Source organism: Dreissena polymorpha, chromosome 8 (genome assembly GCF_020536995.1).
Source record: "Dreissena polymorpha isolate Duluth1 chromosome 8, UMN_Dpol_1.0, whole genome shotgun sequence".
In the NCBI taxonomy this organism is placed as follows: domain Eukaryota; kingdom Metazoa; phylum Mollusca; class Bivalvia; order Myida; family Dreissenidae; genus Dreissena; species Dreissena polymorpha.
The window spans coordinates 92803430-92875518 of NC_068362.1; the positions used below are offsets into that span (position 1 = coordinate 92803430).

General features: G+C 37.4%; 2 protein-coding genes, 1 long non-coding RNA gene and 1 other non-coding gene across 5 annotated transcripts in view; 2 read left to right on the forward strand and 2 right to left on the reverse strand.

The window, feature by feature from the left end:
- Nucleotides 1-2443, forward strand: part of LOC127842763 (uncharacterized) — a 3722-nt gene extending 1279 nt beyond the window's left edge. The window contains exons 1-3 of one of the 2 annotated variants that reach the window (XR_008031866.1): nt 1-816; nt 1822-1971; nt 2125-2443. The exon at nt 1-816 is cut by the window's left edge and continues 1279 nt beyond it. This is a non-coding gene — a long non-coding RNA (uncharacterized LOC127842763). Of the gene's footprint in view, nt 835-1821; nt 1972-2124 lie in introns of both variants that reach the window. The other variant, XR_008031865.1, reaches the window with a different exon arrangement.
- Nucleotides 2444-17953: 15510 nt separating this feature from the next.
- LOC127842759 (KAT8 regulatory NSL complex subunit 3-like) lies at nt 17954-51030 on the reverse strand. Its single transcript, XM_052372467.1, has 14 exons — nt 50905-51030; nt 44169-44322; nt 42588-42743; nt 42139-42229; nt 39004-39087; nt 38599-38700; nt 31688-31825; nt 30895-31113; nt 29283-29354; nt 28707-28781; nt 25720-26212; nt 25342-25497; nt 21261-21449; nt 17954-19718 (listed from the first exon to the last, which is right to left on the reverse strand). Exons 2-14 carry the CDS (start codon nt 44315-44317, stop codon nt 18490-18492), a joined length of 3153 nt encoding a protein of 1050 aa, XP_052228427.1. The 5' UTR covers nt 44318-44322; nt 50905-51030; the 3' UTR covers nt 17954-18489.
- A 4289-nt stretch (nt 51031-55319) lies between these two features.
- On the forward strand, nt 55320-60135 carry LOC127842761 (transcription factor IIIB 50 kDa subunit-like). Its single transcript, XM_052372472.1, has 2 exons — nt 55320-55515; nt 57410-60135. The coding sequence occupies exons 1-2, from the start codon at nt 55381-55383 to the stop codon at nt 58595-58597; spliced, it is 1323 nt and encodes a 440-aa protein (XP_052228432.1). The 5' UTR covers nt 55320-55380; the 3' UTR covers nt 58598-60135.
- Nucleotides 60136-61887: 1752 nt separating this feature from the next.
- Nucleotides 61888-61977, reverse strand: Trnaf-gaa (transfer RNA phenylalanine (anticodon GAA)). Its single transcript is given in 2 exon segments — nt 61888-61923; nt 61941-61977. It is a non-coding gene; the product is annotated as a tRNA-Phe (tRNA).
- Between the last annotated feature and the right edge of the window lie 10112 nt (nt 61978-72089).

Genomic DNA, 72089 nt, shown 5'->3' on the forward strand with positions numbered 1-72089 from the left:
ACGTATTTAGCGTGTATCAGTTAATTAAAAAGACGTCATTCCGTATTAAGATTTAATGTTACGACAATAAACGATCGACATCATGAAAAAGAAATTACGTTTGACAGCAACGGGGGTAAATAATGTTTGAAAAACAAATATTTATACAGATATATGTGTGTTAATTTTAATATTTGTCACTCGTTCTCATTACAATGAACACAACTAAGGCTTTCAGTAAGTCATGTACCAGATGTCCCTACGTATTTTACAGCTTCACATTAGCATGATAAATTGACTTAGTAGAAATATAATTATAATGTTCGAAGATGAATGAACCCTGAAAAGAACGACAATACTCGTTACATCAACATCTACCAGGATACTCCCATTATTACAGAATTAACAAATTTACACGGTGTCTCAGTGAGAAAGTTAATCATGAATGTCGCCGTACTCGATCATCGGCCACTTGGTCGGGTCATTTTTCCAACATTCAGCTTGCAATTTGTACGGACATTCATTAAGTCCAATTAGTTTTATTTTCTGATCATATCGGGCTTTCGAAGTGCAATCTAACCCTTCATAATAGTCAAAAGACATTTTAAACACCAATTCCAGGACATTTTATTACCTATCGACTTCCCAATAGGAATGCAATTGACGAAATATCAGCAGAGGTGCTCAATCCGCGTAGTAAATCGTACCGTATCTAGGGCGTTGTTTTCACCGTCGCTAAGGGACTGCCCCTTTTGTGACGTCATCGCGATAAGGTCAATTGATGGTGATTGCAGTTGAATATGCAATCGTGATACATCGGCTATCTCGGATTCCTCCGTAAGATAGGAATATAATGTACGCATATGTCATAAATTTTGCTTATTCCAGGTTGGCACACAGGTGGTTAGCGTGTGGCTATGATATTAATTAGTGAAAACCTCATTTTGAATGATAAATAATCATATTATAACGAAAAATTAACTTTTCTGAAAAAAAATATTTCACTATCAAATATATATATAACAAGGTATGCAACTCAAAATCAGCCCAAAACGGGGTGCATCGCTTTGAACAGCCATATCTTTATCAATTTTGCAGCGATTTTCACGATTTCGGTCTTATTCAACGCAGAAATGAATTTCCTTTCTGGAAATGTATATGTCTTGCAATATTTTTACAAATGCTGGGTCAACTTTTAAGAAATAACACGATACACAACACGCATGACCCAGTTGACAGTGATCATGCTGTCTTTAAGACTGAAATCTTCACGGAGTAAAGGGCAACTTCCCTATAAAGTTCATGTAGTTCGATACCATAATTCAATAAAACGTATGAAAAAACATTATTACTGTTCTTGTCGTTACATTCTGCATCAAGACTAACTGTCCAGCGCCGTTTGAAACCTTTGTTTACATACATTTCAACTAACTGACATTTTAAACATACGAGTGATTTCATTGGTCCAATGCGGAGGTGTGTCTTTACAACTGGAGATTTCATTCATAAAGAATACATGATCACTGTCAACTGGGTCATGCGTGTTGTGTATCGTGTTATTTCTTAAAAGTTGACCCAGCATTTGTAAAAATATTGCAAGACATATACATTTCCAGAAAGGAAATTCATTTCTGCGTTGAATAAGACCGAAATCGTGAAAATCGCTGCAAAATTGATAAAGATATGGCTGTTCAAAGCGATGCACCCCGTTTTGGGCTGATTTTGAGTTGCATACCTTGTTATATATATATTTGATAGTGAAATATTTTTTTTCAGAAAAGTTAATTTTTCGTTATAATATGATTATTTATCATTCAAAATGATGTTTTCACTAATTAATAGCATAGCCACACGCTAACCACCTGTGGGTTGGCAGTCCTCTTCTGAATGTCGTCAATTACGTTGAGCGCACGTGGATCCGGGGATCAATGTGGAAGCCGGAGAACTGGAGCGTCTATAGACAAACAGTTAGGACTAACAACGATGTTGAAGGTATGCTTTTATTCAAAGAACAATTTATGTTATTCTTTATTTTTTCATTTTACGTAACGTAATAAACAACATCGTTTACAGCATTTTTATTTCGCCTAACATAATAAACAACAGTGTTCACAAACTTTGCTCAATAAATAAACATTATTTCAGGGTGGCATCGAAGAATCAATACGCGAGCCGGGCGTGCTTACCTTGGATTCTACATGCTTGTCCCCCTTTCCCTTTTATATGTAATATTAATGTTTGGTGTAATATTGTTTGCAAATAAATTTGTGTTGCGTAAAGGTAAGTATATTATTATACCGTTTATTGAGTAGAGTTGTATTTGATTATATATTTTTGTTTTATATGTAAATATTTATGTTTGGTGTAATATGTAAGGATATTATTATACCGTTTATTGAGTAGAGTTGTATGTTAATGTATTGTGTAATATTGTGTTGTATGTGAATAAATGGATTTTTGTGAATCATTAACAACATTGTGTTATGTAATTTAATTGCAACATTTTAAATACTTCAATTTATCTAAATGTATTTAATTTAACAACAAAAAACATGTTGTTTTAACTGAAAAGAAAGGTGTCAATCAAAGGTGCTAAAGATTCCCGGTATTATTCACACCTATATATTACCATTGTGACGAACCCTTTACCCGTTTTCTACAGTAAATTCAGTGTGACGAAACTGCAGTGTGACGAAACCTCCGTAAACCACAAATTGTATTGTATTAGTTTCGAACGACACTTTCCGTTTTTATGATACTTTTCATTTAAAGAAAGTCTCATTTTAGCGAAAATCCAGTTCGGGTGTTAAGTGTCGGCCCTGATTAGCCTGTGCGGAATGCATAGGCTAATCAGGAATGGCACTTATTGCACATGAATAAAATCCCTTTTCACAGAGCGCAGCTCATATGCTTGTGGGGCATTTCCACATGAACATGACTATATAGCAATAATCTGATGATTTAACAACTACCCAATCGATTAAAGTTAAGTTTTTGTTCTCCATCTCATAAACAAATCAAACCGCAAGCGGCTTTGAAAGTCTTTTGGAAAGATAGAGGGAAGTTTCTTCTGAAGTAAATGTTAAAGGAACAGTTGACCGAATGAAAATTTAAAAGGCTATCAAAAAGAAAAGTTTTCATTAATAAAGAATAACAGTTACCGTAATTACTTTATGTTTTCGGACACTTAAAAATAATATTTTTTTTTTCGTGTCCAAAAACTTAGATACGAAAAATATTCACAAAATACAGGTGTCCGAAAACTTAAAGTCGAAAATTGAAGTGTTCGAAAATATCGTCCATTGTATCAACGACTACCGGTAATAGAACGTGCCTGTAAAATACCATGCCGTATAGTATAAATAACATTTATATATGTTTGCAGTGCAATTTAAATTATTTTAAGCACGTGCTTAATTTATTTTACAGAAAGTTACTATAAGGTTGTACTTTGACCAACGAGTTCAAAGATGAGCATGTGATGTACCGATACTCGCTAGTATGAACCTGTAACTAACGCAATAAAAAAAGCTATGAATTCTTTGTGTGTTAATTTCCGATAGTTGTTGTCTATTGAAATTATATGGAACAAAAATATATACACGGTAAAATTAAACATGCTGCTTCCTTAATACGGCATCAATTCAAATGCTATCGGGCGAAACCATTCTTTAAAAGCAGTTCACAAGGTTATTTACAAAATAACGCAAATGTAATGGTCCGTTGCCCTCAGGCATGCACCTGCCTGGTTTTATGATGTTAATCTGGTTGTAAAAACCCCATGATCAAAGTGTCATAAGATATCAAAAACACGACCGAAATTTGGTAAAATAGCGCTGTAAAATATACTGTCCGAAAACTTAGAGACATTAATTATGGACGAAAACTCGTGTGATCGAAAATTAAGAGTCACGAAAAATAATTATTTTTGCTAAAAACGGGAGTGTCCGAAAACATAGAGTAATTACGGTAAGTTGGAAATACTCTTTTCCGACCGGACGTTTATTTCAAGTAATCTTTTAATAAAATGTATTCCGAAAATTATTTGAAAAAATGTTGAACGATTGTGTTTATAATTTTACGAATTGAGTGTTGTTTAATGAACTGCATTTAACGGACATAATAAAATAAACATTATAGACCATGCAGTTGAATGTTATTGTTTATATTCGGGATTTTCAGCGCATGCGCACTCACTGGTTGGCAAAAACACTGGTTACAGTAACGTAAAACATGTATAAAGGGCTCTTGTTAAGTCAATAAATTGGTAATAATTATATATAAGACCGAAATACACATTAAAACTAATAAAATATAGTGCAAATATATCATATTTAGTACCAAATAGATGTATATTTACAAATCAAATTTCCTCGTCATAAAAATACGTAGTAGTTATAAGCATAGAGTCCCGGCATAGAGTAAACGTGATCGGAAGACTAAATACTGACAATTCCACAAAACAAAACAATAAATTAGCCGTATTCTTTCTGATAGTAAGACTTAAATAAATTATATTTCAACAATAATAAAAATGTATTAATTTCATTATTATTGTAAGTGGTGTGGATAGTGCTATTTTTCATTAGCGATCGATAGTGTCAGAGGTGCATTTAATCAATTACAAAACAAAGCCCTAAAAAGCGTAACACATAACAATTTTTTAAAATGTTGTGGTGATTTTCATTTACAATAAATGACAATATTAATACAATTTAGCGGAAAAACCCTGCATATTATGCAAATTGAACTGTCTTTGTATGTAACTATATTGAAATCTCTACTAGTAATATGGAGTGCTAAAAATATAGCATTTTATGATAAATGCATATATTTAATTTATTTAACGCAATTATGTTTTATCCTATTGTGATTGCTTTTGTTCATGATGGTGTTTCTTACACTGCAGTTATGTACAATCTTCACATGGTGCACGTAATAGCTGAGTATACTTTTGCCGGTACCCGTTAAATACCTTACATGCGTAGCAATAAAATTGCACAATATTTTAAATGTATAGTTATTCAACAATGTATTATCATGATTAAAATGCCTAAAATATAAATAGTTCATGTCAATCCATTTCCCATAAATGTCTTTATTTTTGTTTAATGTTAAAATATTTTATTGAAGCAACTGTTCAGTATTTAAGCTTTAAAATTTGGCTTAAATGACTGCTCAATATGCCAAGAGATGACATGGAGGTATCGTAACTTGTGTTTAATGACCAGACACTCGTCTGCCACATGTGGTCTAGTCAGGGACCCAAGTTTAGGTCCCTGGGTTTACTTTATGACACCGTGTTTTCTTTGTAATTGTCTGGATAGTATCCGATCATAACGAGATAATCGGTTTGTGATGAACAGAAGTGCAATTAAACACCGGGATATAAAAGCTGCCAAAAACTATTCTAAATTTTCCACTCAAGAGATCATAGAAACAACAATATTATCGTATGTGATTTTAACCTTAAGCACCCCTGCTGGATCCCCGAGGGCGATCCACGATGCGACGATAATGCGGAAAACCTATAAAAACTAATGAATAACACCAGCCTCAATTTCTTAAACGACGGACAAGTCACAAGACTGTCCGACCGCGCCGATCAACTCGACAGCGCTATTGACCTCGCACTTACGTCAGATAACCTTCAGGCAATAAGCGATTTCAATGTAATTGACAATTCGTTTGGTAGTGACCATCTCCCTATCGCAGTAAATATAAAACTAAGAATAGAACACTCCCTTCCGTCAATGCAGCATAAGTGAAAAATCCACAAGGCTTCACATGAACAATGGAATAACTTTAAAGCTCAATGCGATAATGAATTTATCCCTAACCAAGATACTACAGACTCTAACACCCACTTCCAATCCTATTTAACTAAACTTAAAACAGCGCTAGACAACTCAATCCCTGTAGCTAACAAGAAACCTAAAAAGATCAAACGTTCTGTACCCTGGTGAAATCAAGAATGCGAAGCAGCCATTAAAAATCGCGAAAATGTAGGAAAAATTGCATCAAAACCAAAACAGGCCCTAAATACGAAAAAATTAAAGAAGTGCGCGCAATGGTAAGACAAGTAATTAAAAAAGCGAAATTAGATAACTGAATGACTTCTGCAACAATCTCTCGTACAAAACCACTAGCAAGGAACTTTGGGATCAGGTGCATCGAATGCAGGGCAGACCGCCCCCCATAACTCCTATATTCCGTATAAATGGAGAAGTTCTAGTAACCAACGCCGATAAAGCTACAGCCCTAGTGGATCACTACCAAGCTGTAAGCAGCGACGAGGGCTACTCTCAATCATTCATAGCGCGTAAACTTAAAATGAAAACTGAATTCTCTGCCTGGCTTAAAACTCATAAAAAAGACAAAACTCATTAATATAATGCCCCGTTCAGCCTTTTTGAACTAGAAACAGCCCTCCTTACATGTTAAAACGGCGCACCAGGCGATGATAACATCCACTATTAAATTCTCAAGCAACTGCCTCTCTCCGCCAAACAGGATCTGCTTGCTTTGTACATGTACAACAAATCATGGGCTGAAGGTACTCTGCCTGACGAATGGCATGAGGCGACAATTATTCCAATCCTCAAACCCAATAAACCTAAAGAAATCCCAGCCTCATATCGACCTATATCCTTAACCTCTACATTCACTAAATTAATGCAAAAATGATTAAACCACGTCTCTGCGCATACCTCGGAAAGCATAATAAGATTTCGAAATCTCAATCAGGGTGTAGAGCCCACCACTCATGCGAGGATCATTTAGTGCGCATTGAAGCCGACATTAAAAGAGCTCAAACCCTCGGCCAATCGGTGGCTGCCGTATTCCTAGACCTCACGACAGCGTTCGATAAATTATGGAACGAAAACGCGATCCAATGCTACATAATTTGGAATACAGGGCACTATGCTCAAATGGCTTGCAGCCTTCCTCACAACGCGTAAAATAAAAGTAAGAATGCAGGAAGCGACCTTCGAAACGGCCAACACCATAAACGGCTGCCCTCAAGGAAGTGTTCTCTCACCCATACTATTTTCAGCCACAATGAACACTGAACAACTAGATAGTACAATTAAAGACCATCATGCTCAAAATAACATCGATCTAATTAACCTCTCCCTTTTCGTAGATGACAGTACTATTTGGACCACCGCGAAATCTCCTTAACTAGCAATTGCCAAAATTCAAAAAGCCTTAACTGCTATAGAAACTTGGAGTTCAACATACGGTTTGCAAATTAATCCTGCAAAAACCCAAGCTATTGTTTTTTTTTCAAACGGCGCATCCAAAACGACATCTTACAAAATTGCAGACCTTCCCCAATTAACTCTATGTGGCACTCCGCTGCCGTATCTCGACAAAATTACTTTCATAGGGATGACATTTGACAAATACTTAAAGGGGCCTTTTCACAGATTTTGGCATATTTTGAAGTTTGTCATTAAATGCTTTATATTGATAAATGTAAACATTGGATCTTAAAAGCTGCACTTCAAGAATAAAATATAAAAAAAATAAGAAAAACCTCAGCAGGGCTCGAACCAGTGACCCCTGGAGTCCTGGAGTAAAAACGAATTAGACCACTCGGCCATCCTGCCAAGTATATATGACAGACGTATTTTATACTATATATAATCAATCTTCGTAGTTTCACAAAATTAAACGACAAAAACAGAACTCTCCAAATTATTCAATCGTTTCGCGTTGCAACGCTTTATAATTTTCAGGTTTTTAAATCGTCAAAAGATGCACATAATGGATATTATAGAGCATGGTAAATGTTCATTTTTACTGTTTCCTCACAAATATCATAACTAAAACGAAAATTTGCGAATCTGATACAACTTTTTCAATTTGTCTAAAGGACCCTTTAAACTAAGCAATAGTACTATAGCACTTCGCATTAATGAGACGATACCGAAGAACTAGTATTAATGAATACGACTATACATTTCTCTATCCCTGACAAATTATACTGCACATCGTATACCCGAAACAATAGCCGTTAGACTACATACTTATGATAAATTAGTTTTAAATCACCAATTAGCTTGGAAATGAACAAAAATATATACAAAAAGACTAAATTGGAGCCTTTTAACGATTTACAATTACCTCCCCTGCAATAGAAAATATATAAGGAATCTCGCATTACTACGAACGATCGAAATACCAACATTTAAATTAATTCAATTCTTTGCCCATGCTACGCGACAAACAAAAAACAAGCTGAACACGTTACATACAACTTATTAAAGATAATTAGATTCATTACCCATACTCCTGAAACGCCGACTTATAAAGTGCGATAAACCGCCTTTAAGCACTTGGCACATTAACAAATATGAACATTGCACACCTAACTCCTTACGTGAACCGACGTCTTTAATCGCGAAATTAATACCCGCTAATGACTACCGCCAGAAACACTAATCAGCTCACTTCGATAAAAAAAATAAATACTCTAGATTCATTGTGTCCTAACTAAACTAGCAAATAACCCGAAAATCCATGCGAATTCATTATTAAATGTAACAACGACATTACATAGCGCCTCAGCAGTGCGTGAGCGCCATGATGAATGTAATAGTTGCTTAGCCTATACCGTTATCCCTTTTTTGTTTCAGAGTTTATTTACAGGTCCTACTGGCCTCTTCACGAGGTTATTGTAGCCCGACCTGCCTCTGTGACCTTTCAGGGGAAAAAGATTAATTTAGAGCCAAAGTAGGTCAAATTTACCCCGGCTTCCCGGGTATTCGCCAAAGAAATAATTTAGATCCAAATAGACCTGTGCACGGTGGCCAATGAGACCTTAATGTGCACTGGTAGACAATAGACAATCTCAAAGACAAAATTCTGTCTGGACGCAGCTCCCAAGGGTCTGCAGCTCGCCGCTCTGCCTTTATGGCCACGCTCGAAGTCACCGGCCGTCGTCTTCATCCCCGAGACGGTTTCCCCAGCACGTTGAGCGTACTGAGTACCGCCGTCCCGAGGTCTCTCTATAGGGCCACCCCCTCGATGTTCTTGGGGCTGCTCCGAGCCCCCCCCCCCCCCGGGAGGAGCAGCCCATGGTCCGTCCCGTATGTCTCCCACACTGGTGGTCTCGCTGTCCCACTGTTTCGTCCCCCTACAGACGGGACCTCTGGCAGGGCCGGGCCAGTGATCTCTCGACGATAAACTGCGGGTGACAAGTCCGCTGCATCTTGGACAAGACAGCAATCCCAGCAGCGTGGAAGACGTCCGGCTCGAGGGTGACGCAGAGCCACCCGCAGAAGTTCCCCTCTATAAGGAAATATGCACAGGTGAGAAGATCTTCTGCGGGCGACTCTCGCCTCGGTCGAGACGCGCACGCTCCAGCTGCTGACCGAGATACCGTTATCCCTTTTTTTTGTTTCAGAGTTTATTTACAGGTCCTACTGGCCTCTTCACGAGGTTATTGTAGCCCGACCTGCTCCTGTGACCCCTCTACACTTCTAAGGTATTATATGAACACCATATATCCGTCCCAATATCCATGCGACTACATACTGATAATAACTTATTTTTAAGTCACCATTAGCCTGAAAATTAACATTAATAGCTACACAAAAGACCAATTTAGAGACTTTAATATATAAAAATTACCTCCCCTGCAATAGAAAATGAATAAGGAGACTCGCATTCTACGAACGATCGAAATTGCAATATATCTTTCTCCGAAAAAAAATCTAACGGAATTCATCGTACATTCAGCTGTATATCCACATGTAACTAATGAAATAAAAGGAATAAAAAGGCATCCCCAATAATCTCGCGTTCTCAGGTCGGACCTCAAAGACCTCGTGTAGAGGCCGGTAGGACCTGTAAATAAACTCTGATTTAAAAAAAATCTCGCGTTCTACGTCAACAAATTACCTCCCTTAAGCCCATCGGAATATCAAAAATACGCATATAAACAAACGCTCCTTGCGCAAGTGATAATAAAACGCGTGCCCATGCCACTCGTCCTCAAACTACTTACTAAATTTAGTTCAAAATATTTACAATCATCGCGACTAATTCCAACCGCAGTAAATGAGACATATAATAATATAACACGTAACCTGTCTACCGAACCCGATCCATGGACTATAGCCGTGGGGGGTTCCTCCATGCAGATCACGGATGACGGGTCCCACCCGGCGAGCGCCATGGGGCCACTCGTCCGGGCCCTGCTCGGACGGGGCCCTCTCACGGCCCGTGTTTAGCAATGATATGAAAACCGACCTTTAGTTACTCCATCACAGGACATAGCCGACGGACCACAGCGGCGATCGCCATGGGGCCCCTTGGTCTGTGCCCTGTTGGGACGCCATGGACGGGAACGGGCAGCCATGTTGCTAATACTAATACACAGTAGAACAACAACAACACTCTTTGCTAAAACAACGGAAGGGAACACGCTCCAAAATATATCTGACACCCAACCACTGCACCCACTATGGATTAACCACTATGGCCGAACTTTACACTCCCCTCGAAAACCATTAAGCAATCGGGCTAACAGTATCCGGGTTCCGCGAGACCCCCCCCCCCCTTTGTGCTGGTCCTTTTAATTTTTTTTTCCGCTGCATCCAGCACGCAGCAACCGACGACAAAGTATGTGGGGGAGAGCACACAGACACCTCACCTCCGTACGAGCACGGAGGCCGCAGTAAGTGCGCACGCAGGTAACTCTCTTGAGAAACATACAGTGCAACCCCTATAGATGTGAATATTGTAACATTCATGTATTTTCCCATATGCTAATACTAAAATATGTTGGTTGGAGCGTTTCGGCTGGGATGGTAAAACGTGCCTAGCCCCTCCCCCCCCCCACGCAATATGTCTCTGCCGACGCGACCCACCCAAGATTACCCAAAAAAAGAAAAGAGAAGGTAATTATTGTAATTGTGTTTCTCGTTGTATTGCAGCGAGGAGAATAATTGATTGCATGTCATATGTCTACTAACCATTTCATCCACCTATGTAGCCGGATTGAGCTCATAGAAAGCCAAGCACCAGCTCTGGCCACGATACCAAACGGCCATAATACAATAACACATAGGACTGCTGCCTTTGTAACCACATATATTATAACCAGAAACAGTAATGTATGCGCCCTCCCTAAATACCATATACACTAATACCTCAAACTCAGCCCCTCTCTTCTTTCATCTAATAAATGATCTTTAAAAACTAGTCTGGTCCTTACAACACCACAGTGTCACAGACACCCAACTCTGCAAGAAGGAAGAATGTCCCCAATGAAATAGTCATCTCGGTCCAATCACACACACACAGTCCCTTTCTACTATCGTCAAGTAAACGATCATTCAAAAACTAGTCTGACCCTCACAACACAATACAACCAATAACCATAAAAGCAACAGGGAGAGCCCACATCGCTATACAAAGGCAGCACAATTATATTTGAACCAATACTAACACCATGTACTAACATGTCCTCCGCGATACGTTAAAGGGGGGTGCAGTGTATCGGTGCTATACACTGGGCACTTAAAAGAACCAGAGGCGCCTCTGGAATCGGTGCGTTTCCTGTATCCTGCTCAAACCCCCACTAACACCTCTCTCGGGGCGGAGAGCACAACAACCACACATAAATATAGAAAAAATAATAACAAAGCCTTAAACAACCATACCAGGATTTTCACAACATAATAACAATTATAAATAAAAAAATAAATCATATGCTAAATCATTGATATTATTTCATCATTTTCCACTATTTAATCTAGTTATAATCATAAAGTAAATATTAATTTATCACAGCCCAGCCTGATACAAGGGCTGGATGTTTGGCGGCGGGTGGGAAAGAACGATGGTGACTCCGGGTGTGGCTTTGGGAAACTCCTTGGTCGGTTCTTGGCTGATCTGTTGTCGCGCGCAGCAAATGTGGGCGCAGGGGGGGGGGGGGGGCTTGGGCCCGCTCGTCGTGGGTGCGCTTGTGCGGGGGGCAGCATGTTCTGCGGCCTGGGAACTGAAATGAGATACAGCCTTCCTCGATTGACCGACGGACGTAAAACACCGACAAACTCCTCCTCTTCCGCTCCAGACACAGGCTCAGCCACCACATAACACAAACTATACATAACCATCTACATATCAACAACACAGGAACCAGAATACACCTAACTCACTCACATACAAAACACGCCACATGATCTACACCACACCATCAGCAAACGGTACAGGGCACATTAAAGTCTCATTGGCCAACGTGCACTGAACTATTCAAACAAAAATAATAAATAATAATAATACTTATTATTTGGCGAATACCCAGGCAACCGGGGTAAATTTGACCTACTTTGGCTCAAAATTAATCTTTTTCCCCTGAAGGTCACAGGGGCAGGTCCAGCTGAAATGACTCTGTGAAGGGGCCTGGGACCTGTTAATAAACTCAGAACAACATCAACAACGTCAAAATTAGTGTGAACAATTAAATAAAACAATTACATTAGTCAAGAGAATTTATTTGATGTGTAACAAGGTAAGTTTTTTCAGACATAAAAGTTCAAATCAGTTATTCTATGTTGCGTAAAAAAAATAGACCTTTTTATTATGCCCCCCTTCGAAGAAGAGGGGGTATATTGCTTTGCTCATGTCGGTCGGTCGGTCTGTCGGTCTGTCTGTCCGTCCACCAGGTGGTTGTCAGACGATAACTCAAGAACGCTTGGTCCTAGGATCATGAAACTTCATGGGTAGATTGATCATGACTCGCAGATGACCCCTATTGATTTTGAGGTCACTAGGTCAAAGGTCAAGGTCACGGTAACCCGAAATAGTTAAATGGTTTCCGGATGATAACTCAAGAACGCATATGCCTAGGATCATGAAACTTCACAGGTAGATTGATCATGACTCGCAGATGACCCCTATTGATTTTCAGGTCACTAGGTCAAAGGTCAAGGTCACGGTGACAAAAAACGTATTCACACAATGGCTGCCACTTCAACGGACAGCCCATATGGGGGGCATGCATGTTTTACAAACAGCCCTTGTATATTATTTTTATGCCCCCCTTCGAAGAAGAGGGGGTATATTGCTTTGCTCATGTCGGTCGGTCTGTCGGTCGGTCCGTCCACCAGGTGGCTATAAGACGATAACTCAAGAACGCTTGGGCCTAGGATCATGAAACTTAATGGTTAGATTGATCATGACTTGCAGATGACCTGTATTGATTTTGAGGTCACTAGGTCAAAGGTCAAGGTCACGGTGACCCGAAACAGTAAAATGGTTTCCGGATGATAACTCAAGAACGCATACGCCTAGGATCATGAAACTTCATGGGTAGATTGATCATGACTCTCAGATGACCCCTATTGATTTTGAGGTCACTAGGTCAAAGGTCAAGGTCACGGTGACCGAAATAGTAAAATTGTTTTCGGATGATAACTCAAGAACGCATACGCCTAGTCATGAAACTTCATAGGTAGATTGATCATGACTTGCAGATGACCCCTATTGATTTTGAGGTCACAAGGTCAAAGGTCAAGGTCACGGTGACCCAAAATTGTAAAATGATTTTCGGATGATTGCTCATGAACGCTTTTGCCTAGGATCATGACACTTCATAGGTACATTGATCGTGACCCGCAGATGACCCCTATTGATTTTCAGGTCACTTGGTCAAAGGTCAAGGTCACAGTGACAAAAATCGTATTCACACAATGGCTGCCACTACAACGGACAGCCCATATGGGGGGCATGCATGTTTTACAAACAGCCCTTGTTTGATGTTGATATGAAGACGATATTAAACAAGAGCACTGCCTAGCGGGTGCAGACTGCTCATCTATTTTTAGCTCCACTACTATATATGAAATATATATAGTGGAGCTATTCTACTCACACCAGCGTCGGTGTTAGCGTTTCCGTTCCCGTTAGCGTGCAAATGTTAAAGTTTGCGTACAACCCCAAATATTTACAATGTCTCTTGACATATTGCTTTCATATTTTGCATACTTTCTTACCAACATGACCCCAACCTATAAACAAGAGCAGACAACAGTTACTGTATCAAGCATTTTGTAAGAATTATGGCCCTTTTTCACTTAGAATATGCATATTATTGATAAATCTATGTTAAAGTTTGCATACCACCTCAAATATTTTCAATGTCCCTTGACATATTGCTTTCATATTTTGCATACTTCTTAACCAACATGACCCCAACCTATAAACAAGAGCAGACAACTGAATCAAGCATTTTGTAAGAATTATGGCCCTTTTTTCACTTAGAATATGCATATTATTGATAAATCTGTTAAAGTTTGCGTACCACCTCAAATATTTTCAATGTCCTTTGACATATTGCTTTCATATTTTGCGTACTTCTTAACCAACATGACCCCAACCTATAAACAAGAGCAGACAACTGTATCAAGCATTTTTTAAGAATTATGGCCCTTTTTTCACTTAGAATGTGCATATTATTATTAAATCTATGTTAAAGTTTGCGTACCACCTCAAATATTTTCAATGTCCCTTGACATATTGCTTTCATATTTTGCAAACTTCTTTACCAACATGTCCCCAATCTATAAACAAGAGCAGACAACTGTATCAAGAATTTTGTAATTATTTTGACCCATTTCCCATTTACAATATGCATATTATTTTAGTGACATTGCCTTAACTTCTTTATTTATGATCAGATTGCATAAATACTTTGACAAAACAACACTTACCTGAATACCACAATGGATTCCACCCAAACAATACCCCACGCCCCAACCCAGAATCCCTGCCCCCCCCCCCCCCCCTCCCCCCACCAAAAAAAAATAATAAAAAATTTCCCCTTTTTTTATTTTTGAAAGATCATCTAATAAATGACCACACCCCATATAGGACAGCTCTTGTTCTTTTTAAAGGTGAAGGGACCTATCTCAATACTTCAATCGAAAAGGGGGAAGGGGTGGGGATGGAGAGGGGTGTATAGTGTGGGGGTGTGGTTATTTATTACATTATCTTTCAAAAATGAAAAAAAAAATTGGGTGGTATGGTTGGACAGTCTTTCAAAAAATTTCAAAGGGCCATAACTCTGTGAAAAGCATCCTTCCAGAACCTGCTGATAATATGCACATCTCCTCTTGGTAGTGAAGCTTCCCATAAAGTTTCATTGAATTCCGGTCATTAGTTGCTGAGAAATAGCCCGGACAAAAATTGCACTATATGTACAGTTAACGGAAAATTATTTTTTTTTTCAAAGGGCCATAGCTCTTTGAAAAATCATCAGACAAGAACCCGCTGATAATATGCACATCACCTCTTGGTAGTGAAGCTTCCCATAAAGTTTCATTGAATTCCGGTCATTAGTTGCTGAGAAATAGCCCGGACAAAAATTGCACTATATGTACAGTTAACGGAAAATTATTTTTTTTCAAAGGGCCATAACTCTTTGAAAAATCATCAGACCAGAACCCGCTGATAATATGCACATCACCTCTTGGTAGTGAAGCTTCCCATAAAGTTTCATTGAATTCCGGTCATTAGTTGCCGAGAAATAGCCCTGACAAAAATTGTGCACGGATGGACAGACAGACAGACGCACACACAGACAGACGAAGCGGCGACTATATGCTCCCCCCAAAATAAATTTAGGGGGAGCATAAAAAAGGAAAACAAAAAAAATTTTTTTTGGGGGGGTGAGGGGATTCCGGGGTAGGGCCTGGGGGATGGTTTGGATAAAGTTTATTGTGGTATGTCAGGTAAGTTTTGTTTTGTCAAAGTATGAATCAAATCTGATTATAAATAAAGAAGTTATGGCAATTTTAGCAAAATTTAATACTTTGACCTTGAGAGTCAAGGTCATTCAAAGGTCAAGGTCAAATTCAACTTGCCAGGTACAGTACCCTCATAACAATAAGAAAGTATTTAAAGTTTGAAAGCAATAGCCTTGTAACTTAAGAAGTAAAGTGAATCTACGTAGTGAAAACTCAAAATTTAACCAAATATTCAAAGTTACTAAGTCAAAAAAGGGCCACAATTCTGTCAAAATGCCAGTCAGAGTTACATAATTTTGCCTTCACAGTCGTCTTATGATAGTTAGTAAATGTTGCAAGTATGAAAGCAATAGCTTTGATACTTTAGGAATAAAGTGGACCTAAACACAAAACTTAACCAAATTTTCAATTTTCTAAGTATAAAAGGGACCATTATTCTGTCAAAATGCCAGTCAGATTTACATAACTTTGCCTAAACAGTCCTCCTATGATAGTAAGTGTTGCAAGTATGGAAGCAAAAGCTTTGACACTTTAGGATTAAAGTTGACATTAACACAAAACTTGACCAAACTTTCAATGTATAAAAAGGGCACATAATTCTGTCAAAATGCCAGCCAGAGTTATCTTACTTTGCCTGCCCAGTCCCCTCATGATAGTGAGTGTGCCATGTTTGAATGCAATAGCTTTGATACTTAATGAGAAAATCGGACCTAAACACAAAACTTAACCGGACGCCGACACTCAGGTAATGACAATAGCTCATAATTTTTTTTTCAAAAAAATTGGATGTGTCGCCTGATGGTAGCATACTTGTGTTAATTGTTTACTATTATTTCGGGGATGGGACATTAATTCTTAATGTTGTTACAATCAAACTTGTACCCTTTATTTGTTCTATTTAGTAACATTTTCAATAACGAAAAAGTCAAAATGGGTTAACCAAGATTTTCGTACAGGCGGACGGTCAGGAAAAACGCTATATGCCTCCCGCATCGTAGATGCCGGGGGCATAAACAAATTATATCAAAAAAATTTAATGTTTAAAGTTAAGCTCAAGACATAGTAGTTATGAACCTTTTTTGGGTCGCGGTCGCAGATTTCGAAATCTAAACGCAGCCCCTAAGTTCAAGGTCAAGGTCACAGGGGTCAAACCTTTTATGCGCATGGAAAGGTCTTGTCCAGATACTCATGCGTACCAAATATAAAAGCAATATCTTAAGGGACACATACGTTAAGAGCTATTTTTGAATCGCGGTCGCAGATTTCCTTAACGCGGACCCAAAGTTCAAAAATTTCATGCGCATGAATAGGTGTTGTCCAGATACATATGTGTACCAAGTATGAAAGCAATATCTGAAGGGACACAGTAGGTATGACCCTTTTTCGTATTGCGGTCACATATTTCGTAACCTGAACGCTGACCTGAAGTTTAAGGTCAATGTCACTTGGGTCAAAAATTGTATGGGCATGGAAAGGTGTTGTCCAGATCCACATGCATACCCAATATGAAAGCAATATCTGAAGGGACACAGTAGTTATGAGCTGTTTTCGAATCGCGGTCGAAGATTTCGAAACCTGTACACTGTTCTCAAGTTCAAGGTTAAGGCCACAGGGGTAATAAAATGTATGCGCATGGAAAGGTGTTGTCAAGATACACATGCATATCAAATATGAAAGCAATATCTGAAGGGACAAAGAAGTTATGAGCCTTTTTTTTAAAGACGCCGCGTACCAAGCCAACATTGCCGGAGCAAGTAACACCTGTATGTCCCCTGACCATAGTCAGGCGACACAAACAAACTGTACTATTTGAAAACGTTTTCAATAATTGTAATAAAAAGGAACGATAAAAATTTTCTGCTCTGGGGGTGGGGTTTGAACCTTGAACCTCTAGAAGCAAAAGGAAATGCACTACCATTACACCTTGCAGTCTTTTGAATTCATAGTGAAGTTAAACGACACATCAATAACACATTATTTTGGTATACATTTTCAACAATAAGCAAAAGAAACGCTTATTATTTTTCCAATTTTGATTGAAAATTATTAATATGAAAATATATTTTAAACATTTTTCTGTTTTCTTAGTCAGTACAGTTAGTATGCTTGCATGCATATAAGGCATACAAATTTAATATACAACAATTTTTTTTAATTATAATTTTTTTAAACTGTGAACAAGTCCCTTTAAATAAATAATAAAAACATACTTTGATTCCAAGTGTTTGTTTAATACATGAAACATCCAGATGTACAATACATTAACAAAACAAGTTTTAATCAAAGTAACAAAAAACAATGAAGACTGTTACAAAGATTGTAAATAAATGATGAGTGGTCAATATCAATATACACCCAAACCATTTTACAACCAAATACTCACTGATCTTATTAAAGACTTACAACAAAATTGGCCCTGTTAACCTTCTCATTAACGCCACCATTAAATAAATCCTGGACCTGAGCACAGCATAGCAAAATAAAGTTATTTCTACCAGTAATAGAAAGGAGCAATTCACTGGGAAAACTGCTTGATGCATGTCCTGATAAGCCTGTGCAGTCCACGCAGGCAAATCTAGGACGACACTCTTTAAGGAGAATCTTCTTCATGAAAAACCAGTTTAGACTAAAATTGTTGTCCCTAATTAGCCTGTGCAGAATGCTAGGACAACCCTTTACGCACATGTATTAAACCCTTCTTCCACGAGCAAGGGTCAAATGTAAGTTGAATTCATAATTGATATCTTTACAAGTCAAACTGTTTTGGTGTTCTTATTTTCCTTGTCCTGGTAGTTGCAGTGATGTTAGGTTTTGGTGTCAAAGTATTTGAGGCCACAACATTTGGCACACTTACACTGTCACAGACCAGTGTAGAGTCCAAAGCAACTGCTACAGACACCGAAGACACATCAGACGCCATCTCACTCGACCACTGCGATGCACATGTCTGCAAAGTGTGACTCTGTGTAGCAGACTGAGTTATGGGACTTGATTCCAGTAAGGACGATACCTGACCTAGAGGTTCCTCTGTGGTCTTCAGAGGAAATATCTGCAACAAGGGTGAATTGATTGAGGTGGCCTGTGATATTACGGGGCCGGGTTTCTGAGCTGTAAAGGTCTGTGACATTACTAGGCCCGGTTTCAGGGCCGTGGAAGTCTTCGTACTGAGACACATGACAGTAGCGGGCTGGGACTGCTTGAGTCCGACCTGGTTGGGCGTCTCTATGGATATGATTGGCCGACTGATGATGTGGATCGGGGACTGAACACCAGCATTTCTCATAGCTGGGCTGGCTTCACGGGATTTTGACTCCATCAGAATATCTGTGTCCACCTCATCAGACTTAGTCAGGTCTATGGTCTCTTCAATCAATATGTTTTTCATTGGAACTGATGATACTGTTGTAATCGGTAAAGTAAGATCTGTTTTCGTCAAAATTGGTGATGGTGATGTGACTGTTGCCTGTGATTGGTCCGAATTCAGAGATGTCATCCGCTTGATTAAACTGGTGCTGGCACATTTTGTCAAAGAGCTCATCAGCGTTGGAACACTGTTCTGCAACGGTGAACCCGATTGGTTCATTTGAATTTGTGTAATGCTTCCTGATTGGCTAACAGAGTAGCTAATGGTGGATGGTGGCACAACTGCTTGCTGAGAAACTACGATGGCAGGAGAATGCAGCTGAGGAGGGATTACACTGGTGGGCATGTGGGAACGAGCCAGAGTGGAAAGCAGCTGCTGGATCTGAGAGGACACGGACGATGTAGGGATGTTGCCGGGCATCTGGCGTGCAAGGGAGAGTAGTGAAGAGATTGGGGTGCTGGTGAGAGGGGCCGGGCTGGACAGAGGCTGCTGGGAACGCAGAAGGCCCTCTATAGAGATGGTGGTTTTGATGGATGGCTGATTGGCGTCTGGAAACTTCTTCTCGTAATCTTCCAGTCTGTAGGCCACCAGCGGGGCATCAGTAGCACTGCCTGAAAACACACAGGGACTCTGGAATTATACTGACTGTGAATATGATTCTATTTAATAAGTGTCTACTGTTAAGTTCATGTCTACACCACGATTTATATCTTAATCAACAAGACAATTGCCAAGTAATATATGTTCCCTACCGGCTCCACCATTGTCAGAAGTTTTATTTTTTTTTTATTTGTTGCCATAGGAACAAAATGAAATGACATGCATAATGTCCATATTGCCATCTATCCATGTTTCAAGTTTCATGAAAAAATATAAAGAACTTTTAAAGTTATTGCAGCATCCAGAAAAGTGTGACAGACAGACTCACAGACAGACGCATAGAGCGCAAACCATAAGTCCCCTCCAGTGAAACCGGTAGGGGACAATAAAAAAATGTAAATGGTTTCTTCAACTAGTAAAATTACAGTCCGCTTTTCTGTTTGTTGTTAACCACAGTCTGTAAAGTATTTTTCTTAATTGTGACACAGAGCGTTAACAAAACAGACAGAAGGTGACAACATATATTTTAATGACAAATCATTCGGTCTGTGTGATAACCACTACAGGGGTAATCACGTGGTAGTCAAGATGGCAACTTCCACGCAGAGACAGATATTTTTCGCCGTTTTAAACCCTTTATTACTATTGTTTAATTGTTTAAGGACGCTAACTTTCCAGCCATATCAGTTAGAAAGTGATTAGCGTTTATTTCATATTTAAATTCGCTTTGTATCTCGACTTTACTCCCCGCAAATTTTCTTAGTGGAGTCCTAATTAGGTCATCCTGCTAAGAAATTTCGCACTGAGTAAAGTCGAGATATAGAGCGGATATTACTATGAACTAAACGTCAGTAACTTTCTTGCTAACATGGCTGGAAAGTGGGCGGAGTTTAAATAATAATACAAGTTATTAAAGGGTATAAAACGGCGAAAAATACCGGCCTCGGCAAGGACGTCGCCATCTTGATAATCACGTGATAACTCCCTCTGCACTAGCATGAGAGCCCTAGGCTAGATCAACTGACATAAAATGTGGGTTAGTAGCAATCCTGTTTATTGTCAGGCCTTGGAATTTTCAACTGTTAACACATATGCATGATGATAAAATGGAAATAGATGAAAACAATCAATGTAAGGACATAACAATGTGAGGACATAAAGGCATACCAAGGTGAAGACATAACAACATAATGACATAACAAGGCGAGGACGTAACAAGGTGAGGACATTACAAGGTGAGGACACAACCATGTGAGGACATAAGAATTAGTACATAAAAATGTGAGGACATAACACAGTGAGTACATAATAATAAGACGGCATAAAAGTGAGGACATAAGAATGTGAGGACATAAGAATGTGAGGACATAACACATAAAGACATAACAAGGTGAGGACATAACAAGGTCAATACATTACAATGTGGAGACATAACAATGTGAGGACATAAGAATGTGGAAATAACAATGCGAGGACATAAAAAGGGATGAGGACATAATAATAAGAGGGCATAACAATGTGAGGACATGTGAAGACATTACAACACATATTACCAATATCTGCACCACTCGTTGCTGCCAGCTGCAAGTTTAGGACGCTGGACACAAAGGGTGTTGCCGTGGAGACTGTTGAGGGCTGACTGGAGAACACCGCAGTCTTGTGGCCGGACTCATCTGTCAGGATACGGAACGACGGCAACAAGCCAGGCTGTCCTCGTAACAGACCCGTCAGCTCGGGGGCAACTGAAGGCAATAATAACACACACCTATAGAGCAACTGAAGGCAACATTGACACTCATCTATGGGGAAACTGAAGGCAACATTAACACTCATCTATGGGGAAACAGAAGGCAACATTAAAACTCATCTATGGGGAAACTGAAGGCAACATGAACACTCATCTATGGGGCAACTGAAGGCAACATTAACATTCATCTATGGGGCAACTGAAGGCAATATTAACACTAATCTATGAGGGAACTGAATGCAACACCAACACTCATCTTAGGGGCAACTGAAGGCAACATTAACACTCATCTAAGGGGCAACTGAAGGCAACATTGGCCCTCATCTATGGAGCAACTGAAGGCAACATTGGCACTCATCTATGGAGCAAGTGAAGGCAACATTGGCACTCATCTATGGAGCAACTGAAGGCAACATTTGCACTCATCTATGGAGAGACTGAAGGCAACATTGGCACTCATCTATGGAGCAACTGAAGGCAACATTGGCACTCATCTATGGAGCAACTGAAGGCAACATTGGCACTCATCTATGGAGCAACTGAAGACAACATTTGCACTCATCTATGGAGCAAGTAAAGGCAACATTGGCACTCATCTATGGAGCAACTGAAGGCAACATTGGCACTCATCTATGGAGCAACTGAAGGCAACATTGGCACACATATATGGAGCAATTGAAGGCAACATCATAATTGACACTCATCTTAATTTACAGACGAATTAATTTTTGTTTTATTTAATCAAAAAAAACATAAACAACAGGGTTTGTGACAGCATCCTTCCCAGGAAACTTTTTAAGCATTTCTCAAGGTCAACAAGCGAAATTCAAGCACTATTTACAATGAAATACAGGTTTGTCTTAAGTTTGACCCAGTGTCAAATTTGAGTAATCTACTTTTGAAATTTTGGAGTCCCAACAGACTTCAGGGAGTTAAAAAATAAAGAAACTTTTTATACCTTTTTTTCGGGTTATATCACATGTAAATCCATAAATTGTTCAATTCTTTTTCATCCTTTTTTAAGATTGAAGTTCAAAGTGTCTGCTGTTCAATATTTGTAGTCATATGCTACATCACATTGCAAAATGATTTAAATCATTCCAGTCATATTTAACTTAATTATTTCAAGGTTAACAAATATACTATTACCTATCATGCATGCATATATATTATATATATATATATATATATATATATATATTTGCTTGTTTACAGGGCTCAACATTACCCTAAAAACAAACTTGCCCTGCCGGGCAAGTACTTAGAAAATCTACTTGCCCTGAACATAAAGCTACTTGCCCAAACATGAAATATCACATTAACTGTAAACCTCATATTTTTTTTTATAAAAATCAAACAATCAAGCTCATGTGATGAACTTTTTTCATGCGTTTTTATAGATTCATGGCGAAAAGTAGTGCACCCAGAAATGAACAATGAGCTCTTGTCATCACTGTACTGTTCACAGGGTTTGCAAAACATTGCTATTAACGATTCATCATAATTCAACCATTCAAAATCACTTTTCCATTTTGGTAAAAAGTTGCGTTTTCGCTTCAATTCGTATTTTTTGGCACTTTCAGATGATTTTTCTGTGCATTTTTCATTGGATTTTTCAGACTTACAGTTACTTGTAAAGCCGAAGCTAAATTAACTAGAAATTTCTTACTGTAAACAACACGTGAACCTTAACAAAAATGTCATGTTAATTGACTTAAAGCAAAAGATTGTTGAAAATGTATGTCGCAAAATATGAAATATATATATACCGAAGCTATTTGTTGTTGTTTTTATATAGTTATATAATTTTAGTAGTTTTCTTCGTGACTGAAAACACCAACGATGTTATTTGTAACTGAACAGTAATGAAAAAGATAAACACAATAGCACTTGAAAGCCGATGTTTGGAATCCCAAGTCATTTACGGCGTTTCTAAAAATAAGTTTGGAAATGCATTCACACCATGCGTAGTTTGTTCAGACTTTCGCAAACAACAATCGCCGAGGTAAAATCGTGCATAAGGCAAATTGTTCGTGATTATTTGTACGTTTTTACCACAGAAACACACATTTTTCTTTGTTCTTTTTTTGCACTTGCCCGGGCCGACAGCTAGATTATAAAATAACTTGCCCAGACCCAACTTTTACTTGCCAGGGGCAATCGGACAACCATTAATGTTGAGCCCTGGTTTAACATATGGATTAGGGAAAAAACATTATCCAGCATACTTTTGTTTTGGTGTCATAGTTGATGAATCACATTGTAATGGTGTAAGAACCCAATATTTTTCATTGCTTTATATATTATCTCCATAATATTTCTAAGAACCTGGATATGGTAAAACGCACCATAATTCTAATTTTAATTTTATTCGAATCTTACACCGAAACATAAAATTAACTTAAAACAAAGGTGCCAAACTTTCACAATATATGCCCGTTTGAAGGTTTTGGACAACTTGATAACTTGACCATTTGAGTGGCAAAATGATATATGTTTGAAAATTAAGCAACACATAACTTAACCTTTTGAGTGGCAAAATGATATATTTTATGTCATAACTAACCATTCCAGAGGCAAAGTGATATATTTTTGAAAAGTAAGCAACAAGTACAAAAATCAAAACATAAAAACAACAACAAAAAAACGTAACCTTGTTTTTGACCCGGCATGACCCATATATGAACTTGACCTACATATCAACTACACAACTTCTGACCAAATTTGGTGAAGATCCAATGAAAACTACTTCAAATTTTTAGAGAGCAGACACCATGCTAAATGCTTGAAATGCACTAAGTGACCTCGTGACCTAGTTTTTAACCCGGCATGAACCATATTTGAACTTGACCTAGATTTCATTTAGACACAACTTCTGACCAAATATGGTGAAGATCGGATGAAAACTACTTCAATTAAAGAGCAGACACTGCTGTGGCCGCCGCCTGCCCACCAAGGGTGATCCTATTATACTTCCCGTTTTGAAAGCGGGCGTATTAAACAATATGGCTCTTACAATATTATGCATGAAAAACACAATTTCCACGAGGATTACACCCTGTTGACAATATCAGCCTCTAAAGTAACTGGCCACGATTTTATCCAGGAGGAGAACATCATAGTGACCGTCCGATGATAATTGTGGGTTTGTATAAACACGCTAAAAAACTGCAATAAATATTGATTGATAGTGACACTGTTTTTTCTTGCACAACTGATTCCATCCTCAGTGACTTAGGGCAATTAAATGTGCATTGTGTAAACAATTTCAGGTATGGTGATAATTTGTTTAATACTAATTAATTAGTAATTCTCTAATTAATTAGTAATAAGAGAATGTTCTGCGAAGCTAGTTTACTTAAGTGAAAATATCTGAGAAAAATATGTTTTATTCGTAGTTCCAGTGATCCCATAGTACTACAACTTTAAGTCCATGGGACTGTGACAGGGAACCAAAATCACTAATTTCGGATTGTTTTGTTTTTGTTGATGTGTTCTAGCAGAATAAAGAGTGGCATATTGTTTGAATGCGCAAAATTTTGGACATTCTGATATACTGAAACAAGCAAGAAAGTCAGTTGATTATTTGTAATTCAAAGATGATTTTTAAAGTGTTTGACAGACTTCCCTGACACGAAAACAAGGAGTCCAAGTCTCAATTTAAGGAGTCTTGAACTCCCGGACGCTGGTTTGACCTCTAGAACAACACTGAATATCGTTCTTCATTCACCAGTTACAAGGTCCATTGAAATGACACATTCACCTTGTTTTTCCCGAACTGCATGAAACCTATGAAAGGAACTGAAGAGTGTCTGTACACACACTGCTGGGTATCAGACTCTGTATGGGGGGTGGGGGGGGGGTAGAGAGGTACCAGCAATTCTTACCTGAGAAAGCAGGCTGGTTTCCTGCACTGAGTGGTGTCTGTACACTGGGTACCGGGCTCTGTATGGGAGGGGTAGGGGTAGAGCGGTACCGCTTCTTGGGGGTGGGCAGGTCAAGGGGGTTGGTGACTCCCTTACGCTTGGTGTACTTCCTCTTCACTATAAACAGAATGGTTGAGTTCCCTTAAAAATTGCACTGGACAAAATATGAAGATTGGTTTTATGGTCTATTGTATAATTCACAAATTAAGATTTTTCCATTTTTTGATATTGCACACAGTTTTTGTATTGATTATTTAAAGATAACATTTGTAAACTTTGGCAAGAGACCATTTTTCCCAAGTGTGTAGCCTTGCTAGTTACCCTTCCACCAACACTGACCTCTCACAGGTGTATCGGAGCCCGGCGTCTGCTGGGATCCACTCAGGGCTCTAGCCCGCAGAGCCTTTGCAATTGAGAGGCGCCCGGGGGAAATGTCACTCATCTGCTCCAAGTTGGTTTGTGTTGTGAAGTCAACATCACCATCATGGTCGTCACGACTTAAATCTGCCCGCGCTTTCCGCCCATCTAAGTCAGCTAAGTCTACAATCACTGACTCCTGTAGCACAGGACTTTGGGACAGCACACCGCCAATGAACTCTGATATCTCATCCAATATTGATTTATCCACCATAACTTGAGTGACGGCCTCTAGTTTTCGCTTTGATCTCGACATTCTCAGATTGTCATCTGCCCCACCCACAACTATCAGACTGTTCTCTGCCCGCATTTTCTCTCGCATGTCCTCCATATCGTCCACGGAGCATGTGTTGGCATGCTGACCAATCACAAACAGGGTCGGGGTCCGACAGTCAAGCAAAGGGTCATCAGCATCCTGGAAACAGAGAACATTTGTGTCTGACAAATTGAGAACATATGAGCCTTGCACTGGTAAAATGGGGCTTAATGCATGCCTAAACGTGTTGTCCCATATTAGCAAGTTCAGTCTGCATAGGCTAAACTGGGACAACACTTATCGCACATGCATTATGCGCCATTTGCCCAGACTGCAGCTCATATTTTTGTGTGAAGAAATACCACAAATGACAATTATCTATGGATAACTTTATTGCAGACAAATCTAATTATGTAGAAAAATATGCCAAGTGTCAAAATAAAATATTTTTTAATCTTGGAATTGATATGTTTTGTTTCTTGGCATAGATGATATGTTTCGTTTCTTGGCATTGATAATGTTTTGTTTCTTTGCATTTCTTATATGTATTGATTCTTGGAATTTATCATGTTTTATTTCTTTGAATTGATTATATGTTTTGTTTCTGGTTTAAACGTATTTATTATCCCCACGCTTTTTGAAAAGCGTGGGGATATTGTGGTTATCTCCGCCATCTGTGTGTCTGTCTGTCTGTCCGTCCTGGCCACTATCTCCTCCTACACTATTAGCACTAGAACCTTGCAACTTACACACATGGTAGCTATGAGCATATGTGCGACCCTGCACTTATTGGAATTTTGATCTGACCCCTGGGTCAAAAGTTATGGGGGTTGGGGTGGGGCCGGGTCAGAGGTTTTCACTCATTGTTTTAGGTTATTTTGCATTAACTTCTTCATTTCTGCACCAATTCACTTCAAAATGATACTGAACATCTCTTATGACAATACGGTCAATCTCAACTATGCCCATTACCAACCCTGGGGCACCCCGCCCACATAGACCACCCTCACCCACATTTTCCTTTTACTGTGATTTCTTTATTTCTACACCGATTCACTTTTAATTGATACTGAACTTCTCTTATCATAATACGGTCAATCTCAACTATGCATGGCCCCATTACAAACCCACGGGCTCCCCGCCCACATAGGCCACACCCACTTAAAATTGACTTTTACTTTAACTTCTTCATTTCTACACTGATTCATTTCTCATTGATACTGAACTTCTCTTATGACAATACGGTCAATCTCATCTATGCATGTCCCCATTACCAATCCTGGTGCGCCCCTGGGTCAAACATGCGGCGTGGGGATAGGCGTCGGCCTCTGCCGCGCCATTTCTAGTTCAAGAATGTGTTTATAAGATAAGTTACAAACATCTTAAGTTTATAGGATTGGAACGTTAGCTTAGCTAGTAGGGTTGCTTTCCTCAGTAATATATTTACAAACATAGTGTGTTTCTTGACACTGATGGTATGTTTTGTTTTTTAGACTTGACAATTTGCATAGTTAATGGCCATTGATGATGTTTTGTTACTTGGCATTTATGATACATTTTGTTTCTTGGACTTGATATGTTTTGTGTCTTGGTATAGATAATATGTTTTGTAACTTTGCCTTGATGATACGTTTTGTTTCTTGGACTTGATATATTTTTTGTCTTGGTATAGATGATATGTTTTGTTTCTCGGCATTGATTATATGTTTTGTTTCTTGGCATTGTTGATATCCTTTGTTCCTTGGCATTGGTGATAAGTTTAGTTTTTTCCGCATTGATTATATGCTTTATTTCTTAGCATAGATGATATGTTTTGTTTCTTTGGACTTGATATGTCTTGTTACTTGGCATGAATCATGTTTTGTTTCATGACATTTATTATATGCTTTGTTTCTTAGCATTGATGATATGTTTTGTTTCTTGTATTTGATATGTTTTGTTTCTTGGCATACATGATATGTTTTGTTTCTTAAACTTGATATGTTTTGTTTCTTGAACTTGATATGTTTTGTTTCTTGAACTTGATATGTTTTATTTCTAAGCACTAATGATGATATGTGTTTTTTTCTTGCCATTTATGATATTGTCTGTTTCTTGGCTAAAATGACATGTTTTCTTTCTTTGCATAGATATGTTTAATTTACCGGTACTTGGCAAGAATCATATGTTTTGTATCTTTACATTTATTATAACTTTTTGCTTTTGGCTTTGATGACATGTTTTGTTTCTCGGACTGGTGTTTTTCTTGGCATAGGTGATATTGTTTCTTTGCATTTATGATATGTATTGTTTCTTAGAATTGATATGTTTTGTTTCTTGGCATTAATGATAATATATGTGTTGTTTCTTGGCATTGATGATATGTTTTGTTTCTTGGCATTGATCAGTTGTTTTGTTACTAGCTTTGATGATATGTTTAGTTTGTAGGGATTGATGACATGTTTTGTTTCTTGGCATTCATGATCATTACGCTCTGTTTCTTGGTGTTAAATATACATTTTGGAATATGTTTTGTAATGACATGATGATAAACATTTTATTATCACATTTGTGTTTGTTACTCTTACAAAATCTTTTTGGACAAAAAGGGAATAATAATATCTGGATATTTGAGTCAAGGTACACAAGAGGACTATAGTGCAATGTAGCCTACCCCACGTCCCCCGCCAACTCCTGTGTAGGGGAAGCCCAGACACACAACTGCTGATACACTCTCCTGAAGTGAAACCTGAAATCGGAAGTAACAGAAAATGAGTCTCCTTTTGAAAAACTGAGCATAAGGCACGTGCTTAAAGAGTTGTCTCAGATTAGACTGGGCAGTCAGCACAAGCTGATCAGGGACAAAACTGGACGCCTTTATTAAATATGGGGTTTAAAGACAGTCCCCTCTCAACGAGAATCCAGAATAGGCAGAAAGCGTCAGCCCTGATTAACCTGTGTGGCTTAACGGGCTATTCTGGAACAAAACTTTACACACCTGCATTAAGCCCTGTTTTCCCAGAACGAGGAATTAATACATGGGTGTTGGAGTGAAATAATGACTGATTGTTGTCATGTATCTATGTTGGTTATCATACAAAATAATGAATGTTTGTAGTAATCTGGTAACTTAATAAACAAGGCATTGATAGTATTGCAAAACATACTCGAGTTTCCTTCTTGAACAATACTTACATGTGATGCTACCAAGGCTCAACATACTCGAGTTCCCTTTGTGACCAATACTTACATGTGATGCTACCAAGGCTCCTATGTTCCATCCTAGAAGGACGATGGGTCGGTTCAGGAAGTGGGCCTTCAGCTGAAATGTAGTGTATATTAGCGTTACTGTGGGAAAAATGGGCTAAATGCATGTTTGTAAAGGGTCGTCCAAGATTGGTCTGTGCATAAGGCACAGGCTAATCTCATTCTGGTATGACACTTTTCCCCTTAACAGGTTTTCGCTCAGAAGACTTCCTTGGAACAAAAAAAACATAAAAGCGGAAAAATTGTCTCTGTATAGACTGAGCGTGTGGACTGCACATCCATTAAGCTTTAAGTTTTAAGTTTTTCCCAGAAATTGTTTCATGTAATTACATTTGTGGCCATATTCTTCATTAAGTAAAGAAGTCTTCACAAAGCACCTCATGGAGAAAAAATTTCAGAAAACTCAGTTGGTACAACTGTGTTCTGATCAAAGGAAAAAAAGAGATCACAACTGCAAAAAATATTTTTTCATCACTTTATAAAATAAATACATACATTAAATCCTTGCCTTTAAACATGAGATGTGTTTGTCAGAAACACAATGCCCCCTACTGCGCCGCTTTGAAGCCATATTTTTGACCTTTGACCTTGAAGGATGACCTTGACCTTTCACCACTCAAAATGCGCAGCTCCATGAGATACACATGCATGCCAAATATCAAGTTGCTATCTTCAATATTGCAAAAGCTATGGGCAATGTTTAAGTTTTTCGGACGGACAGACTGACTAATGGACGGTCAGTTCAAAAACTATATGCCACCCTTCGGGAGCATAAAAAACACACATGGACAAACCATAATGTGATGTTAAGTCTCTTGATATGTATTGTAAAATTATAAGGAAAACTGTTCGAACCAAAAACAGAAATCAAAATCCTAGTGTACATAATCTCCAACTCATTTATACGCTTGACCATTGAGGAATATTCTTTTAATTATTTAATTTCTATTAAGGAATAAATTAAATAGAATCACTTTAATATGAGAATACTTTATTAGACGTCATTTGCAACATTGGTACCCCAATATTCTCAAGATACCAAGTACATCTTAATACTTTTAAGTTAATTATTTACTTTTAGCTCAAAAGCTTGGTGAATATGGACGCAAAAATTAACCCTTTCCACTGGGATACACAGGTTGACACATGTGTAATACCATAGAGAATCAAATTAAATTAAACCTTTCTTACTAGATTCAAGTTTCTAAGGCTTTATTTCCAACCCTTAGATACTGATGAGCAGCAAATGGTATGAAACCTGAACAGCCTGCCAGCTACTTGCATATAGCCTTTTTTAATTATCTTATGAGCAGGAAGGTGTTCAGTTTCACCCTTTCCCTCTCAGAAGCAAAGTGAAAATGGTTATGTGCAAACATCATAAAACCAGAACAGCCAGCGAGAAACTTGCAGTCTGTTCAGGTTTTATGCTGTTTGCTGATCATAAGTATCCAAGGATTGCAGATGAAGCCTCAAACACTTGAATCTAGTAAGAAAGGTCTTTTTTCAATATATTTTTCTGAGGGACTACACATGTGTGAAAATATGTATCTAAGTGGTAAAGGGTTAAGACAGAAAACAAGAATCTCAGTGCCTACCTCAGTGACCTTGTCCTTGACGGCCACTATCATGTGCTCCAGACATTGCGCAATACTGACGCCACTCCCCCTGGAGACCATGTGCATGAGGACAGGGATCACCTTGCCCAGCCCCGCCAGCTGGCTGCTCCAGTAGCGCTGACGCTTTGACTGGACACTGTTGGGACCCGTGGGGCCACTTGGGGCAATCAAGATCAGAGGGTTGCCTGGCAGTTTTTTCTGTAATAAGTCGGGCGAAAAAGTTCACTTGTTTTCTCCTCATTAATTAACACCTAACCAGGTTTTGATAATTAAACACAAATTTAGAATGTCAACAAGACTTCAAATTGCCACAACATGCCCATTGGAAACATTGATCTGTAAAGGATGAATTTTAATTCATTGCATTTTTTTTATTCACACCAATGCTTGTAAGTAATTTCTTCTTAGTGATAACAGCATAAATGCCTATTCTAGAAATTAATAATTCAACATTCAAAATGTTAAATTACATAATATATTTTCAGTTGTCGTTTTTTGCGCTGATAATAAAATTTGAGCAATACTGTATACAATTGCAGATGTCATTTATGGGAACATTTAGTCAATCACTCAGATAATGAGTTACCATGGAAACATGTATAAAATCATTCAGATAATCATGGAAACATCTATTCAATCATTTAGATCATGAGTTACCATGGAAACATCTATTCAATCATTGATATAATGAGTAACCATGGAAACATCATTCAGATAATGCGTTACAATGAAAACATCTATTCGCTCATTCCGTAGACCTATAATGAGTTACCAGTTTCATCTGGGAGTACGAGGTGTGTATAGGGTCCCAGGTCTTCTTGATCATGTTGGTCAGGGTGTCTCCAGACAGCTGCTGGGCACGTATTGACAGACCGCCCACTGACGTCATGGTCTCAATCAGGCTAGGAATCTACCAGGGACAGCAGAGAGGTACAACATGCGGTCATATCCTACATGTACATGTATCTTATTTAGAAAAAACATATTAATTCAATCACATTGAAAGCCTAGAGCTGTATGTTTATAAGCTTTAAATAGTAATCTCTATCTCTATCAAATATTTGCCTTATATTCCCTATTTGCAAAAATATTGATCCATGTCTTGCCCAAATGTGACTTCAGCTATATACAGCAAAAGTAGTGACAGATAGGCCTGAGCATCTAGACATTAAGATCAAGGGCTACCCAATCCTGTCTACTTATGAGACCCATGATAGAAAATAGTGGACAGCTTAGTTCCTGATCAGACTCCACAGATGCGCAGGCTGATATTGAGCGTATTGCTGGCTGCATATGTCTGGACCATTTCCCAAAATAAATAAATCAAGCAAATTTATTGAACTGATATCCCTTGTCTCATGAATTTTCTTAATTAATGGGTGCACAACTCAAAGAAAATGTTATTTGAAGGGTTCTGAATATTCTCACTTGTTTGTGGCAGATCCACATGCTGATGGATGGACTGGGCAATAATTGTAAAGGAACACAGATGCTCCTTATTTATATCAATACACCTATGAAGTTTCATGTTGAAATCTTATAAATTATCTGAGATATAGCCCTCAAAAATAACATCATAAAACAAGATGTGTTTGTGAAACACAATGTCCCCCTATATGACGTTTGACCTTGAAGGATGACCTTGATCTTGACCCTTCACAACTCAAAATGTTCAGCTCCATGAGATACACATGCATTTCAAATATAAAATTGCAAGCTTCAATATTGCAGAAGTGACATTACATGAGCAATTTTGACCCATATATTTGACCTTGAAGGATGACCTTGACCTTGACCTTTCACCACTCAAAATGTGCAGCTCCATGAGATGCACGTGCATGCCAAATATCAATTTGCTATCTTCAATATTGCAAAAGTATTCATAAAATAAGCGATTTGGGCCACATATATTTGACCTCTGACCTCGAAGAATGACCTTGACCTTTCACCATTCAAAATGTGCAGCTCCATGAGATACACATGCATGCCAAATATCAAGTTGCTATCTTCAATATTGCAAAAGTACTCATAAAATGAGCGATTTTGGCCACATATATTTGATCTCTGACCTTGAAGGATGACCTTGACCTTTCACCACTCAAAATGTGCAGCTCCATGAGATACACATGCATGCCAAATATCAAGTTGCTATCTTGAATCTTGAAATACTGCAAAAGTGTACATTAAATTAGCGATTTTGACCCATATATTTGACCTTTGACCTTGAAGGATGACCTTGACCTTGAGCTTTCACCACTCAAAATGTGCAGCTCCATGAGATACATATGCATGCCAAATATCAAGTTGCTATCTTCAATATTGCAAAAGTTATTGCAAATGTTAAAGTTGGCGCAAACAGACCAACGTACAGACCAACCAACCAACCAACCAACCAACAGACAGGGCAAAAACAATATGTCCCCCACTACTATAGTGGGGGACATAAAAAAAGAAACAAGATTTCTTTGAGAAACACTATGCCCCCCCCAGTAAGCCAAATATGAAGTTGCTATGTAGTTTATCATGGTTACCACCAACCTGATGAAATAAAATTCCCTGACTTTTCACTGACTTTTCCCTGACCAAAAATTGGTTTTCACTGAATAATTTCGCGACATATTCGGCCTCCTCCTCCCCATACAGCCGACCAAATCCACCCATTTAATGTTTATTTTATTCTTCAACATAAAATATTTAACAACTAACAAAGCAGTACTACTTGTACACTAATCTATGCATGATGCAAGGCTATATAGTAAATAACACAAAACCGAAGAAAAACAAGAGTGCCAAACTGTCACAAGATACGCCCGTTCGAAGGTTTTGGACACCATGCTAAATGCTTGAAATGCACTAAGTGACCTCAAGACCTAGTTATTGACTTGGCATGACCCATATTTGAACTTGACCTAGATATCATTTAGATGTAACATCTGACTAAATTTGGTGAAGATCAGATGAAAACTACTTCAATTAGAGAGCGGACACCATGCTAAATGCTTTAAATGCACCATGTGACCTCGTTTTTGACCGGGCATGACCCATATTCGAACTTGACCTACATATCATCTAGACACAACTTCTAACCAAATTAGGTGAAGATCAGATGAAAACTACTTCAATTAGAGAGCGGACACCATGCTAAATGCTTGAAATGCACTAAGTAACCTCGTGACCTAGTTTTTGACCTGGCATGACCCATATTTAAACCTGACCTACATATCATCTAGACACAACTTTTGACCAAATTTGGTGAAGATCGGGTGAAAACTACTTCATTTAGAGAGCGGACACCATGTAATCCTTGAAATGCACTAAGTGACCCCATGACCTAGTTTTTGACCCGGCATGACCCATATTCCAACTTGGCCTAGATATTGTCTAGACTCAACTTCTGACCAAGTTTGGTGAAGATCGGATGAAAACTATTTGAATTAGAGAGCGGACACTGCTGTGGACACCGTCCGCCGCCTCCCGACAAGGGTGAAACTATAATATGTCCCGTTTTTAAACAAGAGGGCCTGAAAGGCCCAAAGTCGCTCACCTGAGATAACAAGATATTATTGGCAAAAATCTTCTGACCAAGTTTCATTAAGATCGGAAAATAAATGTGGCCTCTAGAGTGTTAACAAGGTTTTACTACAGCCATATAGGGAAAAATGCCCCACCCCCTGGCAGCCATGTTTTTCAACCAACCAGAATCATTTTTGAACTCGTCCAAGATATTATCGGAATGAATCTTCTGAGCAAGTTTCATGAAGATCGGACAGTTAATGTGGCCTCTAGAGTGTTAACAAGATTTTAATATAGCCATATAAGGAAAATACCCTGCCCCTTGGAAGCCATTTTTTTCAAGCAAACATAATTATTTTCAAACTCATAAAAGATATAATTGAGACCAATCTTCTGACCATATTTCATGAAGATTGGACAATAAATGAGGCCTCTACAGTGTTAACAAGGTTTTACTATAGCCATATAAGGAAAAATGCCCCGCCCCCTGGTGGCCATGTTATTAAAGCAACCAAAACCATTTTCGAACTCATCCAAGATATCATTGGGACAAATCTTCTTACCAAGTTTCATCAAGATTGGACAATAAATGTGGCCTCTAGAGTGTTAACAAAATTTTACTATAGCCATATAAGGAAAAATGCCCCGCCCCCTGGTGGCCATGTTTTTTAAGCAACCAAAACCATTTTCGAACTCATCCAAGATATAGATGGGACAAATCTTCTGACCACGTTTCATCAAGATTGGACAATAAAAGTGGCCTCTAGAGTGTTAACAAGGTTTTACTATAGCCATATAAGGAAAAATGCCCCGCCCCCTGGCAGCCATGTTTTTCAATCAACCGGCATCATTTTCGAACTCGTCCAAGATATTATTGGGATCAATCTTCTGACCAAGTTTCATGAAGATTGGACAATAATTGTGGCCTCTAGAGTGTAAACAAGATTTTACTATAGACATATATAGCCATATAAGGAAAAATGCCTCGCCCCTTGGCAGCCATGTTATTCAAGCAAACGTTACCATTTTCGAACTCATCCAAGATATCATTGAGACAAATCTTCTGACCAAATTTCATGAAGATTGGACAATAAATGTGGCCTCTAAAGAGTTAACAAGGCAAATGTTGACGCCGCACAACGCACGACGGATGACGGACAAAAAGCGATCACAAAAGCACACCATGAGCACATTGTGCTCAGGTGAGCTAAAACGGGCGTATAAAAAGTTACGCATGTACAACCACCACATAATATGACTATGTCTCAAAATCTATGAACAAAACATACTTCTATAGGTAGATACATGTAATAAATACATAAATAAGCAAAGTTAGTATAGCTCTTTCATGCTGTCATCTCTAATGATCCTGCAAAGCATAGAATATAGAATTAATCCGCTCTGGGGGCAAGGGCTGCAAAGCCTTTCAGCTTTCAAGGATACAAAAGAATAATGAAAGATAAATTTTTTTGATGAATTTACATTTTCGAACATGCTTTACCCATGTTAATGTTTTATGTACATAAAAATAGTTAAAACATTTCAAACAAGAAAACGTCGGGACGGGTGATGCTCCCCACAGTTTTTTTATGTCATAATATTGCACTATATATTCAGATAAAAGGAAACGTCTTGAAATAACTTTGAACAAAATAATACGATGGATGGTTTAGCAACTTAAAAATTTCAAAGGGCCATAACTCTCTAAAATAATCATCTAACCAGAACCCACAAATAACATGGGCATCAAGGTAGTTAAGCTTCCCATAAAGCTTCATTGTATTCCAGTCAGTAGTTGGGGAGAAAAAGCCTGAACAAGAATGCACTATATGTACAGTTTAAAGAAAATTTCAAAGGGACATAACTCGGTGAATAATCATCTGACCATAACCGGCTGATAATATGCACATCTCCTGTTGGTAGTGAAGCTTCCCATAAAGTTTCATTGAATTCCTATAATAAGTTGCTGAGAAATAGCTCTGACAAGAATTGCACTATATGTACAATGGAAAATTTTAAAGGGCCATAACTCTGTGAAAAATCATCCAACGAGAATTGGCTGATAAAATGCACATCTCCTCTTGGTAGAGAAGCTTCCCATAAAGTTTCATTGAATTCCAGTCATTAGTTGCTATGAAATAGCCCGGACAAGAATTGCACTATATGTACAGTTAATGGAAAATTTCAAAGGGCCATAACTCTGTGAAAAAAATCATCCGACGAGAATTGGCTGATAAAATGCACATCTCCTCTTGGTAGTGAAGCTTCCCATAAAGTTTCATTGAATTCCAGTCATTAGTTGCTAAGAAATAGCCGGGACAAGAATTGCACTATATGTACAGTTAATGGAAAATTTCAAAGGGCCATAACTCTGTGAAAAATCATCCGACGAGAACCGGCTAATAATATGCACATCTCCTCTTGGTAGTGAAGCTTCCCATAAAGTTTCATTGAGTTCCGGTCATAAGTTGCTGAGAAACAGCCTGGACAAGAATTGCACTATATGTACAGTTAATGGAAAATTTCAAAGGGCCATAACTCTGTGAAAAATCATCCGACCAGAACTGGCTGATAATATGCACATCTCCTTTTAGTAGTGAAGCTTCACATAAAGTTTCATTGAATTCCGGTCATTAGTTGCTGAGAAATAGCCTGGACAAGAATTGCACTATATGTACAGTTAATCGAAAATTTCAAAGGTCCATAACTCTGTAAAAAATCATCTGACCAGAACCGACTGATAATATGCACATCTCCTCTTGGTAGTGAAGCTTCCCATAAAGTTTCATTAAATACCTGTTATTAATTGCTGAGAAATAACCCGAACAAAAATTGTGCACAGACGGACATACACAAGCACGGACAGACAAAGCGGAGACTATATGCTCCCCCCCCCAATTTTTTTTGGGGGGAGCATAATAAACTAGTGACCTGAAAATCATTAGGGGTCATCTGCAAGTCATGATCAATGTACCTATGAAGTTTCATGATCCTTGGCGTAAGCGTTCTTGAGTTATCATCCGGAAACCATTTTACTGTGTAAAGTCAACGTGACCTTGACCTTTGACCTAGTGACCTGAAAATCAATAGGGGTCATCTGCGAGTCATGATCAATGTACCTATGAAGTTTCATGATCCTAACCTAGGCATTCTTGAGTTATCATCCGGAAACCATTTTACTGGTTCGAGTCACCGTGACCTTGACCTTTGACCTAGTGACCTGAAAATCTAGGCATTCTTGAGTTATTATCCGGAAACCATTTTACTGGTTCAAGTCACCGTGACCTTTGACCTAGTGAAGTTTCATGATCCTAACCTTGGCATTCTTGAGTTATCATCCGGAAACCATTTTACTGGTTCGAGTCACCGTGACCTTGACCTTTGATCTAGTGACCTGAAAATCTAGGCATTCTTGAGTTATTATCCGGAAACCATTTTACTGGTTCAAGTCACCGTGACCTTTGACCTAGTGACCTGAAAATCAATAGGGGTCATCTGCGAGTCATGATCAATGTACCTATGAAGTTTCATGATCCTAGGCGTAAGCGTTCTTGATTTATCATCTGGAAACCATTTTACTGTGTCGAGTCACTGTGACTTTGACCTTTGACCTAGTGACCTGAAAATCTATAGGGGTCATCTGCAAGTCATGATCAATGTCCCTATGAAGTTTCATGATCCTAGGCGTAAGTGTTCTTGAGTAATCATCCAGAAACCATTTGGTGGACGGACCGACAGTGCAAAAAAATATACCCCCTCTTCTTTGAAGGGGGGCATAAAAAAGGCAATATCTTTAATTAAAGAAAGTGTATGGATACGGTTATGTTTTTTTTGTGTTTGGCACTTTTCCTTAATTATATCATGAAGTTTTATGTTGAAATCTTTTATAGTTTCTAGCCCTGCAAAGTTTGTGATAGATAGACAGACAAAGGGATGGATGGACTGACTTACGGACAACGCCAAAAACTATATCCCTTAGCCTTCAGCAGAGGATAAAAAGCCCTGCTCTCTCTACTTGGCATTGAGTGTTGACCACCTTCTTGTGGTAACTTGATTACAAATAACTCATAATGAAGGCAAAATGTATTACTTGAACACAAAATGGCCCCAAATTCAAACACTCACACATAATTATGTTTATGGGCAATACTAAATACCCTTTCAACTCACCTTAGCCTTCAGTGTCTGCAGCACCTCTATGTATGTGGCCAGGCTCTGGACGCCCAGGTTGTCCAGCAGAACTCCGTGGAGCCACTTAACTAGCTTCGGGTTCTGAAACCAAGCATGCAATGTGGTTAAAGACTAAACATGACTTGTATTCACAAAGCTTTGGCTTCTAAAATTGCTTGAGAAATAATGAAGAAGTTTGCTCAGCAAACGCAAAACATTTTTTGTAGACTGCCAAATAAACTCAATTAAATATAACCCCCATCAGCATTTGTTTACTATATAAGAATCTATTATTTCTTCATTTACGTTCTCAACTTTTACCATCAATTAGTCCAATTTAGCCTTTTACAAGTGTATAATACTAACCTATAATTTTAAGGTGAAAATGATGACTCAATTACATACCCATTTACATGTGGCCAACACATGTCGAACCCTCTTGGCAGTTTTGTTAATCTGGTTGCGTCTGGTGACTGATTCATTTATGTTCTGAAATCAACAATCAGCATGATATGATATGTGATAAAGAGAAAACTGGGATTAAAGCATGTAGATGAAACAACTTTGTCCGCACAGGCTAATCAGGAATGACACTTTTCGTTTTTATGGAATTTGTCCTTCATATAGTTATATAGTCTCTTCTAAAGCCCAGTTTTCCCAGGGCAAGGCCCATATATATAACATGGAAGGGTTGTTGGCCTCTATGAAAATGAAAAACAGACCTATAATTGGCATCAGACAAGTGAAAGTGCCCATCTTTTTAGTATTAAATGTAACTTGAAACACTTTAAGTGTGTTAGTCCATTGAAGCTGTGCAAACAATATTTTTGATAAAATTTCATTAACTGTACATCATACATTTTAAATTTGAAGTAATCAAAATAGATAAGCAACTTGTGAAAGCAGGAATACATGTTAATGTATAATCTAGTAAATGCTCCATTCCAGCTTATAAATACAGCTGAATCGCAAGGATATATGTATGCTCAACATCCATAATTGCTATAAACACAGTTTTCCTTCAATCACATCATTCTTAAAGGCTCTATAAAGGTCACAAATCCTATTATTATGCATATCAACTGGTCTAATTTTTACAGGATTTCAGTTACTCTTGCATAAAAACTGCTAATAACACAGCTTAGGTACAACGTTGTCAAGAATTATGGAAGATAAACCCCTTTCATAATTGGAAGAAATGTTTACATTTTTGCAACTAACGTGATGTGTAGCCTCAGAGCGTTGACATATGCTAAAAATAGCCGAAAGAAAATTCAATTTTAATTCTATTTTAACAACTTTTTAGCAGCAGAAAGTAACTTATTAGATCACTACAAACCTTTTTACCATTTAGAAGAGACCTACTTTGTGAGTGATACCGGAAAATGTTAAAAGTAATCGTTATATTTTTGGTGACCTGAGTCACATTCACTTCCTCTATCGCGAGTAAACAGCGATGTTAATAAACTGATTGTTTGTAAACAGAATTGACTTGGAGGACACTTTATTTTGAGCTCAAAACAAGTTGTATGGCTAATTTTTTTATTATTATGTCCAATAGCATATACTGTATATATTGTTTTTTGATAACCTTTATAAATAAAATATGGAAAAAAATAATTAAAAATCTGTAATTAATTACGTATCTTCACCTTCATAGAGCCTTTAAAACTATCTCATGATATTCTGAAACTTGCTGCAGAATGTGACTCCTAATCTTCATAAACCCAAACTGTGAGCTTGTATTGAAAGAAACATGGCAAGCTTCACTTTAAATGTATATCACTTCCGCACACAATCATTTTTGGTTATAATGTATTTTTTTTTTAATGCAATGAGGCAAAATTGTTCTCAATTTCTTTTGAATTAAGACAGGACAGCTACGGTCATCTGTAATACATATTCCACTGCAAATGAGCCAGGATCTGGGGGGAAAAGGGCTATGTGCATAGGTCTTTAGTATCATCCAAGACTTTTCTCCTAAATTGCATTTTTGCTAAGACGAGACTTACCTTAAATGAAAAATACAACAAATGTGGAAAGTGTCTCCCCTGATTGACCTGAGCGAGCACTACAAGCACATGCATCAAGCCAGGTTGTCCCAGAGTGAGCACTACAAGCACAAGCATCAAGCCAGGTTGTCCCAGAGTGAGCACTACAAGCACAAGCATCAAGCCAGGTTGTCCCAGAGTGAGCACTACAAGCACAAGCATCAAGCCAGGTTGTCCCAGAGTGAGCACTACAAGCACAAGCATCAAGCCAGGTTGTCCCAGAGTGAGCACTACAAGCACAAGCATCAAGCCAGGTTGTCCCAGAGTGAGCACTACAAGCACAAGCATCAAGCCAGGTTGTCCCAGAGTGAGCACTACAAGCACAAGCATCAAGCCAGGTTGTCCCAGAGTGAGCACTACAAGCACAAGCATCAAGCCAGGTTGTCCCAGAGTGAGCACTACAAGCACAAGCATCAAGCCAGGTTGTCCCAGAGTGAGCACTACAAGCACAAGCATCAAGCCAGGTTGTCCCAGAGTGAGCACTACAAGCACAAGCATCAAGCCAGGTTGTCCCAGAGTGAGCACTACAAGCACAAGCATCAAGCCAGGTTGTCCCAGAGTGAGCACTACAAGCACAAGCATCAAGCCAGGTTGTCCCAGAGTGAGCACTACAAGCACAAGCATCAAGCCAGGTTGTCCCAGAGTGAGCACTACAAGCACAAGCATCAAGCCAGGTTGTCCCAGAGTGAGCACTACAAGCACAAGCATCAAGCCAGGTTGTCCCAGAGTGAGCACTACAAGCACAAGATTCCAGCCAGGTTGTCCCAGAGTGAGCACTACAAGCACAAGCATCAAGCCAGGTTGTCCCAGAGTGAGCACTACAAGCACAAGCATCAAGCCAGGTTGTCCCAGAGTGAGCACTACAACCACAAGCATCAAGCCAGGTTGTCCCTGAGTGAGGCTCAAATATAAAACTGAGAATATGTGTCTTGTTCTGTGAAAGCTGGTCATAATGCATGTGCGTAAAGAGTCGTCCCAGATTAGCCTGTGCAGTCCGCACAGGCTAATCAGGGACGACACTTTCCGCCTTAACTTGATTTTCGGCAAGGAGGGACTTCCTTGAAACTAAAAATACCATAAAAGCGGAAAGTGTCGTCCCTGATTAGCCTGTGCGGACCGCACAGGCTAATCTGGGACGACACTTTACGCATGTGCATTAAGACCAATTTTCTCAGAACAAGACACATATGAACCAGACCTTCTTTAGGCTAACCAGTGTAGTGTTGATGACATGCAGTGCTTACTTTTTTGGCTGGACTGATTGTACATTTATTTTCGTTTCAATGTAAGCATTTGGAAACATGAAAAGTTTCTAACTAGCATTTGGAAACGTGAACAGTTTCTTACTACACATTTGATAAATAACTACAGGTATTCTGACAATTATGTATTGACCAGCATTAGCCAGTTTAGAATTCTGATTTTCACCAACTTTTATCATGTATATACAGCGTCTATAGTTTAACCTGCTACAATAAATCAATCCTACCCCAGCATTGGCCAGTTTTGACAGTCGATCCCCGACAAGGATCTTGTTGATCTTGCTAAAGATTCGACTCTGCTGAGGGGTCCAACCACTTCTGTGAAAACAAAGTCAGGCATCATAAAAGCAGTCTGCACAGACTGATCATTGACAATACATGTACTTTCCCTATTGTGGTATTTTTTGTTTAAAGGATGCATCAAAATCCCAAAATGACATTTGAAAGTGTGGTCCCAGACTAGCCTGTGTGGACTGAGGAAAAACTTGGAGAAAATACACACACATGCATTAAGCCCAGTTTTCATAAAATGTACAGCGATTCTCATATGTAAAATTTTAGTTTTTTTAAACTTAACACTTTAAAAGAAATCCTTCAGGAATCTTGTGACATTTTTACCCGTAAAACTCAGCTTCATTTAAAATTAACATGGTAAAGTACGGTATACACGACTGACCTGTTGAGATTGTCCTCCCACTCATCTCCGCGGTCGTCATGCAGAGCTGACAGCTGTTTCTCGACGTCCGACATTGCATTGTGGGACTTTCCCGTCTCAAATATGGCTGGTATCTGGGTCGGTACGGACACAACATCCAGCAAAATATCTGGCTCACTACAGTTAGACATTGTTATCTTCTTTGTAAATAATGTTGTTATGTTACTCATTTTATTTTGTTTATTTTTAGGGTTGTGGGGCTTGGGGCTGATTTCACACATGTCCGAACAGGGACTGCACATAATGCAGAGTCAGGCTTTTTTGATGTTTTTACTCCAGCAAATTATCTCCATTGCAGCAATATATCTGATGCAAATGTTCACAAGAAGCAACGCCTTTTTAACAATTATGCAGAAGCAGACCTGGACTTAGGAATTTTCACCAATTAACATTTATTTTTTTCATGACAAAATCAAGCACATGGTTATTTTTACTTGTGGTATTCAAAAACTATTCAAGTCATTGTGTGTGCACATTTTTACTCCAAATATTTGCCTTTTAGGCAAACAGGTATATATAAAAATTAAATTGTGCACAACAGTTCAGTTTTGACTTCATCATTATGGGGACTATAATCATGGTTGTTACATTTGATCATATTTGCCAAAGTAACTCAAAATAACTTATTAAAGATGGAAATAAAATGTGTGTCGTAAAAAACTTGATAAAACACAAAACAGTTTAACCTTCCTACCCAATTTTTTGGAAAGATTAAAGTTATATTATGGGCATCTAACAGTTTATGCTATGTTTATAGGTGTCTATTGCAACCCTTGTTTTTTTTGGCGTTTTCACTTCATATACACTTATTTTTGTTAATGCAGCATCAACATACTAAAACAATATCCCGGAAATAGAAAAATAATGCATTTGAATATCAACCATACTTTCTATTTGACAACTGACGGCAGAAATGATTCGATGTACAATGTGAGTCTTAATGTAGTTTTCATGCAGATTCGTTCATTCAACACAAAGACACAATTTTGTTTTACGAATCATTTCGGCTTAGAAGACTGAGTTAGTCATGTAAAATATTGAATACAATATAAGAGCCTTGTTCTGAGAAAACTGGGCTTAATGCTTGTGCAGTTCACACAGGCTAATCAGGGACGACACTGTCTGCCTAAACTAGATTTACGGTAAGGAGGGACTTCCTTGATACAAAAAATACAATAAAAGCATTAGTGTTGTCCCTGAATAGCAGATTAGCCTGTGTGGACTGTACAGGCTAATCTGGAACGACACTTTACGCACATGCTTTATGCCCAGTTTTCTTAAAACGCGACTCATAATTTTTTTTATAAACAACTGGTAGCAAGATGAGTTGTAGATAATTGGTCAGTTACCACACCAAACTATTTTGACCTGTTAATTCTTTTCAGCTCAATTCAACAGTGAAAAATGCGCACAATATCACTTTAATGGAAACAAAGAACTTTTTGGTCTAAGAATTAACTTTTCCACTTGGTTCTCTCCATTGTTATATTTTACAGAATGCTAGTAGAAGTTCACTCAACAAAGCAGATGACCGCTACATACGGCATGGCCTGATCGAGACTCTTGTTCCTGGGAAACTTCTCCATGTACAGCATGCGTACTGGTCGTGCATTGCTGGCATCTGGGTGGGCACTCCAAGGCTTGGAGTAGCAGTGGTCGACACTCACTATGTCTAGACCAACCAGCGCCATGATTGCTATTTAAAGAAACATAAAATACAAGAAAATAAATATCTTAGTACTACAGGGGCCTTACTTCTTCCTTACAGGTAAGATATGGCTGGACACCAATTATAAAGTATCTGAAGTCACACCACATCAATATGCAGTAGGCACAAGTTAATCAGGGACAACACTCTCCGCCTAGACTGGATTTTAGTTACATTGTAAGAAGATACTTTCTTGAAAGGAAAATTCATAAAAATGGAAAGTGTTGTCCCTCATATGAATATTTATTTACAAAACACATGCCTGTATCTATGTTTTACAACATCTTTTTGTCTAATTAGGAAAAGTACCCATAATGGTTTGCTTGGGATAAAGTAGCATGTAAAATCCTGCTTATGGCAACATTGCAGTCTTGAAATCCTTAAATTGAGAAAATCATGTTATGAAATAGGTAATTTTGGGTGGCATTTATTCATTTGCCAAAATGACCATTTTGTACTTAAATTGGTATTAAGAACAAACGCTATACAGAACAAACACAATAAGTTGTTGCTTTTCAACTCTCACAAAACAATGTTTCTCTTTTTTATTTGTAAGCAAATTTCAGTAATCTTTGATTTTTGTTGTTCACTGAGGTGACTACAACCCTCTTGGTACAGCAGAATTAAACCTGCTGATATGCGGTTGGAAAGACAGTTCCGGTGTTTTGCATATACAGTAAAACTGCAATAACTCGAGGAAGCACGGGACTGACCTCGATGCTTGAGTAATCGCAGGTTTTGAGTAATCCATGGTACATGTATTATTTGTTTTCATTGTCTCGGTTGATGATGCTTAACTCTGACCGCAAACGCTTTATTTACATGTAAGACAGTGCTAGAGAAAGAAAAGACTTAGTAAAAATCACTTAAGGTTAAGCATATTTAAAATAGAACACAAGGTATGTACATGCACATGAAAAATTATCTGATACGCTCTGTTTTATGCCATACATTTTATCATAATTATCGGTTGCTGGTAATTATTTAATTATCATTAAAACTGTGTAGCTTTGATATGCATCTCAGAGGATGACAATGTGCAGTGTTTCTCAAACTGCAACTTACTTCACACCTAATTGAGCGTCTTTTGTCTGCTTGATTGCGCTGTTTTCACAACTAAAATATTTTTAGCACCGACCAGACGAGAAAGTGTCCTCGAAAAATTGCTTGTTTATTAGGTGTGAAATGCCTTTCAGGGACCGGCACACGTCCTTGAGTTATCAAAAATCGCATGTTTGAGTTATTGCGGGTATTTTTATATAGAAATTAAGGGAAAATGCTAGGGACTTCCTTTAATGCTCGAGTAATTGCCAGTTTTCAAGAAATCGCCAGCTTGAGTTATTGCAATCGACTGTAGATTGTTCGTGAAGCACTGATGACCACTTTTGATTTTGTTTGTTTGCAAAGTTTTTACTTTTGATAAGACTTTACAATTCCCTAATCAGGGGGGGTAAGCACGTGATAGTCAAGATGGCGATGTCCATGCACAGACATTTATTTTTCGCCGTTTTATACCCTTTATTACTTGTGTATTTTTAAATAACGCTCACTTTCCAGCCATAACAGTAAACCTGTGAATAGTGTTTATTTCGTTATAAAATTCGCTTTATATCTCGACTTTACTACCCGCAAATATTTTTAGTGGAGCTTTAATTAGGTCATACGCTAAGAAATTTCGCAGCGAGTAAAGTTGAGATAAAGAGCGAATATCAACATGAAATAAACGCTAGTAACTTTCTTGCTGGTATGGCTGGAAAGTGAGCAGCATTTAAACAATAAATACTAGAAATGGCGCGGCAGAGGCCGACGCGTATCCCCACGCCGAATGTTTGACCTAGGTGTGCCCCAGGGTTGGTAATGGGGCCATGCATAGCTGAGATTGACCGTATTGTCATAAGAGAAGTTCATCATCAATTAGAAGTGAATTGGTGTAGAAATGAAGAAGTTATAGTAAAAGGCAATTTTGGGTGGGTGTGACATATGTGGGCAGGGCGCCCCAGGGTTGGTAATTGTGCCATGCATAGTTGAGATTGACCGTATTGTCATAAGAGAAGTTCAGTATTAATTTGAAGTGAATCGGTGTAGAAATGAAGAAATTATAGTAAAAGGCAATTTTGGGCGGGTGTGGTCTATGTGGGCGGGGCCCCAGGGTTGGTAATGGGGCCATGCATAGTTGAGATTGACCGTATTGTCATAAGAGAGGTTCAGTATCAATTTGAAGTGAATCGGTGTAGAAATGAAGAAATTATAGTAAAAGGCAATTTTGGGTGGGTGTGGTCTATGTGGGCGGGGCGCCCCAGGGTTGGCAATGGGGCCATGCATAGTTGAGATTGACAGTGTATTGTCATAAAAGAAGTTCAATATCAATTTGAAGTGAATCGGTGTAGAAATGAAGAAATTATAGTAAAGGCAATTTTGGGTGTGGTCTATGTGGGCGGGGCCCCAGGGTTGGTTATGGGGCCATGCATAGTTGAGATTGACCCTAATGTCATAAGAGAAGTTCAGTATCAATTTGAAGTGAATCCGTGTAGAAATGAAAAAATTATAGTAAATGGAATTTTTTGGTGGGTGTGGCCTATGTGGGCGGGCGCCCCAGGGTTGGGATTGGGGCCATGCATAGTTGAGATTGACCCTAATGTCATAACAAAAGTTCAGTATCAATTTGAAGTGAATCCGTGTAGAAATGAAAAAATTATAGTAAATGGAAATTTTTGGTGGGTGTGGCCTATGTGGGCGGGGCGCCCCAGGGTTGGGAATGGGGCCATGCATGGTTGAGATTGACCGTATTGTCATAAGAGAGGTCCAGTATCAATTTGAAGTGAATCGGTGTAGAAATAAAGAAGTAAATGTAAAATAACCTAAAAAAATGAGTGATAATTTCTGACGCGGCCCCACCCCAACCGCTATAACTTTTGACCCAGGGGTCAGATCAAAATTCCAAATAGTGCAGGGTCGCACATATGCTCATAGCTACCATGTGTGTAAGTTTCAAGGTTCTAGTGCTTTTAGTGTAGGAGGAGATAGTGGCCAGGACGGACGGACGGACGGACGGACTGACGGCGGAGATAACCACAATATCCCCACCTTTTTTTCAAAAAGCGTGGGGATAACAAGTAGTAAATGGTATAAAACAGCGAAAAATACCTGCCTCGGCATGAACGTCGCCATCTTGACTATCACATGGTTACCCCCTCTGCTTATACTAATCATGATTGCCGTGTACTGATTTAAAACATGGACTTCTAGAAAAGCTGAAGAAAGGCAACTGCTTGTGTTCAAGATTGCAACACTTAGAAAGATACTTGGACAAGATGAGCAAGGAAGACAGGAAGGCCCTCAACCGGACAAAAATGAAAAAGGTTTATGTACAACAACACCAGTGGCTTGGTGATTTACTCTGGAAGGATAAGAAAAGGATTTCTAACATTGTTATTAACAGAGGAGTGGATGGGACAACCAAGAGGGGCCACGCAAGAACAACATGAATGTTGGCTACACTCCCTAGATAAGATGAGGTTCCTCAAATCCTAACATGGGGGGCCCAAGACAGAGACCAATGGCGTTTATTGCGGGAACCCAGGTTGACGCACCAAAGCATTGAGATAAGGCCCAGAAGATTTACTATTATGAACCATTCCAGTAAAAAGGACGATTACGTTAAAAAATAAGAACTGAAATGGATGGACCATTAATAACAGGAAACTGAAACCGCTTGATTGATTGAAAATGATGAATGGTACATGTACATGTAAAATCTTAACTAATCCAGTGTGAGGTTATACACAACATATTGGTAAGATTTGCTTCCTGGCCAAAAGTTTGATTTGTGAACGAAATAGCCTCAACTTTCCTCTGTTTTTTATTTTATTTTCGGACGCCAATTGGGAATTTTAGCATTTTTGCTCAATTGGGGACAGTACCGTTTACATGTAATATAAACTGTATAAAGAAGGAAGAATATTGCAGGTTACATTAACCTTTGCTTTCGCCATCCTTCAGTAAGCATGTTCTGAAATCAACTGGTCTATATGGTAGTCCATATAAACGGACTCCCGGAGCCTTTGATAATTTTTGCTATGGCGGCTCTGGCAGTCCGTATGCACCCCTTCATAAACATGGGTGCAGTTCAGCACAGCGAATCCGTGCGCTTCACTAAACAGACGTCGTTCGAGACAAATTGAGGAAAATAATGAATAAACTTCATAAAAATGTTAAATTTACCTGAATGGCAACCTACAAATTTACCTGAATGGCAACCTACGGATGTTATCCTTTGCATGCACCCTATAAAAACACGACAATTTTTCAACACACTTTTCTCACTGACATGTTAATGTTTAAATTTGAAACAGTGTATTATGTATCGAATACCACATCGTTATCGACTTTATAGGCTGGAGCACATAACCCGGCGTGCAAAATATTGGTGAACTGCGACCTAACCAATATTTGGTCAATTTTCCAATATGGCGGATACAGCGTACAAAACAAAACCTAAGTCAATAAAGTCAATTATTTCTTTCTTTAATGGTACCATTTGGATAAGTTTGTGGTTTAGAAAGGTAAACTTTAATAAGTTCTTGCAGTTTCAGTGTTCCTTGACCCTTGCATTTTTGATAACATTTTGCACACATGGACAAGAGAGAGCGCATTGCAACTCGAAGCAGCCCATTGGGCTATAAAGCTTAGAGTTGAATTATTGCAACTAGTCTATATTGCTGCTGGTGAACATGAGCCACATTTATGAGAAATGACATAATTCACAAATTGACTCAATGAAACCTTGTATCAAGCTACTTATATATCAATTTTACATTGTGATCTACCAACCTGTGATATTAAAATATGTCTCGTTTAAAGCAGTTTTTAAGAAAACATTTTACTGGGTGTACGGAAGAAACCCCCTTCGGAAGAAACCCCCTTCCCAAAAAACGGCATAGCGGAATAAACCCCCTTTCATATTTTGCATATCCGGAATAAACCCCCTCGCTAGTTTTGCATATACGGAATTAACCCCCTTCCATAGCAGAATTAACCCCCTTCCATAGCAGAACAAACCCCCTTCCATAAAGAAAGAATATGCACATTTTTGTAAAATATTTTGTAATACGCTAGCAATTCTTACGACACAGGAACAGTTACTCCGATCTTAATAAAAAGACGAATGCTTCGGTAATTGTAGGTAAATATGTACGTACATGTAATATCGTCGTCACGATCGGCGCGGGGCGCTAATTTGTCGTTGCTGCATTTTATTAAATTCGTCTTCAACGTAAAAATATTCTTGCCTATGTGGGGTTATTGTAACATATTTTTATCAATATAGTACAATATAACACATATAAAACTCCTATAATCTCAGTTTAACAAATGCAAGTAAAATTCACACAACCATTTAAGCATTATCAAGTTGTTAACAAACTGCCTGTACACTTTTTTAATCAGCACAAAGCAGTTTGCAAATAAACTTTCACACCTTCATTTTATTAAACAGACGAATTAACAACTTATGAACTAACGACCGGTACACTCCTTTAATCAGTTTTTCGCACCTTCTTTTGAAGTGATATTATGCGCGTTTTTCACTGTTGAATTGAGATTCACAGCTCGAGTATTTAATGTGTATCATTAACAACTTGTGAACAAAAGGCCGGTTCAATTCTTTCATCCGATTTTCGCACATTAATTTAAAGTGATATTTTGCGCTTTTGTTCACTGTTGAAGCTGAAAAAAAAAGAATTAACATGTCAATAAACTGTCCAGTAATGTCCCGAAAAAATCCATATAACAAAATTGTGTCTGTGTGTCGTATGAATGAATCTGCACTTAAACTAAATTAAGATTCACGTCGTACATCGAGTCATTTTGTCAATTGTCCGAACGAAAGTACGTTTTTTATTCCAATGCATTATTTTCTCTTTCCGGGATATTGTTTTGATGTGTTGATGCTGCATTAACAAATATAAGCATATATGAAGTGATAGAAAAAACAAACAAACAACGGTTGCAATACACACTCATAAAGTTTAAAACGTAGCATATGCTGTTAGATGTGCATAACACTTTTATAATGGATTTTGGATACCACTTCGGAAGGGGGTTTATTCCGCCTGTCTAAAAACTTGAAGGGGGTTTGTTCCGCTATGGCGTTGTTAGGGAAGGGGGTTTCTTCCGCTATGGAAGGGGGTTTATTCCGTGTATGCAAAATATGAAAGGGGGTTTGTTCCGATATGCTGTTTTTAGGGAAGGGGGTTTCATCCAAAGGGGGTTTATTCAGGTAATCATTTTACTGTGACAGATTATCAGATACGACTACGAGACAATCAAACAAACACTCCTTTGTTATCAATTCAGTAAACAGTAGACAGGAGATGAAAGCAAATGTAAAATAAGTAAGATTCTTCTTTTTAATTATCTAACCAAGCGCCTAAGGATAATTTAAATAAATTATTTTCACAAATCTGATCCACTTTTGTAGTTTTTGATGTCGCGAAAAGATGTGACACACGTAATAATACATAATCTGAATGAAATACATGTTTCTAAGTTTTGGAAGTAATACAATATTACCTTTAAAGAAATTCAACGTTATCAAAAGTCACACAATATAAGTTATTTGGGTCTTTAACTTTATTAAATGTTATTTACAATAATTATGACGCTTAGTGTACCCAAAACAAACTAAATTGCGTGAATTGGAAACAAGGCAAAACGGTCGTATCATCTAACTTTTAAGAATAAACAGAGCGCTTTGTGTAATTTTTTAGTCAACGGACACACTAGTTTAGCAGTTTTGATGTAAAAAAAATTGCACGCAAACACTTCTATAGATATAAAGATATTGTTTCGGACAATTAGACATTCCATATAATATGCAAAGTTAAAAAATACAGGAACACAAGCAACGAAATATTTCTTGATTATTATTTCACTTCGTTATATTGATTGAGATTGAGGCCATAATTTTTGTGCGATCTTGATAACAATTGTAACAATCACAAAAGGGCAACTTCTTACTAAAATCTTAATTTGACAACACTAAAAAGGTCTTTTCTCCGCCTGGACGTTTCGCTCCTGGTCTTTTCTCCTCCCAAACCCTAGTCTTTTTTCCTCCCAATTTTTTTTGTTATCATCTGTATATTTAGGTAGGAGAAAATGAAGTATGTGATTAAAGAATGGTTAATGAAGGAGAAATTTAGTTATACCAATATTATATATAATATACACATATATATCAGTGAGTAGTGTTATATTTAATAAAATTTTGTTGTAAGTCTATAAGTCTATAGAAGAAATAGTAATATAGCAACATATTATTTTAAGTTTCTGTTTTGTTTGATAAATTCTCGATATTCAGGAAGATATCATGATCGACAGCGCATATCGCCCAACGCAGCAAAGCCGCGGAGGGAGACCACGTCCGGTTATTGTAAAATTTCAATATAATAAACAAAGGGAGATGGTCCGGAAATTATCATTTGAGGCCGAAAAGCAACAAACCCTGAAGCAACAGAACATCGGCATTGGTGTGCAGCTACCGAAGGAAGTTCGAGAATCCCGAAAGCCGCTGTATGACGTCATGCGCCAAGCAATAAACTCCGGAAAAGACGCGAGGTTCGTTGGGAAAGATCTACAGATAAATGGCCAGATCTACAAGGCTGGAAACCAGGAGCGATCGGCTAACCAATAGGAGGGTCAAGAGCAGTCCCTTAACATTGCTGCGTGGAACGTGAAGGGTCTAAAACGGAAGTTAGGGGACGAGGAGTATATTAATTACATAAACTCGTATGATATTGTGTTCCTATGTGAAACCTGGATACGAACTGACGCTTGCTTAATTTAGATATCAATGGTTGTACAAGTGAACATATCTTTGGACAAAAATCAAAGCAGAAAAGGTTAGGAAGATGTAGTGGAGGTATTTCTCTTTACCATAAAAACTATCTTAAAGATAAAATTCATATTGTTGAAAAAAAATATAAATGGATAAAATTAGATAAAAATGTTTTTTCTCACAACACAGATGTATATTTGTGCCATGAATATAGGTCACCAAATGTAGGAAAATGTTTTCGAGCAGAAACCGATGACTTCGATTTTTTTTGAATATTTAGAATCTTCTATTTTAAAGTATGATAATTTAGGATATGTATTTATCACAGGCGACATGAACAGTAGAGCATCTAATGACTGTAACTATATTTTGTTCGACAAATATCTAGATGAGAACCAGCCATTTGTTTGTAAACATAATAGTATTCAACGGCGTAGTAGTGAAGACCCAGTCATTGATGCGTATGGTAAACAATTGTTACAGCTATGTTGTGCTACGGGATTTGTAATAGCCAATTGGCGCTTAGGTAACGATAAAACAGGAGAGTTCACTTTTTGTTACTCAAGGGGTGTAGTTGACTATCTTTAACTAAAATACGAAACGTTTCAGCTGATCGAAAACTTTTCAATTAATGAACACAATGAATTTTCAGACCATGCTTGTTTATCGTTTACAAAGGCATTATAGTAAAAACATACCCTGATCCACCCACACACAAGTGGAACGAGCCATACACATGTATATTGCGTTCGACATCGATAAGATTGATTGGTTCCGACAAGAGTTATCCCTCAAATTAGAACCTTTGCAACCGGTCATCTCGCCGGAGAGCAACGATGATATGTCAGATATGACGAACACATTCACACAAACAACATCATTTGTAGCAATGTTCGTATTCGGTAAATATAAAAAGATGCCTAAAACTAGTAGTTACAAAACCCGCAAAACTAACAAACCATAGTTTAACGAACAATGTGCCAAGGACAAAAATGACTTTAAAACAAAAATGAATAATTATAACCGTAACAGATCAGCGGAAAATAGGATCTCGTTTTCCAAAGCAAGAACAAAGTATAATAACAGTAAGAAAAAAACATTGTTTGCTTACAGGTACAAAGAAGGACAGCGCTTGGATAAAATGGCATCATTAAACCCACGTAAATTTTGGAAAACAGTCAAAAGTAAAAACAAGAAAGGAGACCTTGATACGAAATCTTTACATGCGAATGATCTGTTTGAACATTTCAAAACATTATTCGATAATAAAAATGAAAATCACACTCACATAAGTGACGGTTCAACTATAAGCGATCACTTATTAGATTCTGATATTTCTGAGATTGAGATAAAAAAAGCTATTAATCAGCAAAATAACAGCAAAAGCCCCGGTCCTGATCAGGTCCAATCAGAGCTATTTAAACACACTGCCGATATAATTATACCATTTCTTAAATATATTTACAATCGTGTATTCAAAACGCATGAATATCCACATGAATGTGGAAAGGAAATTGTCACTCCGATATATAAACAAGGGGATGCAAAACGATGCAAAAAAATTATAGAGGAATAACACTTACCAACATCATTGCAAAAATGTTTTCCCAAATATAATTGAAAATGGTTAAAAGAATGGTCAAATTACAATCAAAAAATTACCCCGAATCAATTTGGATTCCAAAAAGGAAAATCAATATCCCACTGTATTTTTATTTTGCAATCAATTATAACAAAAATGTTGAGTGAAAAAGACAAACTGTATTGCGTCTTAATAGATTTTCAACAGTTTTTTGACCGCATAGACCATGAGCTCCTGTGGCACAAATTGATGAAGGAAAAAGTGAGTAATCATTTTATCGAGTCCCTGAAAGCTATGTACAATACTGTCAAGCTGTGTGTAAAATTTAATGCACAGTTGTCTCCCTCCTTGAGTTATAACTCCGGCGTAAAACAAGGAGACCCGAGCTCTCATCTATTAGCAATGTTTTTTCTCAATGATTTGATTGACAATATAACTTCAGACAGACTTATAACCTTAGAAAATATTAGGCTATTTCTAATATTATACGCTGATGCCATGATATTGTTTGCCAAATCACCAGAATGTTACAAGAAGTCGTAATGTTAAAAGAAGTCGAGAATTAGGCAAGCCGTTCAAAAGCGTTTACAACATAATAATTTAAGTTCAATGTAGACAAAGTTCGCAACGGGAGAGAGATTAATCAAAAAGTGGATTATTCAGCGCAGTTAAGAATCCATTGACAGTGGCTGCGAATAAAATACTGTCATAAAGTTTCTTTCAGTCCAAAAAAGTTTGAGGAGTTTTAAACTACTCAGTTCTACACTTTCGAGAAGTTTTTTTAACACGTTGTTTTGTTAGTCACTTGATATTCTAGAATGTCCGAAGCTTGATAATCATTCTATGATTTAGGTTTGACGTTTCGTTTATTTCTTGCTGGTGTTAATATCATGACAAGGTATATATGGTCGGCACACACTACCCACCCGACTACTTTGTATACGAAGGTTTGTCGACACGCATTGCGTATATCATGTGGCTTTTTAGTTTTCTGAGAATGGATGAAACACAGCCAGCCTTCATCACTTTATCCTAACCCCATGTTCGCTTGTTATTTTGTTGCACTAGTGTTTCTTATCCGCAGAGTAAACAATTAATAATTAATTGTGAATTATTATTAAAGGCAATTGGTTATTTCCCTCGATCGAGTGAAAGACACGCGGGAAGAATTTATCTCTTTATAATATTTCCACAGTTTCACTCTTTCTTTATATTTGTGACATTTGCTTAAATAGATAATTTTCTGGTGGCTCTAACGATTTATTTAAGTGTTAATTCATGGATCTCTAATATTAATAACGTTTGTCACTTCTAATTTTATTTTTTGTTTGTTATGCAAAATGGGATCTTTTTTTTACCATCGCTTTTAAAAACTAAACTTTTTAACTATATTTTCCGCCTCAATCGTGATACATTGACTCTCTCCGGATTCTCCGCTGATTGGTGCAATAAATCGTCTGCTGATCCAGTGTGCTGGAGCCTTTCTAGTTGGGGGGTGGTCACTCTCTTACACTGCCGTTCATGTATGTTGGCACGAACGACAACTCTGCTAGGAGAATGGGGGTGGTATGTCTTAAGTTAGTGTCGCATAGCCTCCTGTCGCGGGTAGTCGAAAACAAAAGTTGTCGTAATGAAAATTTGCAAAACTTGTGGAGAAGGGTCTATAATTGAAGAAACTGAAGATGGGAAGACATTTTCTGTTTGTACCGACTGCGGCACACTAGATAATGAAACACCAGAACTAACATCAGAACAGCAGTTTAGAGTAAGAATCATAGACGAATAATTTTGGGATGTGATAATTCGGATATAGAAAAGTTATTATCAGGACGCTGTGCCCTGTTTGCCTTCGTCCGCCTTGATGCCCCTTTTGACTAGTTAATTATTAGAATAATTATATGAAAGTCTTGAGTCTGACAAGCTTTCATTTATTCAAAACTGCACCCGCAGCCGAGCGTGGCACCTGTTATGCGGTGCTCTTGTTTTAGTAAACTCATGCCAGTTTTTGGTAAACTTGTACCTACCCGAAGTCAACTGGTACAAGATAAACATAAATTGGTCCATGATGGTCATTTAATTTATAAGTCTTAATAATAGAAATGAGGTCATTTTTAATTTGTTAAGAGTTGACTGTAAACCTTACTGATATGGTTTTAGTAAATTCTTTAAAGATTATTGATTTGTTGCTCTTACAAAATTTGAGATTTTATTCCATGTAATTTTGAACTTCATATTGTAACCCAGAGTTCAGGGGGAAGATTAAAACTATATATATATATATATATGTTTTTTAAATATTTAATTAGTTCACCATAAATAATAAATATAAACTGATACTGCAGTACATCTTGAAGGAAGAGATTCCGCAATCTGGAAATAATGATAATGCATTCATTATTTAAAAGAATGCATAATATACAACTAGATAAAACAGGAATGCCAATTATTCACAGCCATTTGGTGTTGTCTGTCCGTCTGTCTTTCCGTCCGTCTGTCCGGCAATTTTGTGTCCGGAGCCATATCTTGGAAGTGCTATGGCGGATTTCATTGAAACTTGGTATGAGTATATATATGAATTAGAGGATGATGCACCTCTAACGGCATTGTAAGCCATTAAATAATCACAGAGTTATGGCCCTTTGTATCTTGAAAAATTGCTTTTTTTCTGTGTCCGGAGCCATATCTTGGAAGTGCTTTTACAGATTTCATTGAAACTTGGTAGGAGTATATATATATATATATATATATGGATAAGAGGATAATGCACGTTGGCGTTGTCCATCCGTCCAGACAACTTTTTGTGTCCAGAAGTATATTGGTGAGGGATATTAATTCAACAAATATGCTTGTTCAATCTAGTGGCCATGTTAACATTAACATAGCAGATATGGAAAAATACAATTTCACATAAAATGCATCTTCTTTAAATATAAACATTACAGAACATGCAACAGAAAATTACACTACACAGAAATACATAAAACAGATAACATTTGCAATGAACATCATTACATAGTCACGTACACAAATCATACAGCTCACTTACCAAAATGTGGTTCTGAATACTAAATCTTCACTCACACAATCATGTCTCGTTTGTTCATTGGCGAAACTGTAAGTGGATAACATGAACAGTGCAGACAAAGAATAGTGATAAAATGTTAAAATAGCAACTATACCGAAGTTCGAACACTACAACTTTAAGTCGAAGAATAAGAGAATTACATGTATATGAAATACGGGCAAACTGTGACAAATGAACCGAGCAAGTAGACAAATACTTGAACATACCTTTTTAAGAAAGAAGATAAAACTAACAAATGCTGTACGTGAAATAAGAATGTGTCTTCCCGCTCTGAACTCCGTGGTCAATGTGATTTATACATCACTAAAGTCCTCAAGGATAACTCCTTGAGGATACCTACATAAGTTATTAACCAATCAAATTTAAACTAACAACAAATTTAAACTAACAATAGAAATGATTACAAGAGCGTAGAAACCGGTCTCGTATAATTTAAAGGTGAAGTGGACTCGACCGACATAATTATTCTGAAGTATGGTAAAATATGATATGGGCACAATATCATATGCATTCAGTTTTAAATTGTGTTTGTTTTTTCACATTTAATTGTTTTCACACCTGTAATGTTTTGCAGGGAACAACTATAACTGATGGCAATTTTTCCGGACTGAAGAACGGTTGCAAACGTTTCAACCGGAAACAGAAAGGATTTGAAAAATGGCATACAGATGGAAAATTACTAATAGCAAAGGTTGGGGCACAGATGAAACTAAATGAAAACATGATTGAAGGTGCCCAAGGCCATTTTGAGCTTGTATTCAATGATCTATTTAGAACGAGTACAAACTATAAACAAGCAATGTGTATTGCATGTCTCTTTGTTGAAACCAGAAACTCAGGGCGGGCAATTAGACTCATTGACCTGTGTAACTGTCTGAATGAGGCAAATCTACTGAGCAAATGTAGTAAGGCTGTGTATTACTTGAGGTCTATTCGCAATGTTCAAATTAAAGAACCATCTGTTGATGACAAAGTTGAACATTTTTTACAAGGTGTTGGAATGGACCAAGGTATAATAGAATTAACAAAGCAAGTTATGGATGTTGTTGTTGACGGATTTCTTTCAGAAGGGCGAAGTATACATCTAACTGTGATATGTGCAGGATATTTTGCTTGGCATGCAAGAACTACTGGGAGTCTACTTTCTAAGACTTTCAAGAAGTACTGTGATAAATTTGGCTTCACAAACTCAACTTATCTTAACGAAAGAAAACAAGAAGTAAAACATTTTCTGGTTTCCTTGGCAAAAGAACTACCATGGATGTCAAATAAAGACAAAATTCGTGCTAGTGATCATATCAATGACATTATAAAGAATAAATCATATCTTTTGGTTAAAGCCAAGCTAACCAAAACAGAAGTTATCAAAAGGAAACTGGAAACAGATGTGAATAATACAAATATAATTGATCCAACAGTTGGCAGTCAGAGTGCCATTGATGTAGGCAGTGATACAAATAAAAGTAGTGTTGTCCAAAGAGCTGCAAAAAAGAGGAAATACATGGAGAGCCAGATTGAACAGCCATCTATGGTCTTTAGAAATTGCCCAAGAACTGCACAATCAAGACATAGCAGGAGATCACATGATGGTCATCCAGACAAAGATTCAGGTGATCAGTTGACGAGTTGTGTGCCTGAAAATGGGTGTAATGATTCGGAGGAGATAGATTTGGGAAGTGATGATGACACAGATATTTATATACTCAATCCTGATGAGGTCCTACAGCGCAAAGAAGCATTGAACAAATTTGAGTTTAAGTGAACCTTTGTCAGTTATATTCAGAGTAATGCAGGACAAACATCAATTTATAACTAATCTAATACTAAATAGTAATAAAAATGACCTTTTTATGCCCCCTTTCGAAGAAAAGGGGGTATATTATAGTTTTCGCACTGTCAGTCTGTCTGTCACACTTTTCGTGTCCGCTCTCTAATTCAAATAGTTTTCATGCTATCTTTACCAAACTTGGTCAGAAGTTGTATGTAGACAATATCTAGGTCAAGTTCGAGAATGGGTCATGCCGGGTCAAGAACTAGGTCACGGGGTCGAAAAAACAAATCGAAGGGAAGTAATAAGCTTTAAATGGACATAATTATCTGACCTGCCAAATGATATATTCTTGTTAAATAAATCAAAGCGGTGTTTCTGACAAACACATCATGGTAAAAGGTCAAGGTCATCCTTCAAGGTCTAAGGTCAAAAATACAAATCCAAGGGAAGTAATAAGCTTTAAAGGGAGATAATTATTCAATATTGAACATAGCAACTTGATATTTGGCATTCATTTGTATCTCACGGAGCTACACATTTTGAGTGGTGAATCTAAAGTCACGGTAGTGGCTTTTAATTATTTGCTACTAAAAATAGATAGTGGCTTTTAATTATTTGCTACTTAAAATAGACATTTGTTAGAGACAATTATTTTCAAGGGAAGTAATTTATATAATTATAAATATCATATTATATATTTCCTTACCAAGAATTTAAGTTCTTTTCACAGTTACTGTACAGATTTTTTACTTTGATTATTTATAATTCAAATGATTGATTTGTCAAAGTTTTTTTAAAATGATATTATCATTTCTTTGTACTACTTTGTGAATGGTAGGGTTCATTACATACCTGTGGACTTATGTCCATAGATACATGATGAACTCTGGCTATGCTCTCTTTGATAAACCACAAGCCTTGATTGTCAGTGATGTCTGACTTGGTCATTTTTGACTGTCTACAGACCCCCCCCCCCGGTAGATTGGACAAAATCCAAGGGAAGTAATAAGCTTTAGAGGGAGATGATTTATAAACCTGCCAAATGATAAATAGAAATTTTATTTCAAAGCGAGGCAGTAGGGGGCATTATGTTTCTGACGAACACATATCTTGTTGTGTATGAAGTGACTAAATGTACTACTAAGATAAGGTCTTGTTATTTGTTACATATTCACGGACACAATTACTTTTAATATTTATGTCAAGTATTTGTCTACCACTCCTTCGAAGAAAAGGGTGTATATTTGTTTGCATCTGTTGGACAATCGGTCATAAGAAAATTTTGTTTCCAAACAATATCTTTAGAGCCCTTATGCATACCATCATCAAAATTGTTCAGAATTGAAGCTTACGAGGACATGTAACTAGAAATTTAAGAGGTTCACCATTTTTAACTCTTATCCATAAATACTGGATAAAATATGGTATATAACCGAATAAGTGATACTGTATGTGTTTGATTTGCATGATTATTGCTCTTTTCTGTGAATGTTAATAAGTTATTTACAATTAAATAGTTTTGTCGTAAATTGTAGTTTTGTTGTATACTTTAAAAACAAAGATATCTTATAACCAGCCACATATGCTCATCTTTTGTTTTGTTAGTATTAAATGCGATCTAATTATTTCTTATGATTTTAATCTCGCATTTTGCCTTTATTAATTTGTTATCAATTCAGGTCGAAAATCCCTGTTACCAAACATAGACAAGTGTCCGCTAAAGGACCTGAGTTTGAATGAAGGTATTGCACTAAAAGTTCGTAAATAAATAGCTTATTTGAACGCCAGCCTGTGGTTTCTTTAGGGGCCAGTCATGTCAAGGTCAGTGGGTCAGGTATCGATGAATAAAAAGATCAGCGGTCACTTGGCTTCCAGACAATAACTTCAGTTTGCATTGACCAATGTGGACGAAATCCCTGGTCTAGCCACACAACTTGTGTGGGGCTGTCTTGAAGTTCCTTCAATGCCCATTCCAACTTGCCTCTGATTTAAGTATGACAGTCGTCAGTTACTGGCACTTTGCTTTGGGAAACAAATCCAACCTAATAAACTGTTACACAAATTAGAAAAAAGCATAGATCAGTAACATTAGCTTTATTTTGAAGTCACATTGAACAGTTCATCACCACATATCCTGAAGTTTTGTGTGCAGTGTGCTTCGTCAACTTTTAGCTCGTTGCCACTTTTTTCCTCATATCTTGATAAAACTTGCTCAGAATGCTTATCTGGACAGATGCATGTATCGAAAACATTATATATTGTAAATCAACGAAAATCAAAGGCATCATTTTTTTCAGCGCAATAATAATCGAGCTACTGCGTTGAAACTAAAAGTAAGTGACAGGGAAGTCAAAAAGGAAATCTCAACGCAACCATCAACGTTGATACCCCAAGCCAATCTGAACGCTTCGGACAGTGGGCTACACCACACGATCGCCGTTATGGCGGAATTGTCCGAGGGTTCCCGATTGACCCCAAGCAATAACGTGCATAGTTTAAGCACACACAAAATTTCGGAAAAAAAACCCAATTCAAACTAAAAAAAGTCCTTTGTTAAACCTGGTAAAGACCCCATTCTGTATGTATTTTGCTTTAATTTTCTGGACAACGCACCGATGAATGTATTTATCTTGACATTAAAATACTTAAAACGCTAAATAACAGTTAAACTAATATAAATAATTGAGAACGTCTCTCAAACGTAGACTGCATCTGTCAGTGCATGTTAGAAGCACCATTCTACTGTTCGGTTATCTAAAAATAGCAATTCATTTGCTGAGAGACGCTTTGATGCTTTGTAGACTTCTCTTCGTTATTCGTTAATGCATAAACTTATCAAACGGATGTATTTAATTGATGCGCTATATAATGTATTGTTTTCTGTCTATTCATGCATAAAACTGTCACCCTTTTGCTGACAAATGCATTCAAGGGTCCTTTTCACAGATTTTGGCAGGTTTTGAAGTTCTTCATTAAATGCTTTATATTGATAAATGCAGACATTGTATCTTAAAAGCTCAATTAAAAAATCAAAAATAAAATTAAAAAAGTAACTCTCAGCAGGGCTCGAACCACTTACCCCTGGAGTCGTGGAGTAAACAAGTCTACCACTTAGACCACTCGGCCATTCTTCCTGATACAATGACTTATGTGTTTTACACTTTATATAAGCAATCCTCATAGTTTCACAAAATGTAACGACAACAACAGAACTCTCCAAATTATTCATTCGTGTCGCGTTGCAACGCTTGATAATTTTCAGGTTTGAACTGTTCCGTTCGTGCCGAAACCCGGGATTGAACCGGGGGCCTTTAGATGACTGTTGCGTTAACAACTTCAGTCTAACGCTCTCCCAACTGAGCTATTCCGGCTGACATTCACTTATGTACTGCTATTTGGTGAAGCTGTGTATAGTGATCGTTATTATATGTCTATTAATAAACTAATACATTGTACGTTTTCGTACCACTACGCCTTCCAATAAACTTTTTGGCGCGATAGGTCGTCAAATATCGTACTTCATTGATTCTCCACTAAATAAGCAAATTAGAAAAACCACAAAATAAATATATTTTGATTATGTTTTGTTTTTATACTAAATATTATTGGTTTTTATACAAAACCAGAAAGTTTCGCATATTTGCCCAGTCCCTGTGATCTTTTCCCTGTGATCAGTTGTGGATCAGTTATTAATTAAAACAATTAGCTTTGCATTATTGGCAATACATGTTGTAATAAATGTAATAGGCACAAATGCAGTACTTATTTACACTAATTTACAAAAAAAATCACCACTATGCAAGATATTCTTAAAACAAAAATATATACATTGGTCCGTAAAATAACTTCTCCTCCCATAAGCGATAAAAATGCATTACATACTAGTCGCCGCCCTCCAGGGCGACGCCAATTACCAGGAAGTAGCAATCTGGTCGTCAGGTAGTCGGACCAATTGGTTTTCAACCGAAATACGGAACATGGCCTATTCTATAACTATTGATATCGGAAATGTTTGCCCTTTTTAAAACTTCACATTATACATATGTTAAATCACAATATGTATAATTTAAGAAATGTTAAACCTACAACAGACTTTAATTAAATTGACTGCCAAACAATTATCCACTTGTATAAATATTTGACGATGTTGACGTCCACGCATTCTGACGTGCTACAGGCATTGGTTAATGTGTTTGCTGCGTTTAATGGGTTTGCATTATAGGCTTTTACGACATAAGTTACTTTTTTTTTACTGAAATGCACAAGTTCTGATAATAGTTATAATTTTTATGTCCCCCACTATAGTAGTGGGGGACATATTGTTTTTGCCCTGTCTGTTGGTCTGTTGGTTGGTTGGTCTGTTGGTTGGTTTGCGCCAACTTTAACATTTGCAATAACTTTTGCAATATTGAAGATAGCAACTTGATATTCGGCATGCATATGTATCTCGTGGAGCTGCACATTTTGAGTGGCGAAAAGTCAAGGTCAAGGTCATCCTTCAAGGTCAAAGGTCAAATATATGGGTCAAAATCGCTCTTCTAATGTACACTTTTGCAGTATTTCAATATTCAAGATAGCAACTTGATATTTGGCATGCATGTGTATCTCATGGAGCTGCACATTATGAGTGGTGAAAGGTCAAGGTCATCCTTCAAGGTCAGATGTCAAATATATGTGGCCAAAATCGCTTATTTTATGAGTACTTTTGCAATATTGATGATAGCATCTTGATATTTGGCATTCATGTGTATCTCATGGAGCTGCACATTTTGAGTGGTGAAAGGTCAAGGTCAATGTCATCCTTCAAGGTCAGAGGTCAAATATATGTGGCCCAAATCGCTAATTTTATGAATACTTTTGCAATATTGAAGATAGCAACTTGATATTTGGCATGCATGTGTATCTCATGGAGCTGCACATTTTTAGTGGTGAAAGGTCAAGGTCAAGGTCATCCTTCAAGGTCAAATATATGGGTCAAAATTGCTCATGTAATGTCACTTCTGCAATATTGAAGCTAGCAATTTTATATTTGAAATGCATGTGTATCTCATGGAGCTGCACATTTTGAGTGGTGAAGGGTCAAGGTCATCCTACAAGGTCAAACGTCATATAGGGGGACATTGTGTTTCACAAACGCATCTTGTTCTAATTATATTTTAAGTGCGTATGATTTGTTGAGAAGTAGCCGACTCATGCAGTTTTGTAAAGCGCAGTATGTTTCTGTAGTGTCATCTTTTAGTCTCAGATTGTATTTATTTCGTCTGTTTGCTACATCGTCGTGGGTTTGAGGGGTCAACTTCAACAGCCACAGCTTTCTCATACAGACAGCAATGGAAGTTGTCAACAGTAACGTATGTCTTGCAGGTTATTCTGGACAGGGAAGACATTTTTAATGCCTCTACCACGTTGTATTCTGGACAGGGAAGACATCTTTCAATGCCTCTACCACATTGTATTCTGGACAGGGAAGACATCTTTCAATGCCTCTACCACATTGTATTCTGGACAGGGAAGACATCTTTCAATGCCTCTACCACATTGTATTCTGGACAGGGAAGACATCTTTCAATGCCTCTACCACATTGTATTCTGGACAGGGAAGACATCTTTCAATGCCTCTACCACATTGTATTCTGGACAGGGAAGACATATTTCAATGCATCTATCACATTAAGTTTTCTGACTGTAAATACAACAATTTATGTCTGCTAGAATTCTATATATTTAAAACAAAATTAACAATATTATGAATAAGTAATTTATGACTTCAATTTTGAAAGTAGAATTGGTTTAAATTGCATTTTAAACGTGTGCACATAATATATAACAATTTAACAATTAAGGAAATATATCTACAGCTGTGTTGAAAAATAACTTTGGCTAAGATGTTCGAATTGTATAAGAGTTTTGCATTGAATAACAATGGCAAATCAAATAAAAAGATCGTTTTGATTTATTTAGGATTTTAATCTAGTTGAAAACTCATTTCAAGGGTAAATGATATTAGTAAAAGAAACCTTACCCTGAAGAAGAAATAGAAATTTACTGTCGATTTCTTAGTTTGCTACTACACATGGAGACTTTTCTAACGCAACACGTTTTCAAATGAATATATACAGCTCCCTTATTTCTGAACGGATTTTGTTAAATTTGGACCAAGAATAATTCAAAACATAATTATAAATTTCTGTTAAATTGATGGACATTGATTGACATCCATAAGTCGAATCCTCAAAATAATACAACGTAAAATAATAACATTGTGAAATGTCACGAATACAAAAAAAATCGAGTGATTAATTCAAGGTGTGTCCTCCCGTGGCTGTTACAACGTGAGCTCATCTCTTTCTTATTGAAGCCACGCAGTGCTCATGGTGAGCTTTTGTGATCGCTTTTTGTCCGTCGTGCGCCGTGAGCCGTCAACATTTGCCTTGTTAACTCTCTAGAGGCCACATTAATTGTTCAATCTTCGTGAAATTTGATCAGGAGATTGGTGTTAATGATATCTTGGAGCATTTCGAAAATGGTTACGTTTGCTTGAAAAACATGGCTGCCAACGGGCGGGGCATTATTTTCTTATATGGCTATAGTAAATTCTTGTTAACACTCTAGAGGCCACATTTACTGTCCAATCTTGATGACACTTGGTCAGAAGATTCATTCCAATAATATCTTGGAAAACTTTTAAAATGATGCCGGTTGGTTGAAAAACATGGCCGCCAGGGGGCGGGGCATTTTTCCTTATATGGCTATAGTAAAACCTTTTTAACACTCTAGAGGCCACATTTATTTTCCGATCTTCATGAAACTTGGTCAGAAGATTTGTCCCAATGATATCTTGGATGAGATTGAAAATAATAACCTTTGCTTGAAAAACATGGCTACCAAGGGGCGGGACATCTTTCCTTATTTGGTCATATTTTGCTATAGTAAAATCTTGTTAACACTCTAGAGGGAACATTTATTGTCAAATCTTAATGAAACTTGGTCAGAAGATACAACCTAATAATACTCGGACGAGTTTAAAAATGATGCCCTTTTGTTGAAAACCATGGCCGCCAGGGGGCGGGACATTGTTCCTTATATGGTTATAGTAACACGTTGTTAACACTCTAGAGGCCACATTTATTGTCCAATCTTCATGAAATATGGTCAGAAGATTTGTCTTATTGGTGTATTAGATGAGTTCGAAAAAGGTTACGTTTGCTTGAAAAACATGGCTGCCAAGGGGCGTGGCATTTTTACTTATATGGCTATATATGGCTATAGTAAAATCTTGTTAACACTCTAGAGGCCACATTTATAGTCCGATCTTCATGAAACTCGGTTAGAAGATTCATTCTTATAATATCTTGGACGATTGCAAAAATTATGCCGGTTGATGAAAAACATGGCCACCACGGGGGCGTGGCATTTTTCCTTATATGTCTATAGTAATATAAAGTAGTAAAACCTTGTTAACAATCTAGGTGTCACATTTATTTTCCGATCATCATGAATTTTGGTCAGAAGAATTGTCCTAATGGTATCTTGGATGAGTTCGAAAGTTGTTTTAGTTGTTTTAAAAACATGGCCACCAGGAGCGGGACATTTTTCCCTATATGACTATATATGGCTTAAGTAAAACCTTGTTAACACTCAGAAAATTGGTCTCAATGAAATCTTGGATAAGTTCGAAAATAATTATGTTTGCTTGAAAAACATGGCTTCCAAGGTGCGGGGCATTTTTCCTTATATGGCTATAGTAAAATCTTGTTAACACCCTAGAGACCACATTTACTGTCCGATCTTCATGAAACTTGGTCAGAAGATTCATCCCGATAATATCTTAGAAGAGTTCAAAAATGATGCCGGTTGGTTGAAAAACATGCTGCCAGGGGGCGGGGCATTTTTCCTTATTTGGCTATAGTAAAACCTCGTTAACATTCTAGAGGCCACATTTATTTTCCGATCTTCATGAAACTTGGTCAGAAGATTTGTCCCAATAATATCTTGTTATCTCAGGTGAGCGACTTTTGGCCTTTCAGGCCCTCTTGTTTTTATTTAAAACGTTGAGGGCTTAACTTGATGACTTTCTATTGCAACAATTTTTAAACTTGAGTATCTCAGTTACAAGTAAAGATTAAGATTTTAAAATGTACCTGTGATCATTTGCGATAAAATCATTCATCCCTGACGATCGGACGCTTGAGCATGTGGGGAGCATGCCAATGGCGCGGTTGCTCTACGTAACATTCATGCGAGCCATATTGTTGTGTTTTTTTTTCAAATAATTATATGTTTTCCCGGTGTAAGAACCCACCAAGAATGATGAAATAAAAATATAATTATATCGCGTTTCACCATTTCCGCGTGCAAAAAGGCGAAACGATACCCGTCCCATGTGCTAAAGTATCCGATCGTCACGGATAAATGATTTTATGGAGAGCTTGCTCAGATTGTAGTCAAATGATCCCATGTGCAATTTTAAATCAAAATGTTTACTAATGAGTGCGATATTTAAGTTTGAAAAGTGTTGCGTTATAAAAGTCTCTAAGTGTACAGATAGTGGCATCGTAGTTTCAAATCGTTTGATATCAGTAGAAGTATACCTTATTTGCAATACCCATCATGTTATGGGCTTGCTTTGCATCACAGTGAAAAACGATGCACCGATTCAGAAGATTTGAGACACATTTACAAGGAAAATCCTTTTAATACTGCTGACGATGTCTAGAACATACGCCGTGTACGCTTCCCTTCGTGTGGCCTGTAAAAGGAAACACATTAAAATGTGTTCGTAATTATTAACTTAAGTTTAAATCACAAAAACCTTGATAAGTCTAAATATGATCATGCAATTATTAATAACTGAAAATGTTTCATACTAAGCTTTCTTTAAGTTTAAAAGTAGTAACAAACTGGTCATACGTTACTGAAAGGGTTTTAACTATTCTTCGTTTTACCGTAAGTAACACTTCGTTCCTGCTCCGCGGAATTCCCCATCAGTCTATGAGCTCTCAGGGGCCAGGATATAGAGTAAGCCAACTAAGAACAAACCATATTATTGGCAGGAAGTGTTTATGCTATTATGTTAAAATTTTGAACCTTTGCTCGTAGTTAAGCGATGGAAGTTTGGTAAACTTACTTACGTCCATGGTTCCAATTAATAGTGACTGGAAATTATGAGTTCTGGAAATAACGTAATACGAGGTAAATGCAAAAAATAAATAATAATGAGCGAGCATGTTAAAGAGTCGAAGTAAATGGCAGTTAAAACAGTCTTTATTATTTTTGATTTAATAAAGTTTAATGTGTCATGCAAACATACACATTAAAACTATGCATTAATATCGTTGGTCCTAATAATATCAATGGCCCTGATTTATAGAAGCTTATTAGCAATTGCGATGATGTTAATACCAACATTATGCTATTGCTGACCCCATCCTGAAATGCGCAATAAAGTATACTTACTGAAGTTAATAAAATATAAGCCAGGCTTATATAGACAGAAAACAGGCATATTTTTGTGGATGGTATTTACTTACCGTAATAACTCTATGTTTTCGGACACTCTAAGTTTTCGGACACCCCCTTTTTTGGCAAAAAATAATTATTTTTCGTGACTCTTTATTTTCGGACACACGAGTTTTCGTCCGTTATTTATGTCTCTAAGTTTTCGGACAGTATATTTTACAGCGCTATTTTACCAAATTTCTAGCCTTTTTCGATATCTAATGATACTTCGATCATGGGGTTTTACAACCAGATTAACATCATAAATCATTGCGGGTGCATGCCTGAGGGCAATGGACCATTACATTTGCGTTATTGGGTAAATAACCTTGTAAACCGGTATAAAACAATGGTTTCGCCCGATAGCATAAGCGTTATGACAATTACCAGGGGTAGTGCCAATTAACAGTTCAATTATCTATCCCAATAGTACTACTCCTTCTCAGTAAAATAACTGTGACAAATACTAAATGTTTCAAATTGTGATGAACCCTATTACAAGTTTTACATACAATGGCAGGTGTTACACAACAACTATCGGAAATGAACAAACAAAGAATTCATAGTTTGCTTATTTTATTGCGTTAATTACAGGTTCATACAAGCGTGTATCGGTACATCACATGCTCATTTTTGAACTCGTTGGTCAAAGTGCAACCTTGAAGTAACTTTCTGTCAAATAAATTAAGCATTTACAATTATTTAAAATGCAGTGCAAACATGTATAACTGTAATTTATACTATACGGCATGGTATTTTACAAGCGCGTGCTATTACCGGTAGTCGTTGATACAATTGACGCTATTTTCGGACACTTCCATTTTCGACTCTAAGTTTTCGGACACCTGTATTTTGTTAATATTTTTCGTATCTAAGTTTTCGGACACGAAAAAAATTAATTATTTTTAAGTGTCCGAAAACATAGAGTAATTACGGTATTATTAAAGAAATAGAAAACCTCACTGAGGGCCCTATGGCAGAAAAGTGACTAGCCAGGCAGCCCTAAATAGTATATGGACCGAAGCCGAAGGCTGGGGTCCATATACTATTTGGGGCTGCCTGGCTTGTCACTATACTGCCATTGGGCCTGAAGTGAGGTTTTCTAATTCTTATGTTATACCGACCCTCTTTGTGCAGATAAATGTTCAATTCAAAATATTCAAAATAGCTCCCGCTGACTATGCGCGCGCATCTTTACAGGGCACTATTCAAAATAACTGACCTGTGAAGTTTATAAACGCAAAGAAGAAAAAATTAATGTGAGGTATAATATTCTTAAATATGACTATCCATAATGTATATTCTGCTTAGAATAAATATAACTATCAGTTAAAAGTAATTTGTTTATTTATACAAGCTCAATGTTTGTTCCTTTATTGTAATATTTTAGAGTGCAACATATAACACACTGGATAAACCTTACAGATTCAAGTTTTTATAAAACAAAGTACTACAAATAAAATACATTGAACCTAAGGCGCAACAACTTTGGCTAAGAGTCTGACTCTGTGATGTTTGGATTTTTGGTTTGACCGATACAAAGGCCAAGTGTTGTTGCCTTGCGCTATTTAACATTGCTGTGAAACGCTGAATCATGTACCTCAACTTGAAAACGGCATTTAACTCGGCCTTGGTTTGACATATATACTGGCTTGATTAAGCTCCCTTTAGTTATCTGTATCATGTACAATGGTTCTCATAATTTCGGCCCTTCTGATTGTTAGCTAAGATTTGTTACTTAGCGCATGTTCTTGTTCTAAAAATGGTATCTCAATAGAACATCGAAACTCTTGGTCGTATTGTTCGTGAAATATTTTTACATTTTATTAAAATATAAGCGGCATATAAAACATTTGATAAAGCTGCTAAATATCCATTTACAAAGTAACATAATTGTGTGTTACGTAATTTGAAAATCATAGCATCACCCTGGTATAAACATGACATTCTTTTCACTGAACACCAAAAATCATGAGAATGATCGTCGAAATAGTCATCGACATCCATCATATAAATTAACACTTAAAAATGGTTAAAAAGTAACTTTCCAGCACTTCTTGAGTTTTTTTCCGTATCAGCCACAATTATACGAGAAGGGCCGATACTATTAGATTAAGGGATAATTTTATAAGGAAACAATGCAAAATCTTTAACCAAACACTAGTTAATTTGACAATATAGCTTATTTCCCAAACCCACCAGGCAGAGAGTTAACATAAGCATGTATTTGTATTTAGTGTCTTAGATAATTAAATGATTTTTTATTCATATAACTTTTTTTTTACACATATGAGGGGCGGTTGTTCACGAATATTCGGTACATGTAAGCAGGGATAGCTTAAGATGCCTATTGATATACCATTATTTGTTATAAAATGTCCTATTTGAAACCAAGATTTAACACAAGTCAAGTACATATACTTTTATCTTTCCAACTTTTATCTTTCCAATAAAAAGCATCAAACCAGGATGAAATTCGGATTGTCAAAGCAGGAACATTTAAGTGACCCAACATGGCCAGCGATGCTTGATACGAGAATATAATTTATGAATTGCAATGTACTTACTTACGTCCATGGTTCCAATTAATAGTGACTGGATTGCAATGTACTGACTCAATAAATATCGTTATCAGAGATGTTTGAAAATTGTCAACGACATATAGAGATTTGATAAAAAACACACATCCTAAAACCCCGAGAGCCCTTACAGGAGACATCGAACCCTTTCGCAATATGCATCGCCGAACCCGTTCCATACCATTACTTATTGTTAGATTAGGGTCCCGGTTTGAAGTTTGTTGTTCTCTAATACCGATACGTAGTTGACTTATCGTACTCATTTGTAATCAATGCAATTTGGTTGATTAAAAATATATGTATATTTGTTTTATGTGAATAATTCTGTATAACCTACGCCACAATAGATATATCTATTCAACTCGAGTTTATCTTTGATAAAATAAAACATCTCAGAGTCTTGCTGTTTTAAGAAGAGATGTTTTAAGTCATTTTGCAATCTAATGATACATAAATCATGTGAATTTGTTTTCTTTTAATAAGAATTTATATGTCGGGGAAATCATCATCCGCATGCCTCGTTAGATTTCTTATAAATCATGTTACCACTGAAATTGAAGCGGGGTTAGACACACGAAACTAATCTTTGATTGCTTACCACCACAGGCACTCGGCATTAGTTACTGCCCACCCCCACCCCCTAGCTGCTAGCCTCCCAAAACTCTCAAAATTGCCCATTGGATATACAAAATAACAAGACAAAAAGTTAATCGATATATATATATATGTATTACTTATATATATATATATATATATATATAAGTAAAAAACAAATTTCGACTAATTTTTTTGCCTGGTTATTTTGTATTACAAATGGACAATTTTGAGAGTTTTTGGAGGGGGTAGCAACTTGGGGGAGGGATATAGTAACTAAATCCGAGTGCCTGTGCTTAGGCCTAAAAAACATGTTTGTTTCAGGTAACCCGACCGACCGTGTCAGTTTACCCCCGACTGCAATTTTTTCTACCCCCCGACTGCAATTTTTTCTAATGAAAAAAATCGCGTTTTACACTATTCGGCCGCAGTCTACACAATAGGACAGTAGACGTGCTATGCGTGTTTACATAACGCCCAACACTTAATCCAGTTCCGTGATGTTCTCTTGAATCAGTATACAGTACAACTACTGTTGCAATAATTACTCAACTTAAAGACCGTAACGAATTATTCGCGATATAATTGTGTTAAAAAATAACAAAGAAACTTTTAACCGAAATCAACAGAATTCAATGTTCTCTGCGCTAAAAGATTCGTATAAAAAATCAATACACGCACGCTTTTTACGCGTATACCTTGACCTTGTACATTGCCGCATAATTTTCGCGCTTATTTGTCCGGAAATATACATGATGACTATATTGGATGCATTTTGTAAACGTCGTGTTATCATAAAAAAATCGGAAGTG

Coding starts and splice junctions, on each gene's coding strand:
- LOC127842759 (XM_052372467.1), bottom strand. CDS start 44,317: ATGGCGCTGGTTGGTCTAGACATAGTGAGTGTCGACCACTGCTACTCC. Junction 42,230..42,587: donor TGGGAGGACAATCTCAACAG/GTCAGTCGTGTA, acceptor TTGTTTTCACAG/AAGTGGTTGGACCCCTCAGC. Junction 31,826..38,598: donor TGCAGACACTGAAGGCTAAG/GTGAGTTGAAAG, acceptor TGTCCCTGGTAG/ATTCCTAGCCTGATTGAGAC.
- LOC127842761 (XM_052372472.1), top strand. CDS start 55,381: ATGAAAATTTGCAAAACTTGTGGAGAAGGGTCTATAATTGAAGAAACT. Junction 55,516..57,409: donor CATCAGAACAGCAGTTTAGA/GTAAGAATCATA, acceptor AATGTTTTGCAG/GGAACAACTATAACTGATGG.